Here is a 60,959-nt window from a genome sequence, read left to right as displayed (position 1 = left end):
GCACTTCAGTTTTTATTTTTTGAGGAGGGGAGCGGGGAGAGGGAGAATGAATCTTCAACAGGTTGCACACCCAGCATGAAGCCTGACGCCAGGCTTTATCTCACAACCCTGAGATCGTGACCGGAGCCGAAATCCAGAGCTGCATTGTTAACCAAGTGAGCCACCCAGGCGTCCTTATGCAAGTCCACTTTCAAATAACACCATGGCACTTCTCAATTAGTTCAAGGACCTTATAGTAACAAAATATTCCTAATTCTTATCTCCTGTCCCTTGTATCATGGCTGTCTTTCACCTCACACATATGCTGTCATCTTCAAAAACATTACTCTTATCTGGAGCAAACTGACTAGATTAGCTCTCTCCCTTCTCGAACAGTCGTCCTTTCTTTATGCAGAGCCGATTTCCGACCTATGTGATTCTCCCTCTCTCTGGAAAACGTGCATCTGTTGCAAGGCAGGCAAACCGGCAACGAATTCCCTCAATTTTCTCTCAGCAAGTCTTTATTTTCCGATGGTAATTCACAGGATACACAATTATAGCTCGGTCTTTTCCCCTCTCTAACCAGCTTAAAGATTTCCTACCGCTCTGCCCTTGCATGTTTTCTAAGTCAGATGTAAATCTTATCTTTCACTCACTAGATGTACAACCCTCCCCCAACCCCCAAACTCTCTGGGTTTTTTAAAGGTTTTTTTTTTTTTTTTTTTTAAAGATTTTATTTATTTGACAGACAGAGATCACAAGTAGGCAGAGAGGGGGAAGCAGGCTCCCCGCTGAGCAGAGACGGTGCGGGGCTCGATCCCAGGGTCCTGGGATCATGCCCTGAGCCGAAGGCAGCGGCTTTACCCCACTGAGCCACCCAGCGCCGCTAGAGGTTCTTTACCTACGACTCTCTGCAGTTCGAGTGTCACGCGCCGCGGTGCAATTTTATTTTGGAATTTGTCCTCCTTCCTGTTCTCTGAGCTTGGATCTGCAACAAGTTGGGAAAACTCTGTCACGGTCATTCCAAGTATCGCTTCTTTTCCTGCCGGTGTCCCCCTGGGCTTATGCTACACCTTTTGTTGTTGTCCCAGAGTTATCTCTCTCTCTTTTTTTTTTCCATTCTTTTTTCCCTCTTTGCTGTTCAGTTCGGACATTCCTACTGACATTACCTGAGGCTCAGCAATTCTTCAGGTGTGTCCCATCTCTTAAGGAGCTCATCAAAGGCTTTCTTCATTACTGCCACAGTGGTTTATTTCTGGAATTTTAAGAATCATTTCACCTCTCTGCTTGTATTACCCATCTGTCTCTACATGGTGTCTACTTTTTCCATTACTGCCCTCAATAGTAGTCAAGGTTATTTTAAGTTCCTGGTCTGATACTTCCAACATTTCTGCTGTATCTGATACTTACGTGTCTTTTCAGTGTTTGGTTTTTGGGGTTTTTTTCCCCTTTGATTTTATTATGCTTTAAGTTTTTGTTGAAAGCCAGACCATGATGTACTGGAGAAAGGGAACCACAGTAAATGGGAATTAGTAATATACTGGTAAGGTGCAGAGCACACTACAGACCTACAACTAGGTCTGGGACCAGAGCACCTGTGCCTCTAGGTTCTGAACTCAAGGGCTTCGCAGTTTTCTTCTCGCCCCTCCAGGTAGTGAAGTACGGCCAGAGGGACAGGAGTTCGGGATTTCCCTTCCCCGGGTCTCTTAGGCCTTGGCAAAATAGTTCGTCCTGAGAGGAGGGCTGGTTAAAACCAGAATACTCTGGAATATTTAAAAATGGCTCCTTTCCCCCTTCCGCACTGGACAGAAGCCTGAGGGGACTTTTCTCCGGGATCTACAGCGAGACTCCCGTAGAGCTGCTGGAGGCAAACTCACCTAAGTGTGAGGGTCCCCTCCGACTGGGCCCTCCCGGATTCTCCACTGCCCTGGGCCTTCAGCAATCTGCCAATGACAGTTCAGGTTTTCCTGCCCAGCTTATAACTGCTCTGGTAGGTTCTAATTCTCTGTATGTGTCTCGTGCCCTGTGACCTCACTTCTCTGCCGGATCCAAGAAGGAAGGTTGGTTTTCCAGTTTGTTCAGCTTCTAACTTGTTAGGACAAAGTGATGACTTCCAAACTCCCTACAAGCTGGACCAGTAAACTAGAGGTTCTGCTGGAAGACTTTTGAGGACTGATACCATTTCTCATTATGTCTCTAGGATTGTTTCCCCTGAAGTTTTTGTACTTGGTGGGACTGAAGTGGCTTGCCAATTCATTAAGGTTACCTAGTGTTTTAGCAGTGTTGTATCTTACAACCCTTTTTATTCATGTCAGGTTTGTCAATCTGTCGATCTTTTCTAGGAATTAACTTTTGTTTTCATTGATCTTTTTCTGTTGATTGTCCTATTTCACTCGGCTCAGTTCTCTTCACTATTTCCTTCTGTCTGCTGCGCTCAGGTTTGGATTCTCTCATTTCTTGGTGTATAAATGTTCATAGGACTTTATTGTTATCCTCTGTATTTCTGTCAAGTCAGAAGTGATTCCCCATCTTCATTTCTGATTTTTAGTAGTGTCTTTTTTCATAGTGTAAAGGTCTGTCATTTTGCTGATCTTTCCAAAGAAACAACTTCAGGTTTTGTTGATTTTTCTCCATTTTTCCCCATGGAAAAGAGGGCAATTCAACCAAAGGTCTATCTTCAAGCTGGCGTTGTTGTTTCCAACTTTGGGAACCTATCAGGAGCTGGGGTGAAAACCACTGCAGGTAGATGGAACTAGAGGGCATTATGCTAAGTGAAATAAGTCAATCAGAAAAAGACAATTATCATAGGATCTGACAGGAGGAATTTGAGAGACAAGACAGAGGATCATAGGGGAACAAGGAAAAATGAAACAAGACGAAACCAGAGAGGGAGACAAACCACAGAGACTCAATCTCAGGAAACAAGCTGCGGGTCGCTAGAGTGGAAGGGGGTGATAGAGAGGGCGGCTGGGTGGTGGACACTGGGGAGGCTGTGTGTGGTGGTGAGGGCTGTGCACTGTGTAAGACTGATGATGAACCACAGACCTGTACCCCTGAAAACAATACACTGTATATTAATTTAAAAACACACACAACACTGCAGGGAGATGGAGGAGGTGGGAATGGAGACGCACAGAGACACACCCTCTTAGAAAGGAAAGCCAAGCACGCGGCCTTCCATGGCCAGCGGACCCCCCACGCCCCCCTATCAAGAGACTGCCACTCCATCCCTGAAACGAAGAACCATGTGTGCACAAACCCAGAGCATGCTGTGAGGCAGAGAAGGCTCAGCATCTGTGCTTGGGAGTCAAACACCCCAAATGACAGGACTGGGCCAGAGCCACGATGCCCCCCACACAAGTGGCAGCCAAGGGCTAGATGGCACCTGCCCTGCCCGGCCCACTGCCAGCATCCCCTCCTCAAGGGTCCTGGTGGGGCAGCATGGGCCAGCAGGGGAGGAAGAGTCCTTTTAGCTACTGAATTAGAAAAATGAGTCTCTTTCAAAAGAGGTTTCAAGCTGAACACGGGTTCCAGCAGCTGCTACACAAGCCAGATGGGAACCATGAGAGGAAGGGGCCCTGCAGACCACAAGGCAAGAGGAGACTGTGGGTAGAGGGAGGTGTCCTGGGACGAGGCCAGGGCAGTGAGACCCTGGCCTCAGACAGCAACCTGAGGTCTGGGCAGTCCCTTGGGCCTGACTGAGGCGTCCCCAGGACGCCCTGTCCCCTCAGCCAGAATCTGCCCCTAAGCTCACAGCAGGACAAGCTCAGCGTTCCTCCTAGGCATTCCTACAGGTGAACATGGCTACGCATCCCTGAGTTCACAGACCAAGAGTCTGGACAGCAAAGGACCCCACATTATCCAAATCTCTGCTTCCTGAGAGAGGACAGTGTGAAGGTGATGTGCTCTCGCTGCCACACCGCTGGGGCTCGGGACACCTGAGGGCCACTGCCAGAGGCAACCCACACCTCCCCTCCTGCCCGAACCTCCGGAAACGGGCCCCAGGCTGTGTCCCACTTCCTCCCACCAGCAGTCACAGATAGGCTGGTTTTGTTGTTTTAGGCACTGGAGTTACGATGCCTTGCTGGCCCCACAGTCACCTGGAGCCGAGGGTCCGAGCAGCCACAGAGAACAAGTCTTGTGCTTTTGTATTATTCTTTATTTATTGGTCCTACCAACGCGACCCTTACCAGGCCCCCTGTTCCTATGTGCACTGGCTTTGCAGACACTCGTGCCGTTCACCCGCGTCCCGAGTTGAGAGCGACTGCTCCGTCCTAGTCCTTTTCCAGGCTCTGCCTTATTTCCTCAGAATCTGAAGGCATTTTTTGTTTGTTTGTTAGGGTCTATGTAAAGGTTCCTTGGCAGGAAAACATGCATATGATCTTAAAATAAAGACAACATTTCTGATACTAAGGTAATGCACAGAAAAAAAATACAGTACTCAGACATCATTGCAAATAAATACCCCATACAGATGAAGTCATCGTAAATGTAACATTGTTTCTTATGAACCAACACTGTAATAGAAGGTAAAAATAGGGGTCCCTATAACTAGGAATAAGAAATGCTTATTCCAGGAAACAGAATTCTTTTATTCTTGCTACTTAAATATTATTATAATTTGTCCTTTATTTTGGAGAAGGGAAGACACTTTCTTCCTCTGTGAGTACCAATTTCACCGTAAGCGCAGCCTCACTCAGCAAACCCGACAGGACACAGCCCTGGGTTGCTGAGGAGCTATACCGAGTTCTGTTTCCTGAAATGAACAGTGATTAGTTACACCAAGCCAGAGAACATAGAACGTCTCTTCCTCACAGCTGCGGAGAGTACTACGGCTAGCCCTCGCCCCAGCGCACGGGGCCGACAGCGCCGGCGCCCCTGCCTCCTGCTCTTCGCAAACATGGCATGCTGTTCGCACCGCCTGCTTAGCTTGTCCCCCAGGTCCATTTGGTTCCCAAAGCACACTCGATGCGTGTGTGTTCACGTTCCTTCTCTCAGCCCCTGAATTTGCAAGGATCTGCACGGTGAAGAATCACTGACTAACAGAATTTCGCACAATTGCTGTTTTCTTTCCCTCGATGAAGATGCCCAGGCTCAGGCACGAAGGTGTGCGCCCGTTCACACCTCTTGGTCCACCCTGGCCTGCAACACTCCCAACCAGCTCTTTGCTATCCATGTCAGAGCCGAAACTATGCTGGGACACCTCCCTTAACTGATGAAGGCACTACTGGCAATGATTACTAACAAAAAGGTGTTGAAATAGAACACCCTAAAAATCGACGACTGTAGGATTTTCTAAGTGTACCACAATTTGGCACAACAACCAGAGTAACAAAACAATTCCAATTTGGAATTTCACTGGAACAGTTGTATAAAATTCTGTTAATCAGTCATGCTTCACAATGTCCCAAAACCCAGAAGATTCTGGAATTTGTAGGTAATACTACTCACTCAATAATTTATCTTTTTGTTTTCAAGTGCCTATTACTGTTTAACCAGAGCAAAGGTCAAGTTTTCTTCTTGTTACATTGAACTATTCCTAAGAATAATAATAATACAATATGAAAAACCCCAGAATTGGAATACCCTGGATTTCTTAATGAACATGGCATTTAAAATCTGTAATTTCAAACATGAACCATAATGCCGTGTTAACATAAAAGGCTGCTGAACCACAGCGCGGACACGTATCGCTGAGCTCCTTGCCGGGTCGAGGCCTCCATCTAAACAGTCTAGAGCTACATGCTAGGAAAACACATCCATGCCACGTGCTGATGTCAGATCAACACGGCGGGAGCTAAGACGGAGCACTACAGGACCACGAGACAGACCACGGCATCTGAGACCGTCTCTATGGGAGGGATTAAGGAAGCAAATATAATATCAAAATATCAAAAGTGCACAGGTTGATCGGATAAAAAAAGGGCGTCTGTAGCAGGGAGCCCCGGTGCTGAGTGTTTCTAGCGGGTTTCTAAGCAAGCCTGGTGGCCGCTGTCCGAGCGGGTTCTTCAGCGCTGCACAGAGGCCTTCCAGGCAGCAGCTGGCGGCATTCTCAACATTAAAGCTTTTTTCTCTCTGCCATTAAACACTCAGGGAATGCTAACTTGGAAAGAACTGCAGTGGCATATCCAAACACGTTTCTAAGTGGACTTTTAGGCTGCCCTTCCTTCCTCGGCGTGGGCCCGCGGGAGGGGGAGGGGCTGCAGTGTGACAGGGCCGCGGCCGAGTCCTCCCGGCAGCTACTCTACAGCTGGAAACGGGAGAAAACAAGACAGCGTTAGAACCAGCACCGCTCAGATGACCGCCGCCCGGGCTGGGGCAGGACGTGGTGCATTAGTCGGCGGCAGAGAAGACCTGCGTGTGTTAGGAGGCGCCGCCAGCCCCACTGCCTCAGGGAGCACCTGCAAGCAGGAGAGCAGCGGCAAGAAGCGGCGGGCGGGCCGGCGGGCGGCCGGCCAGGGCCCCGGGAGACCTGCCTGCAGAGGGAGCGGCCCGGCCCCTCTTCGGCTGGGAGAGGGATCCGAGACCCAACAGCTCATCAGCAAAGCAGCCTGGTACTCGGGACTGGCACGGCCGGGCCCGCCATCCCCCTACTCTGGTTGTCTGCCAAGCCCACCGCGGTCTGTGCAGTGCCTGGAGTCTGCTGGGGACCGAGATGTGCCTGGGAAAGGAGGCGAGAGCTGTATCGGGGCAACATAAACCCCCCTGGGCATGGAGAGATCAGGCAAGGAGCCCTTCAGGGAAAAGACAGAAGCCTCGGGTCCTGCAGCCCCCAGGGAAACAGGAAGAGAAATACTGCAAAGGAACGTGGGACCTCAGGTGGCCGTGGACGCCAGCGCTGGGAACGGAGAGTCCTACAGCTGCCTATGCTGCCCGTGCCCACATCTGCAACTGCACTGATGAGGGGGACGCACCACCTGCGTGCGGAACAGGCCCCGGGCATGCGGGGCTCCCTCTCCACACTGGGCTGGGCTCTGGCTACAGAGTGGGAGTCCCTTGTCCCAGCCCATCCACTGGAGATTTCTAGAGCCCTGCTCTGGGGGTGTGTGATGATGAGCAGAGGCTGCAGAAACCTGCCACGAAGGCTGGCACACCCTAAGTACAAAACGATGGGCTTCCTGTGAGAACAGGGTTTGGCCAGGCACTTACGAAGTTTTTCTCAAGGAAAAACCCCAGGCCTTGGGCCTACCAATATGTCACCTCATAGGCCACCAGACGGGTGTGCAGATCTCAGAAGAGAGGCTGAGCTCTGGACCTCGCGAGCATGAGCTGTGCCCTGTGCATGCACGTGCCCAGACTGGAGGACGCAGGAGTCGGGGCTACTGTTTCTCTGGGCTTGGGGAGGGAACTGTGTCCTGAATGTGCTGTGCAGTGAGATGCCGCATAAACCACAAAGGAATTCTGTGAACTGTGCCAAGCTTGGCGCGGCCCCTGACGCTGCGCCTGGCACCGGGCCGGACCCGCTAATGCCGCTGCATTAGACACGTGCGGAGAACATGCAAGTTTCAATTCGGGTTCTGCTCCCCCTCCTCACCCCTGGCAGGGGCCAACGGCACACAGACCCTGGGAAGCCACATGTGTGCTAGGACACATCACTCGGACCCCCCCGACATCCCCTCCCCCACCAGGAGAGCAGCTGCTGTGAAGGGTGAGAACAGACACAAAGCTCACAGGGTCCAGGTGGAACAGCACGCCGCCTCGGCCACATCCTTCCCTCTGTGCATTAGTCACGGTTAAGACCAGCCTAGCACCGCGGTCCCACTGCTGCTGGGTTAGTGGAGGTGAAGCGGACAGGTGACGTGCGGCAGGGTAGCTGCAGCGGCGGCCCCGTGGCCCTAATCGCAGTAAATGTTATACTTCTCGCCACAGACCACCTGGGTGGTGAGCCCGGTGCCCTCGGCCCTGTCGCTGGCACAGGCACAGGAGTGACTTACGCTCGGGGTGCCCGGCTTGGCCTTGGAGGCGGCCTTGGCGCGGCCCCGCCGGGTCTGCTCGTGGTCCAGCTCGAGCAGCTCCAGCCGCTGGGTGAGCGCCAGCTTCTGCTGGATGGCCATGCGCAGCAGGGAGTTGAGAGTCTTCTTCTCGTCCTCCGCGGCCGCCAGCTGCCGCTGCATCTCGTCCAGCTGTGTGATGTACTCGTCACACCTGTGGGCGCGCCAGAGGCGAGAGCGTGGCTGCAGCGGCTGGCAGAGCACCGCGCGGCGCACGCGCAGTGGAGGCCCCACCCAGAGCGCAGAGGGCAAGGGGACTCAGAGCGGACTGCAAGGACACGCCTGCCTCTCAGAGGTTCGCTTCCTCTAGGAAGGGCTCCCCAGCTGGTTTTCAGTAACGGGAGATGGCGGCTGCTCTGCGAACTTCCAGAAGGCTAAGGGGCACCCGGCCCTCACAGGTAAACCCAGAGGCAGGACCTGCCTTGTTTCCGGATCACTGTGCACAGTAGGTGCTGAGTTAAGTCACCAGATGACCCACCAGAGTCTGGGAAAGGCACATATAAATGTGACCCTTCTTGCCATCTCCTTACCTGGGACCTATGTCCCCTCTCTCCGTGGAGCTGGGAGAGAAACACCCACTGCAGGTCTGTCCCTGAGGGAGGCAGTGGTGGGCAGGCCCATCCCTCACTCCCCCTGCCATGGCCCTCCCTCTTGCAATTCTGTGATCTCAGCTGCATTTGAGATGCCAAGTTGTTAAATGAAACTGATTACATGGGCTCGTCCCATCCCCGGTGCCTGCCCAAGACCAGCCCCTGTGGGTGGTGCAAACACCCAAAAGCAGGGCCCTGAGCAGCCTCCTGCTCTGACTTCCGGGGGAGGTGGATGGGTGCCTATGTCCACAGCTGGCTGCTCTCCCCAGCTTAATCCCTGGCCAGCAGGTCAGATGGGGCACCCCAGGACGTCACTGCCAGGCAGGGACACTTCCTTGTGAATCTACAAACTTCCTGTGGAGTTCTGGGGAGCTAACTATACTCGGTATCAGCCTCAGCCCGCACCCCCTTTTGACCTCGTGCCTCCAGCCCGGCCTCTGGGCCCTGGTCTCTCAGCCTCTGCTGCCAGCCCCGTCCTCTTGCGAGGGGAGTGCAGACGGCACTGCAGGTGACAGCCCTGTGGGCCTTCAGCAGCTGCAGGGGTGGAGCCCCCCGCAGGGCCTGACCCCGGGCCCCCTGGCAGGAGCCGTGGCAAGTACCTGGTGGCGAACATGGCGCGCAACGAGGAGAAGGTGGCCGCATCCTCCTTGAGGGCCTTCAGCTCGTTGCGCAGCTTCATCATGGTCTCGGTCACCATGGCCTTCTCGTTCTCGTACTTGCTCTTCAGATTGGCCAGGGCCACCTCAGCCGTCTGGGGGTCAGAAACACGAAGGGCAGGGGCTTGAGAAACACGGGTCCCTGCCGGAGGCCCAGGGAGGGGGGAGCCCCGCCCGCCCAGCCGCACACCTGCTTGTTGGCCTTGAGCACGGTGCGCAGCGTGGTGATCTGCTCCCGCTTGGTGCTCAGCAGGGACTTCAACTTGAGAATCTCCTCCATGAGCGCCTCCCGGTCCTTATCTGCAGCGGGGCCCAGCTCCTGGGAGGCCAGGCGCTGCCGCGACAGCTCTGTGGTGCGGTCCACGGCCGCTTGCAGGTGCCTGATCTGGTCGCGGATGATGGCGATCAGGTTGTAGATGTTCATGGGCTCCCGTCGCGGGTCACTCAGGGGCGAGGGCAGAGAGGGGCTGGGCGAGGGGCTGCTGTCCCCCGCGCCACCCTCTGTGGCAGGAGGCCCTTTGGGCAGGACGGGTGAGCGGCGCCCGCGGGCCTCGGGGCTGCAGCGGCCGGCGCCGGCCGGGCCCTCTCGGTAGTAGTCCAGCACAACGCGGGTGGGCGTCTCGTTGTTACACATGCACACGTGATGGTAGAGGTTGGCCAGCTCCTCGCTGAAGGTCACCAGCTCGTCCTGGGCCACGCTCAGGCTGCCCTGTGTCTCACCTGCAACATCACTCACCTTCTTCAGCTCCGCCTGCAGCCGGGCCAGCAGCTCGCGGTCCTGGCGGCTGGCCTTCTCCAGCAGGGAGACCTTCTCTGTGAGTGCCTGGCTCTCGGCCTCGTGCTGGCCCTTCTCCTCTGCGTACCGGGCCTCACCGGCCTCATGCTCACTGCGCAGGGCTTTCAGCTGCTCGCGGAGCTCACCTGCCTCCGCCAGGGCCACACGGTACTTGCAAGCCAGGATCTCAGGCCCATTGATGTCCACCTCGTAGTAGTCACCGTCCTCGTGGCTGTCACGCTCCTTCTCGCTGTCCAGGGCCGTCCGCCGCTCCTTGCCGGCCTGCAGGCGCCGCAGGGCGGTGAGGTTCTCTGTGAGGCGGCTCACCTCCTCATGCTGCTCCGACAGGGCTCCCCGCGCCTGCTCCAGCTGCTTCTGCGTGTCCTGCAGTGTGGTCAGCAGGCCCACCTTCTCCCGCTCCATCTGCAAGAGCACAGGAGGCCCGTCAGCAGCCCGCAGGACCCCCAGGACAGACCCAGTGATGACCCCGCCTGTGCCACAGCAATCGCCCTGCAGGTCTCTGTGACGTGGGCAATGCGGGTGCCATGTGTGGAGCCCTGAGGGGCCCTCCCAGCCTGGAAGCATGCGGAGCTGAGACGGCCCTCCTTGGAGATGTGTGCCAGCCAGGGGCGGGCCACGGTGCAGACGCCAGGAGACCTGACATGATGCAGCATGGGAGGCTGCACGTGGGCCCGTGAAAGGGCATGAGGGAACCCTGGACAGGGCCCAAACTGCCACCTCATCGCCAGGACCCTCCTCCTCAGGGCACCTCCCCTGCAACTCTGCACTGTCACTACAGCAACGACGGGGCCTTTACAGTAAACACCAGTAAGAGGGGACGCGCGCACCCCCAAGGCCCCGGCGCTGTGATGACCCCCGCCGCCCGCACCTGCATCAGCTGCTGCTTCAGCTTCTGGATCTCGGAGATGTTGAGCTCGCTGAGGAGGTCGGACACCAGGCTGGGGGAGGGTGGGGCGAGGCCGTCCTTGGAGGGCGTGGAGGTCCTGTTGTCTGGGGGCAGCTTGGCCAGGCCGCCATGCTCGAAGCCGTTGGCCAGGGCCTCGGTGTCGTCGCTGAGCTTGAGGCCGTCCAGGGAGACGTGCAGGTGGCTGGTGTAGAGGGAGTCGTTGATGCTCATGTAGTGGGACAGCTCCTTGCGCAGGCTGAGCTTCTGCTCTCGCTCTGTCTTCAGGGTCTCCAGCGCCTCCTCCAGCTGCCGCTCCGAGATCTCCTTGAGCCTGATGGCATCCTCCAGCTGGCTGTTGAGGTACTCGGTCTCCTCCTCCAGACGCTTGATCTCATGCTTGAGGCCTTCAAACTCCACCTGGAAAGACAGGGACGCTGTCCTGTGCCCATACGAGGGGGACATACTGGCGTGTGGCCACCGCAGCAAGGGCTGCTGGATGCTCAGGGGCTCTGGGTCCCATGCACCTGCTGCTGGCAGAGCCGGAGACACGACCGGACCCGGAACACATGCATCCCTGCTGCACGCGGGTCGGGTCACTTGAAACAGCAGCACACACACACTGGCTGGAAATTCCAGAGCTACTTCACGAACATGAATAGTTGGTTAAATATTCTAAGAAACCTAAAACACGCTATCAATGCCCATGCAAGGACCATCACTTCTAATCCTCTCTGCAAGCAAAAGCATGAGTACTGCCACAGAGGAGGGACATGCCGCAGCACGCCTGGCACCCAGACCTGGAGGCACCCCAGTGGGAGCAGCAGACAATCCGGTCACACGGACTGAAGCCGTGTCTGCGGGCAGACAAGGGAGGTTCCTGCAGAGGAGGCTACAGGGAATTTTTTTTTTTTAAGGTTTTATTTATTCATTAGACAGATAGAGATCACAAGTAGGCAGAGAGGCAGACAGAGAGGTAGAAGTAGGCTCCCTGCTGAGCAGAGAGCCCGATGTGGGGCTCGATCCCAGGACCCTGAGATCATGACCTGAGCCGAAGGCAGAGGCTTTAACCCACTGAGCCACCCAGGCGCCCCAGAGGCTACAGGGAATTTCTGAAAGTATTTACCATTCTGTTATATTGGTGCAAGAAATGAAGAACACAACCCAGGGGCAGGGAGGCTGGGGAGGGAACTGGACTCCACCATCTGCCTCAGTTTCCTTGTCTCAGGACACTTGTGCATGACCACTGATGTGCAGTGTCACAGCAGGCCTGCTGTTGACATACACACGTGAACCCAGGCCTTCCCACGCAAGATTCAAACATCCAGGGCGCTGAGCTTTGGGGTTGCTGAGAAAAGGTCCCCCAGCCCCACCCTGCAGAGCTGTAGTGCCTGGAGAGGTTGGCAGGTGTAGGCCTTCAGGGATCTCACGTGGGTGTTCTGTTACCAGTGGAGGTGACCCTCCTGACCCCATCACAGCCTGAGGTGACCCTGCCTGTTGTTGGGGTTGTCTGAGTGCAGAGATAAGAGTTCGGACCTCTCCCTACTGCTCCTCAGTGCCCATCATCCTACCCGGGAGGCTACTAGGGCCCGGGACCACACACAGACAGAGGAGCAGGCAAACTGCTGTGGGAGAGAGGGGCCTGGACACCCCGCCTCCTGGGGTTCGGGTGTCTCCTCTCCATCACCTTCTGTATTTTTGTCCCACTTTTGCTGACTGGGACACCTTGGCCAGGCCAGCAGTCAGCCAATACTACAGGCAGAGACCTCATTCTCATGGTCCAGGAGAAGCCAGGTCCTGGCCCCACACCCCTTAGTCCACAGCAATGTGCTGTGTGGCCCTGGGCTTGGCGATGGGAAAGAAGGCAGGGAACCGCCTGCAGACCACAGACCCGCGAAGCGAGGGGCAGGGGCTGCAGCCCGAACACTTGCCTGGTTCTGCCTGAGCACAGACACCTGCTTCTGCAGGCTGATGTTCTCCTCCTCCAGCTCCGAGTAGTCCTGCAGCAGGCGGGCCTCTCGGAACTTATACTCCTTGATGTCATCCCGCAGGCGGCCACGCTGCGTCTCCACGTTCTGGTTGATCTGCCAAGAGGAAGGTGAATGTGGGCAGCTGGCCACAGCTGGTCCCACTGGCTCTGGCAGCCACATAGCTGTGCCAGGACCTGGCTGGGTCCCTTGACCTCAGTCCCTGTGACATTCTGGGCTGTCCTGTATGTGATAGGACATTTCGTAGTTCCCTCCCACACTGTGACAACTAGAATGGTCTCCAGACGTCGCTGACATCCCTGGGGGCAGAAATGATCCCTAGACAAACTACCTCCCACCTGTCCCGTGTCCACACCCCAGGCGGCATCTTGTTCCTCGGGCCGGCGCCGCCCCCGGGCCCTCCCCTTTGCCTTCGCTCCTCGCGAACCGGCCTCTCCACCGTGCTGGGGCTTTGTAGACAAGACCCCAAGACTCCACGCAGGCACACGCGTGCCAGCAACGCTGGATGGGTGAGATGAAACAGGGCCAGAGAGCAGGAAGGAAAACGTGAAAGCAACAGACAGGGGGAGTCATCCGGTGTCGAGCACCTGACAACTCACTACATGAGTCTCCGGCAAAGTGACCCGAGGCGGTGGCCAAGAGCGACACCAGAACGAACACACAGCACGGGACAGGCTGAAGAAAAGCAAGACTCACCCAGAAAGCAAAACTCCTGTTGAACAGGCAAAAATATGCAAAATGATACGGTCCAAGCGGCAACGTGAGAAAACACTGTCACTCACTGGAGGCAGCTGGGAATCCCTGACAAAGCCCCACACAAGCTCCGCGCTCGCACAGCCCTTGGTTGCTGCCCTTGTTAACTGTCAGGGTTAACGTCTGTGGCAACGTGGAGAGGCCCCCACATCCACGCACTTGGGCAAACGCCCGTCCAGACGCCACCACGCTAGATACAGGTCAGAGTGACGCCTGATCAGCACACTCTGAGAGAAGCAGAGCACCCTCCACGACGGGCCTCCTCCCATCGGTTCCAAGCCCCAAAGAAAAGATTAGAATGCTCTGGAAAGAGGAATTTTGCCTCCAGACCCCTCAGACTCCAGCTGTAACCTCAGCCCTTCCCTGGGTGTCCAGCCACTGGCCCACCACCCTCACTCACCTGAGCTAAATCCTTACACGAAGCCAACCCTCTCCCCTGCTGTGCGGCGCTGGAGAGCCTCCCTACCGCCACAATCACGGACTCGTAAGAACCGTGACCGTGGGCCTGCCACGTCCACATGGCTACAGCATGCCGGGTGCTCCCCACTTGTGGCTCAGCCCACCCCGGCCTGCCGCACCTGCTCAGACCACCTGTCTGCTCCGTGGGGGTGGACACAGGAGGTGGCACGGGAAGCACAGTCCCGAGCAAGATCCGCTCCTCTTCTTCCACACAGGCTTTACTTAAAGCTCAATAACCACCTTCAAAACCCAAGGGCCCTGAGGTGGACAGAAACAGTAGATGGTGGCCGGGAGGAGGGGGTGCACAGGCCAGCCTGGGCTCCCAGACCCTCTGAGCCCCAAATCCTGAACTCCAGACTGCACGTGGAGGCCCTAGTGCACTGAAGGCACACACAGCCTGTGTCCTTGACTGACACAGAACTCCGTGGAACGTGCACGCGCCGCTGGGTTCCGTCTGCTCCAGGCAGCACGATCACCCCTGCCCAGAATTCCTCACTTCCCATGAACACCAGGCACATGCCTGCTCTGCGTCTCCAGAAATGCCCTGCCTACCCAGCCCTCTCTCACCTGGGGTGCAAGAGGTGCCCAAACACACGTGATATGACCTGACAAGGCCACCACTCAGGATGGAAGCCAGAGCCGGAACCCCGCAGCTACCTACCCTCTAGACTGCAGAAAGAGACACAAGGGGTAGCTCCCCCGACGGCCAGGACAACCTTCCCAACTCAGGGTGATGGGCCCACAGGGAGCCCATCCCATCTTGCTCTGTTGCTAAAAATGACAACACGGCCTCCCATCACCAGCACCTGGGCCGACAAAGGGCAGGGGGCCCCATGGGCGGAGAGGTCAGGGGCGCCAAGCTCACAGAGTGGCCCAGGACGCGTGCGGCAGGTGAGGGCACCGTCTGGGAATGCTACAGGATCCAGATGCCTGCAGCAGACACAGCACCTCTGCCCAGCACACACCCAACTCTGAGGGCTCCGACGAGCTGCAACTGGCCACCATGTGCTTTGGTTTTCCCCAAAGTAAGCATCTTTTCCCAGACAGCCTGTCGATGGCGGCCTTATGATGGGCACAGGCAGTAAACACGTGACCCTCTGCCCCGACGGTGCAGGCCGGCTGGAGAAGGTGGACGTGTGGGTTCCTCAGGTTCCTCATCAGCAAACCCTCTCCATGCCCCTCAGTGCCCCCAGCCTGTCAGCATGCTCCCACCTCAGCCCCCAGGGGCTCTGAGGAGAACTTGGGAGCAGATACTCCCCTTCATTGAGGAAGCCCTGAGGAGGCCCATAGGGAATGGCAGGCGGAACTTGCCCTGGACCAAACGGCTGTCCTCACACAGCCAGAGCAGCACCTTCCTGGCAGGAGGCACTGGTAGGTCAGGCCTTTGTCCTTCCAGCCAGGGCTGTGCCCACCCTCCCTGTCCACCCCAAGAAGGGAGGCACCCCAGGTGTGTGTGTGCATGTTGGGGGAGCGAGGGGTGGAGGGAGAGGAGGGGAGTCATGGCTGGGAGATGCCCTGCCTGGAAGGTTCCAGAGCAGTGGTGACGTCCTAGGTCCTGGGTCCTGCAGCCTGGGCCACAGCCGCAGGAGCTCCGGGTGGTGGGAGGAGGAGCCAGGAGTGAGAGGCAGGAAGGAGCATCAGGAGAGGGAACCGAGGAAGAAGCCTCACTTGGCCTGTGACAACCACACAAGCCGATCAGAGGGACACAAAGGGGTCTCACAGGTGGTGACTCTCTCCTGCAGGCGCTCAGCTGTACTTCCCTCTCCCTTCCTCCCAGTGGGTTCTAGGAAGGTGATAAGCGATGACCCAGGCTGGACCTGCTGTCTTGGGGCAAACAGAGTCCTGTGATGGGCCCAGCCCTGCAGCTCCTGCCGCGACAGCAAGTGTCCACAGCTGTGTCATACGCACAGCAGCCGAGGCGCCTGTGAGACTGACACCTTACTGGAGTTCCTAGGAAGCCCCATGCCAACAGCCGCCGTCACCAGAAGGGCCAGCTCTAAAAGGGGGTAGGCTGGGGTGGCAGGTGGGCCTGCCTGCGACCAGGAGCCACCTTCTCCCGGCTGGGCAAGGCCCCCTGAAGTGCCTGGGCAGGTTAAGTGTTCTCCGCGTGTAACGGCAGAGGCCAAGGCTCGGGTGAGCTTGCCCTGTGCAGGCTGTCCAGGAGACACCTGCCTCTCCACAGACAAGCCTTGCCCAACTGACCTCATCTCCTGGCGGGCTGCTGCACATCGTACCCTGCTCCCCAGGAGGACGAGCACTTCCTCATGGGACCCATTCCCTCAAGACCCACACAGGCCTCCCGGTCCTCCTCCTGTGTGGGGCTCCACCCCTGTGGCCTCTTCAACATACCCACGTCCCCTCCTCTTGCCTCTAGGCTATCTGCCCATGTGACAGTCCCATCTCCCAGACCCTGGGCTGGGGGCCACCCCACGCTGAAGACCCACCTGGCGCCTGACAAGGCTGCTCCTGCCCCTAGCACCCGACTGTGCTAGACGCCTCACCTTGTGACCAGACGCCTTGCTTCCTTCCAGCGGGCTCTGGGCGGCCCAACACCACCACAGCGGCAATCAAGCCTTTCCTGGCTTCTGCCCTGGGTGACAGGGAGCACAGGTGTCTGCTGTGACAACTCTGTCCTTTATTCTGCGGCCCTAGACACATGGGGTCCACCAGGGCAGCAAGGACAGGGCCTGCCACGACAAAGAGATGACCTGGCAGGGCGCCCCAGGGCAGATGAGGCTGACCCCTCACCAACCCAGTCCCACCTCTCAGGAAGGCCTCGGTGTGTGCACGAGACTGGACTCTGCCTCTAGCCAGCTGTGGTCATGCCCAACTCCCCGGGACTCTGCTGCTTCCTATGCAAAAATGAGGCTCAAGGTCACGTCCCAGGACAGATGCTAGCTGGGCCCACCCAGACAACAGCACAGAAGTCAGAGGTCAGGACCCCAGAGCTGCTCGTTGGTTTCGCCATCCATGAGACGAGCAAAGTACGTGGATGCCCACGGGCTCACCAAAAGGAGTTGTTCTGGGGCAGCTGAAGCTGTCCCATGAGCTAAGCACATCTGTTATACAGGTCACATGACAGAAGCTATTGGATGCCCCTGGAAAGTCGACACTGGGGGCTAGACACAAGCTGACTGTCTCGGGGGGTCTGGTCAAAGGACACACGGATGGCAGCAAGCCCAGGCACCAGGAGGGACAGCTATCGTCACGGAAGGGGTGTCCCCTGGGGTGACCCCGCACGACTTGCAGTGCATGTCCCACAAAAGCAGGTATGGGGCCGCACTTCTTGGGGATAGCGCTTGGTGTTGTGTTCCTGCGGTTCAGGCTCCTGAAGTGGGCCTGAGCCTCCCGTGCCAGCCTCTGGGAAGGGAGGAGACGCCACGTGCCCCCAGGATCAGCAGAAGAGTTCAGAACAGGGAACAGCCGGGGCTGGTGAGGGAGCGGATCCTGGTCTGAGCAGGGAGTAGTGGGGCTGACGGGGCAAGAAGCAGGGCCTTGAGAGGAAGAGGCGGCTGAGGGTGCGTGGGGTGGGGTGGGCAGGCCTCCTGAAGCACCAACAGGAAGAGCAGGAATCCCAGCCCCACCAAACCTGGTCTCACGAGGGACCAGCTGAGCTAATTTCCTGACGCACACAGCCAGGAGTCTGCAGGTCCCCAGGGTGTTCCAGACAGCCAGACAAGCCCTTCTGGAAGAGGAGGAGGGTGGAATGAGCCTGGCCAGCGGAGGGGCTGAGACTGCCTCAGTAATGTCAAACCCTGCTCCCATCCCAAGGCGGGTGATCCCGTGGGAGGAAGTGAGATCATGCACTCTGGCTCCACAACAGGATCCAAGCCAAGCTCCTCCCAGACCCACAAGCCTTGGTGACCTCTGACCCCAACCAGGGGCAGTGACTGCTCCCCCTGCTGCCAGATCCTGGGCTCTGTCCCAGAGCTCGCTGGAGTCCCCTCCTGGATCCGTGGGACCCTGACTGCTCCATACCCTCCCATCCGAAGCGTGAAACGGACAACCATCCGTCCCTCTGGTCACCTGTCACCCCTGAAGGAAACAGAGGGCAGACAGTGGGTCTCCCTGCGGCCCAGAACAAGGCCCCCTGCCCTTCTGGATGAGAACCCGGGGGTCCCGAGGCCATGGCCAGGACTCGCTCACACGGGGTCATGGCCACATGTGCTGGCCCTGTCGCTCGCCCACCCCATCATCGGTGGCACCAGACACTCGCCCCGACCCCACCAGGTGTGCCCGTCACCTCCTTCAGCTCCTGCGCCACGGACGCCAGGCGCTCGTTCTCCGACTGCGTGTTGGTGAGCACGTTCCGCAGCTGCTTCAGCTCGGTCTGCAGCTCCAGCACCTTGCGCACGTAGTACTGCTCCTTGGAGGCCGACTCCTGGATCAGACTCTCCTCCCGGCTCTCGCCGTCTGCCGCCACCTTCTTGTGGTTCGTGTGCGCCTGTCCAAATGCCTGTGCAGAGACCAGACGCTCGTAAGAGAGAGGTCGACGCTGGCCGGCCCTGTGGCAGGACACTCTGCTCACTCAAGTGCACACAAGCTGGACATCGGGGGAGGACGTGATGGGACATGGGGGGGGGGCTAGATGGGGGCCACTGGCCACTGGGGGGGTACTGGACACCTAAGGGCCACACAGGCTGCAGGTGGGAGTGACGGCGAAGAGGAGCTGGGAGGGGCTGATGGCCGAGGTGGGCTAGGCAGGGCAGGACGGACCCAGCACAGGGAGTGGCTGGGGGCCGAGAGAGACGAGGTGGAAATGGGGTGCGCAGCAGAACAGCCCCTTTTGGGAGTCAGGCTGCTGACCCAGGGCCCAGGCAGGGGACTCCTACCCTAGTACCAGGGCAGGTCTGAGGCCCCCAACAGCACCCCTCTGCCCCACTCCAGATGGGAGAAACTGAGGCTCAGGGAGGCACCCTTCCCCTGCCTGATCTTGAGCACTCTATTCACCTATCCTGAGAGGCCACGGAGACCAGGGAGGCTTGGGAGGGTGTGAGACCAGGCCAGGGCCTAGTGATGGCACAGGACCATGAACCAGGATACTCAGAACCAGTCAACAGACTAGGACTGGGGCAAAGAGCAGAAAGTACCAGACAGAGGGGAGAGGGCACTGCCACCCCAACTGTGAGATCCAGGGAGGGCTCTGGGCTGCAATAGGCAGGGGGCCCTGCCCCCAGGCTCAGGGAGGAGCCCTCAAAGGGGAGCACAACCTGGCATGGTAGAGCCGACCCAGTCCACAGCCTCGGTCCTGAGCTGGTTGTGGCCCCCACCCAGTGCCTCCGTCCAGCTCTGGACAGCCCCAGTCCTCAGGACACAAATCCCAGGGGCCTGTGTATGTCCCCCGCAGCGGCCCCCTTCCCAGTGGCCACGCTCTGCAGATTCTCTATAGGGCTCCCGGCTCACAGAAGAAAAACAAAATCCAGGGAGAGCTACCAAAGAAGGAGTTGATGTGTTTATTTCTTGCAGAGAAACAAGGGCATTTTTACTATTTGCTATTTGATAGGAAGTCCAGGAACTCTGAGAAAACAATTGGGACAATATGCATAAAGATAAGGGTGTTACTGAGCAGGATCCTTTCTGATATAAAAAAATCAAGGGACGCCTGGGCGGCTTAGTCAGCTGAGCAGCTGAGCGGCTGCCTTCCCACTGGAGTTGTGATCCTGGGGCCCACAATTGAGCCCCACATGGGGAATCCTTGCTCAGCAGGGAGCCTGCTTCTCCTTCTCTCACTCCCCCTGCTTGTGCTCACTCTCTCTGATTTAAAAACAGATAAACAGGGGCGCCTGGGTGGCTCAGTGGATTAAGCCTCTGCCTTCGGCCCGGGTCATGATCTCAGGGTCCTGGGATGGAGCCCCGCGTCGGGCTCTCTGCTCCACAAGGAAGCCTGCTTCTCCCTCTCTCTCTGCCTGCCTCTCTGCCTGCTTGTGATCTCTGCCTGTCAAATAAATAAATAAAATCTTAAAAAAAATAAAAAATAAAAACAGATAAATGAAAAAATATTGAAAAAAAAAATCAAAACGTAGAAAGCCGTGGTGGACGGGTAGATGACGTGGGGTCTCCCCTTCCCAAGGACGGCTCCTGCTCTTCTGCCCCCAGCTGCCAGCATGGCCCACTCTGTGAAAACCCGTTTCCTTTCAAACCACGTCGGCTCAGCTCTAATTCCCGATGCTGTCCTCCTCTGTCCCCGGCCCAAATGAAAGACCAAACAGAGCCCAGATTCATGCCTACACAGGGCCCGGCCCAACCGGTGGCGGTGCGGACTGCCAGCTGCACACCAGCCTGGGGTGTGCCAGACCCCGCCAGGCTTCTGGAGGCACAGGAAGGACCCAACCCATGAGGCAGGTGCCCTGAATGAGAGCTGTATCTCCAAGCCTCCAGGCCAGCCTGACTGGGCGACCAGAGTACAACACACTTCTGAACCCCAAGCTGGAGTGTAGACGTCTCACTAGGCAGTGGGTCAACCACCAGAGGCTGTCCCAAGGTGAGACAGCTAAATGTTGTGACGCACACAGGTGTGTGCACACACACGTCCAGGCCTGCCAGGCTCAGCTCAAATCTGCACCTCCGCCCAGGCCCCAGCCCAGCCCTCAAGCACTGAGACAACAGAGCTGGAGATTTAAACATCCTGCTGAGCTAATAAAACAGTCACAGGCACTGATCTGGCTCCTGTGAGCAAAAGTTACCATTAACAGGGAACTTTATGTGACTAAGCACCAGAGAGTGAGGGGCAGGGTTCAGGTGAGCTCCGTGACAGCCCTCGTCCCCCCACAAAAGGACCTCTGGGTGTGGCACCAAAAGACAGACAATGGTGGGCATGCTGGCAGACCTTTGGGGAGGGGCGGTGCTGCAAGGTGGTGGACAAAGCAGAAGTGGCAGATGGCAGGCAAAGGCACAACTGGTGCAAACCCGTGAGAGAGCCACTGGCAGCCAACAGGAGGAGGTGGGGGTTGGAGGCAAAGACACGGAGCCCGTAAGTGCTCTCTGGTCCTGACCAACAAAGCTGATGGGCACAACCTGAAGGCATCAAAGTATGTCCCAGAACAAAGCCTGGGAACCCACACAGGAATTAACAGCACCAGTTCCCAACGCCGTAAAAGGGAAACCAGTCCACCACAATAGGGAGAGCTCACCGTCACTGGGAGAGGAGCTCACCATTGCCAAGGTGAGAGCCAGGAGACTGATTTCCACGGGTTCAGGATACAGACCAGACCCTGATCACATCAACAGCGACCCAGAAGACTTGCAAGATGGAAGTACAGAAACTGACGTGAGTGGGGCAACAGGTGGGCTTAGCAGCCGGCACAATGTGGAAGACTAATAAGCTTGAAGCAGCAACACCAAGACTACCCAAAATAAAACACAGGGAAAAAAAAGACTGAAAAACCAGAGAGCTCAGAGTGAGCTGTGGGTCAAACAGAGAAACCAGAGTCCCAGGGAAGAGAAAGGGTGAGGATAAATAAGTCCTTGAAAAATCATAATGGCTCAAGAATTTCCAAATTTGATGGAAACTATAGACCTACAGACGGTAGCAGCTCATCCACCCCGGAGCACAAGATGAGAGAAACTAACCAAGGGTACCACAAAACTGCCTAAAACCAGCGAGGGAAAGGACACGCTAAAATCACCCAGAGAAAAGCAGCAAGTACAAGATGACAGCAGATTTCTCTGATGGGCCAGAAGACAGTGGAACCACCTCGAGAAACCACCTCAAGAAAGCAAAACAAAGCAAACCTATTAACGAGGGGGCTACACCCAGTGAAAACCCCAGAAAGGGAGTTCAGACAGACAAGAGCTGAAAGAATTTACCACCTGCACACCAGACATTAAATAAAATCGCTCAGGCAGAAGATAAACAGTACCAGATGGAAATTTAGATTTAGAAGGAGGAGCAAAAAGCACCAGAAATGATAATCATAGAATAAATATAAGACTTGCTTTATTGTTAAAAACCCTTTAAGATAATGAATTAGAGACTCGATGCAATCCCTACCAAAATTCCAATGGTCTTTTTTGCAGAAATGGAAATTCATACAAGATTGCAAGGGGCCCAAAATAGCTAAAACAATATTAAAAACGGAACAGGAAGACTCAAGTTCTCTATTTCAAAACTTAATGCTACAGTGACCATGACAGTGTGATACTAGCATTAAGACAGTATAGCCCAATGGAACAGAAGAGTCCAGAAATAAACCCCTACATATGTGGTCAACTGATTTTTTTTTCATTTATTTACTTGACAGAGAGAGAGAGATCACAAGTAGGCAGAGAGGCAGGCAGAGAGGGCAGGGGAAGCAGTTTCCCTGGCTGAGCAGAGAGCCCGATGTGAGGCTCAATCCCAGGACCCTGAGATCATGACCTGAGCAGAAGGCAGAGGCTTAACCCACTGAGCCACCCAGGCGCCCCTGGTCAACTGATTTTTGACAAGGGTAAAGATAGTTCAGTGATGAAAGAATAGGTTTTCAACAAATGGTGCTGGAACAAATGGATAGCCCTGTGCAAAGAATAAAGTCGAATCCCTACCTCACATCATATACACAAATTAACTCAAAATGGATCAGAGACCTCAACACAAGAACTACAACTAAAACTCAGGAAAAAATAAATAGGGATCAATCTTTGTGACCTCACTGGCATTCCTAATATTGATACCATAAGCATGAGCAAAAACAACAAAAATAAACTGAACTTGTCAAAATTAAAACATTTGTGTATCAAAGGGCACTATCAAGTGAAAAGACAAGCTATGCAATAGGATAAAATAGTTTTTTCTAAGATTTATTTATCTGGGGGCACCTGGGTGGCTCAGTCAGTGAAGTGTCCACCTTCGCCTCAGGTCATGATCCCAGGGTCGTGGGATTGAGCCCTAAGGTCAGGCTCCGTGCTCAGTGCAGTCTGCTTGAGGATTCTCTCTACCCCTCTGCCCCTCCTCCTGCACACACTCTCTTTCTCCCACATAAATATCTTTTTAAAAGAACACTTTTTTAGCTGACAAAGAGACAGGAGAGCACATGCAGGGGGTGCGGCAGGCAGAGGGAGCAGGAGAAGCAGACTCCCCACCAAGCAGGGAGCCTAACGTGGAGCTTGAGGCCAAGACCATGGTCCTGGGGACCATGACCTGAGCTAAAGGCTGATGCTCAACTGACTGGGCCACCCACGCACCCCCCATGAAGAGTTCTTTAGTGAGAATGAGTTTAGCCAGGTTGCAAGATACAAGATCAATGTACCAAAAATCAAACACTTCTACATATGAGGAATGACGAGGAATGAACAATCAGAAAGTGAAAATTTTTAAAAAGCTACAAATAATAGCAACAAAAATATTCAATGCTGGGAACCTTGGGTGGCTCAATTGGTTAAGTGCCTACCTTCGGCTTGGGTCATGATCCTAGGGTCCTGAGATCGAGTCCCACATTGGCCTACCTGCTCCGAGGGGAGCTTGCTTCTCCCTCTCCCACTCCCTCTGCTTATGTTCCCTTTCTCACTGTGTCTCTATCAAAAAAATAAATAAAATCTTCAAAAAAAATTTTTTTTTTAGAGCACACACATGCTCTGGGAGCAGGGACAGAGAGGGAGAAAATCCCAAGCAGACTCCACACTGGTGCAGAGCCCAATGTGGGGCTCGATCTCAGGACCCTGAGATCATGACCTGAGCCAAAGTCGAGAGCTGGATATTCAACTGAGCCACCCAGTGTTAAGAATATAACAACAACAACAAGAACAAAAGAATATAACAACATTCTCTTTTTTTCTTTCAAGATTTTATTTATTTGTCAGAGAGCAGAAGCACAGAGAGCTGCAGGCAGAACCGGAAGAGCAGGCAGAGGGAGAAGCAGGCTCCCTGCTGAGCAAGGAGCCCTATGTGGGACTCCATCCCAGGACCCTGGGATCATGACCTGAGCCGAAGGCAGATGCTTAATGGACTGAGCTCCCCAGGCTTCCCAAGAATATACCAATATTCTTAATATTGTCCATTCTCCACAAATTTATCTTTCAATTCATCACAATGACAATCAAAATCCCAGCATTTTTGGTAGAAATTGATCAGCTGATTCTAAAATTCACATGGATATTAAAATGACCTAGAATAACCAAAATGACTTCAAAAGAAAAACATAGTAGAAGGACCTGATTTCAATACTTAGGCCATTTGGTGGCAAACAGATAACCTTGTAACAAACAGTGCTGGAATGAATGAATATCAATATGCAAAAAATCAACTTCAATCCCTATCTTACAGCAGTTTGAAAATTAATTTAAAATGGGTCATAAGGGGCACCTGGGTGGCTCAGTGGGTTAAAGCCTCTGCCTTTGGCCCGGGTCATGATCCCAGAGGCCTGGGATCGAGCCCCACCCACATCGGGTTCCCTGCTCAGCGGGGAGTCTGCTTCTCCCCCTCTCTCTGCCTGCCTCTCTGCCTCCCTGTGATCTCTTTCTCTGTCAAAATAAATAAAATATTTTTTTTTCTTTAAAAGATTTTATTTATTTATTTATTTATTTGACAGAGAGATCACAAGGAGGCAGAGAGGCAGGCAGAGAGAGAGGAGGAAGCAGGCTCCCTGCTGAGCAGAGAACCCGATGCGGGGCTCGATCCCAGGACCCCAGGACCATGACCTGAGCCGAAGGCAGAGGCTTTAACCCACAGCCACCCAGGCGCCCCCAAAATAAATAAAATCTTAAAACAAACAAACAAAAATGGGTCATAAGCTTAAACATTCTAAGTCTAAGACTTCCGGGAAAAACAAGAGAAACTGTTTATGACCTATTTAAAAAAACTGGTAATTTGGACTTCAAACTAAGGTAAGAGAAGGGTAGACTCTCGAGGGCATTAGGCAAAATGCAGTAAAATCAGACAGAAATACCGCACAATCTCTCTTATATGTGGACTCTAAGAAAAACCAAAAGCCACAGTCACAGACACAGAGAACGGATCAGTGGTTATTAGTGATGAGGCAAAGAGCTGGAAATGGTTAAAAAGAAAGGTAATTTTAAAAAGGTAATTCTATTGAGTTTTCAAGGTCTTTGTTTATAAGATTAATGATAGTAGTTTTGGCAATCTAAATTCTTTATTTTCACATACTTTAATGAGAAACATAAATACACATGACTTTTGAAGACCCTGGGAACCCATGTTACAGTTTAAAAAACCAAACAGGGCACCTGGGTGGAACAGCACAGTAAGCATAAGACTCTTGGTTTCAGCTCAGGTCATGATCTCAGGGTTGTGAGTTCTAGCCCCATGTTAGGCTCCACACTCAGCGTGGAGATTCTCCACCTCTGCTAACTACCCAGATCTTAAAAAGATTCTCAAACTGGATACGAGAAACTACACCCAAACAAATGCCAACTATATGCTGCTAACAATACACACACAGAACAAAAAGAAGGACAAAGAAAGCTGGCAGTAAACAAACAAGAAGACACACCAAGCAATACTAAGAAAGCTGGTATGGTTACTTTAAGAGCAAAGTAAGACTCCTAGACTAAAGGCACTGCCAGAAAGAGAGTCAAATAATGATAAAGCAAGTAATTCACCAGCACCTTTTGTTTAAAATCAGGAAACTATTTTTAGTTGCACAACATAAAATTCACCATCTTCATCATTTTTTTGTATTTTACTTTATTTTTATTTTTATTTAATTTTTATTTATTTTTTAAATTTCTTTTCAGTGTTCCAGAATTCCTTGTTTATGCATCACACCCAGTGCTCCATGCAATCCGTGCCCTCCATAACACCCACGACCAGGCTCACCCAACCTCCCACCCCCGCCCCCGCCCCTCCAAAACCCTCAGATTGTCTTTCAGAGTCCACAGTCTCTCATGATGGTTCGTCTCCCTTCTCCAATTTCCCCCAACCATCTTCACCATTTTTAAGGGGACAGTTTAGGAGCGTTGATGACATTCACACTGTTGTGCAACCCATCTCTAGAACTCTTTTCATTAACAAAAAAAAAGAACAACGCAGGGACAAGGCACAGACTGAACAAAAGTCTATGCAAATCATGCATCCGATAAAGAACTTCCATCTGAGATACAAGAGCTCTCAAAACTCAGTAAGAGCAACAGCCCCCTAAAACATGAGCAGAAGAACTGAACAGACAATTCCCCCAAGACGACACACATCCAGGAAAGAATCAGGGACTAGGGAGATGCCACCACACACATAGGAGGGGCGTAGACGAGAACATCTGCCCTGGCCAAGGCCGCTGTGCGAGCAGACACCTGACAAAAGGCACAGCCACCCACTCCCAGGTGTTCAACAGAACCTGTGTCCACACAGTCCTGCAGGGTATCTGTAACAGCTGCGAAACCGCGCTGAAATGGCGGCAGGAGGCCGGCAGGGGGAGCTCCGTCTCCCCACCTTGCTTCGTTCCCCCAAGGCTCACTCAATGCCAGCTCTAGGGAGCGGTTTATCACAAGGCATCCCGGCTTGCTGCCCCAGCTGGGGCACCTCATCCCTCCCATCTCCTGCGCTCACCACCCCAGCGGGGGAACCCCATCCCCTGTGCTCACCGCCCCAGCTGGGGGACCCTGTTCCCGCGCACGAGCCCCAGCTCACAGGCTGGGAGGCTGGGGGTCTCAGAGGCGAAGTCACTCAGCCCAACTGAATTTCTGCTGACCAAAGGACCCTCACCCAGTCTGTGCACCACCTTGAGACCCGCCTCCCCACCCCAGGAAGGCGCACAGCAGCAGTGTCCATCGGACGGCAGTGTCCAGCTGTGGGGACCCACACCCTCAAAGCATCCCCTGCCTTGCCGCGCACCTCCCAGGCCAGTGTGCACCGGAGGGTCCCCAAGGCCCCTGGTGCTGAGGAAGAAAGGCGGTGCCCTTCTGGAGGGGCCCAAGATGCACACCTGGGCTCTGAGCTAGTGGCCCTGGAGGGACCGGCAGCCGTGCTGGTATGAGGTTCCCCTAAGGGCTGGCCTGGCCAGGGGTGGGGCGACAGTGTTCCCGACACGGCTTCGCGGCGCGCACCCCACCTGGCAAGCCCCAACACGGTCCCGCAAGCCCAGGCATGAGGTCAGAATCAGCCCTACTTCAAGTTCATCCCCACCCTTGTGGACACCTCAAACACCTGCAGTCAGGGCAGACTTGGTGGGGGAGGCTGGGTTTGCCCAGTGCGGAGGGCTCCCTGGGGCTGGGGAGGCGGGTAGAGGGCACCTGCAGAGGCAGAGGGAGCAGCATGAGCAAGGGCTGGGCGGGAGGAACCAAGCTCTTCTCAAAGCCTTAGGAGCCACGGAAAGTCTGGGCAGGAAGGCCCAGCTAGGAGCAGAGGGCTGCAGCGGTGGAAATCTGGCCCAGGGCAGGGACAGGGACCGGCGGGTGAACAGAGCAGGGCAGGTCCCTTGGTCAGACCCTCCTCACTTGGCTGTGTGCAATCACACCAGTCCCAGGCGGCTGCAGCACCTCCTCTTCCCAAGCCAGGTGTGAGGCCGACGTGGCATGTGCAGTTCTGAGCACAGTCTGACACACGTACACCCAGCATTTCTGGCCGAGACCCCAACAGTCCCCACTGGCACACGGAGGCCGATACCCAACCCCCACCAGGCCCCCACTGCCCCAAGGAGGCTGAGAGCCAGAGACAAAAGCAGAGCAGAGAAGCAGAGAGAATGAGAGACAAGAGCTGCGCTGACCCCGAGAAGCACCATTGGCCTGGGGTAAGCAGACCGCAGCCCGGCCAGCCACAGCAGCCCAGGCCTGGTTCTGCTGCTGAATCTGTACCAAAACACACCCGAATGGGGAAGCTGAAGCAGCAGGCAGGATGCCCAGGCCACTGCCCTGAGGCCATGGACACAAGAGCCAGGGCTCAGCAAGGGTCCCTGGGACCCAGGCCCACACACAAGTCAGCAAGCCACTGGGGACAGGGAGCCTGCTCTCTGCAGGGAGTCTGCGAACCTTCCAGGCAAGAAACTCCATCAGCCTGTCCCTCACGGGCCCAGCTCCGGGCACAGGCCCCTGAAGGAGGTAAGGTCCCTACAGGGGCCCCAGCCTCGGACCCTGCCCCATCCTGGAGGGAGAAGCCAGGCAGTCCCACTAGGTAGGTCATCCAGCACAGGGACAAAGATGGGGGGGATAAACAGGAAGAGACCCCAAGCAGCTGCACACTCAGGACCAAATCTCCACTATTCAGGGTTCCCCAGAGAACACACATCGACGCAGACCTAAGAGATTTACTACAGGCACTGGCTCAGGCAGTTACAGAAGCGAAGTCCCCCAGTCCGCCGCCTGCATGCAGGAGACCCAGGAGAGCGGGAGGCGGGGTGTGAAGGCCTGAGGACAGAAGACACTGTCCCAGCTCCGGGACAGAGAATTCAACCGTCCCATTTCTGCTCTGCTGGGCAAGAGGGCCTGCCTGAGGCCCGCCCACACGGAATCAAATGCTAATCCCTTCACAGACACACCCAAAAGTCAGGGCTCCCAACAAGGCGGTGTCCTTCAGCCCAGAAACTGAGCCGAGGAGCGACCAGCACACCAGCACCGAGTCAGTCTGCGGCCACGGCTCCCAACTCCGTCCCGCAGGGTGCAAGCAGCCAGGACCACACAAAGGAGTAAAACTCTGTTTAGGAGACCAGGCCCACGGCCAGGCGTGGCCCTCGAGCAGCCGTCTGCAGCCCCCCTGGTCTGAGCCAGCCCCTCCTCGTCACCTGGCGCCCACTCCCTGCGGCTTGTCACACAAGAACTCCAAGTGTATGTCGAAGGGCCCATGCCCACGTCAGGTCGGGCCTGGGAAGATGGGGGTGTGCCAGGTGCACGGACGCCTCTGGCAAAAGCGCAGAGGCAGGACCGGGCGGGCTAGGAGGAGCCCTGGACAGAAAGCCTCTTCCTCCTCAGCGGTGGAAGAGCCGGGCACCTGGCCGGCAGGAGCACGGGGATGAGCGTGGCGGGGCCCACTGCACACTGGGCTGTGCGTGACATGCCTGGCCCAGTGCTGAGGCAGCTGGAGGGACCAAGCCCAGGAGAAACAGGACTCGTCGAGCTGGAAGAGCAACCCCACAAGGGACTGCACCCACCCCTGTGCTTGGCCAGTCCCTGTGGCTCCCAGAAGGCAGTTCCTCTCCTCTGCAGTGGCCTCGCCATCTGCCCCCCAAAGACACTGGTCATCAGTGGGGTCATCCGCCCTGGTCACAGAGGCCGACCCTTAGTTTCTGGCCCCCGTCCATGGGACCCAGAAACAGGTTGGCACGGCGAGGCAGAAGGAGCCTGCTCCTGACTCCAGGCGGGGCCTGGCTTCCCGGAGAAAGGCCTGCATCAACAGGGCAGAGGCGGCTGGAAGCCTCCTCCAGGCGGGGCTGTGCTGGAGAAGTTCCCTTCCCAGACCAGTCAGTCTGGCTGTCAGAGCCAGCAAGCACAAGGCACGCCACTCCAAAGAAACCCAGAGGAGGGAAGGCAGAGGTCCAGGAAGCCCTTTCCATAGGGAGGCTGGAATCCAGGACTCTCGGCTCCTCTGGTATTGGAAGTCCTGGGCTGACCCACACTCACCCACCCACAGGGTGCCCCCCTTTCCCTGAAGGGCCACTAGGCTGCACCAAGATGGGGGTGTCCCAGGAACCCCCAAGTCCCATCAGCTGCCTGTCCCCACCCCCCAGCCCAACACAGCTCTGATGTGCTTACTGCGTGTCTGGGAAGACAACAGACACTGCTGGGCTCCCAGGGTCAACTCTGCCCCAGCTGGGGACCCAAAGCCTGGCACCCTGGGAACCTTCAAATGGTCAGAATCACTCTCTCCGTTCACCAATGGCCTCAAGAAGAGTGAGGAGCCCCTAAGGTGTCCCTCGCCTCTTTTCTGGTTCAAGATGGTGTCTGTACCCGAATCTTGCCCTGGAGAGTAGCTTCTCAGAGCAAATGTGTATCAAGAGCCCTCCACTGGGTCACACAGGCCCAGCACCACCTGGAGTGGAGGGCTCACACCTTCTTCACCTGCTTCTGCCTTGCGGGAGGGCAAGCAGCCAAGGGACCCACAGGGAAGAAGAAACAGCAACCCCAGTCCGATGCCGGCCGCCTGCAGCCGGTGCCCGACAGGTACTGACCAACTGACAGATTCCCAGTCAAAACTGGCACACGGGCCCCGGGGCTGCCGCACTCACTCCGTCACAGGGGGATCGGGTGACTCCAGGGCAACACTGTGACTCATGCATTTCCCCATGGCCAAGCTCTCTCTGCAGGAGCCCCCCAGCCCTACAGGAGCCTCATCCAACACCAGGCCGGGCTGAGGCCCGGGAACTGGATACAGATACAAGCCCAGGAGTGGTGGTATAGGATAAAGATTTTACAGCACTAAGGGAGTAAATTCTCCATCACAGATGGGTCAATCCTAGCCACACGGCGGTCGCTGGCGGGAACAGTCAGGCACAAAATACTGAACACTGCAGAACGCATCGACTCACAAAGATCCAAGGTCTGGGGACGTTCAGCACCACGCACGTCAATCAGAAACAGCCTCAACATAGAGAAGACACAACAGTGATCCCACACCGGAGGCACAAGGTTCTTTCCAATGAGAGCATTTCCCTAAGGAAACGGCAGGACAACGGGATGGGCTGACCTCACCATAATGTCAACAGAAGTCAATGTGCATGTTGTGGGCCACGCTAGAGCAAGATCAAAATAGATGCCTCAAGTTTTCCAAAAATCTAAAACTGCTCTCAAAAAATAAAAGCTATTTAAAAATGTATTAGCACACACCCAAACACAGGAAAATCGATCCCTTCGCTAATCCCTGCAAAGAGGAGGCCATCCAGAACACACACCAGGAAACCGAGTGAACAAAAACCAGAAACATCTCCTATCAGCACTCGGGGATCACTGCCAAAACAGTATTGTGCCGGGGGAGGGAGGTGTGCTAAAAATACACGTTAGTGATAAAAAGAAACACAGAGACTCAACAAAGTAAACAGACAAAAGTCTCAGAAAGAGGAAGTGTCACAACAAAAGCCCGAAAGCAAAATAAAAAAACAAAAGCAACGAAGCTGGTGACGGTTTTATCCAGGGTGGTGGTCTGCGTGGGGCATCTGCCTCTCTGTCAGGCACCCAGAGGCCAGTGCTCCCGCATCCCAAGGTGATGTGCTTGCTGGGGCAGGGCCGGGCCGGGCCGGACTCCAGCGCCTCGGCCAGCGCCTCGCTGCTCACTGCCACGTCCCCTCCCCACACAGGACAGGGCAGAGGGGCGGTGACCCTGGACTCGGTGCACACGCTCATCCAGGAGCCCCCCCAATCCTCCCTGCACAGGAGGCCCAAGGGTACCCACACGGAATGTGCGCACAGAGACTTGGGAGGCCCCAAGCAGCAGCTACGCTTCCCCGGGAGCACCAAGCCCGCAGCACTAATCACAATTCAGTTTTATAAAAAGACGGACCAGGCGCCAGCGTAAGCAAGCCGGTATACTGAGCGGGTCATACAGCGTGTCAGAGGCTGGACTACACACATTCCTGCCGCAGACGGAGTAACGTGTGGAAAGGAAGCAAGACCACCACCCACACCGAGATGCACTGGCGATGACTGGCCTCGCCTTCCCACCAAAGCTCTACAAAAATGGACCGGCCAGCTTTCTTCCTGACATCCTTATGAGAACATCTGGGCATCAGCAAACAAATGCACCCAGACAGATGAGCACGGATGCTAGCCAAGAGCGAGTGCGTGAATAAACATCAATCAAGCCCTGGGGTCCCACCCCTGGAAAGGACAAGGGAAGAGAACCTGCGCCCACAGGGGACAAAGGTTAGAAGACACAGAAGAAAGGATGCGAGGTGACAATCTCACCTAGGAAATGCACCGAGGCACACCTCCGGAAAGCTCAAGAGAGCTCTCCAATCCTGTCAAAGTAAGCTGTTAGGATAGGGGTCCGTAATAAGGAACAATTTATCATCTCAACATCAACGTTAACCCTTAGACACTACCTTAACTAGAACCCCAAGACTTAGAGGAAAGGACAAGTCCGGCGGGGGTGGGGGGGCACCAGGCGGCCGTGGGCAGCGGGCGCCACACCAGGCAGGGAGCACCACCACGGGGCTGGCAGCAGCTGCCCCAGACCCTCTGGGGTCATCACAGAGCAAAAGTGAAATTTCGCCTGGCCATGAGCAAAGAGAAGACTCTCCCTTCACCTCCTAAAAAGCCCGCCGTTACATTCACCCTTTCCGTGGATACAACTCAGCAGACTTTAGTATATTCAAAGGGTGGCGTGACCATCATCATGACTGCCACGTTCTCATCACCCAGAAAAGAAGACCTCACCCCTACCAGCATCGCTCCCCAGCTCCCCTGCCCCAGACACTAAAAACCACCAGAGTATATCTATGTCTGCTGGTCTGAAGGCAGGGACACTTTCCAGAAGGGGCGCCTCCTAGGACATGACCGCCGTGACTGGCCTCTCGCCAAGCATCACGGTCCAAGATTCACCTAAGGTTCACCCACATGCGGCACGTACCGGCGCTTCGGGGCTGCTCAGGATGCTGGTGCTGTGTGCCCGCTGGGGCCGCTGTCTGGGGCAGTCCCGCAGGAGCAGACCGCTAGGTCATGTGGTAACTCTGTGTTTAACGCTGCGAGGACCCCCCCACCATTTGCCAAGGCAGCTGCCCCATCTTACCTCCCACCAGCCAAATGTGGGTTCTGATTTCTCCACATCGTCATCAGCTGCTGTCCCTGATTAGTGTCCCAGTGGGCGGAGGCCCCCTCCCGCTGAAAGACCCAGAAGAGTAACAAGACTCGCCACCATTCCCAGGAGTGTCTTCACTGTATCCTTTCCCTTAACGCCAGTCTCCAAGTTCTCAGGAGGATTCGCGTTCAGGTTTTTGGGAGGACGAAGGTAAGGAAGAGGTGGAGGCCTCAGCTGTCCCCGGCAGAGGACCACGGGGCCCCTGGGCCACCCACCTCCGCCACTCCTCCCCCACCACACCAGCGTCAGAATAGATCACGCCCCATGACAGAAGGTTCCACGTCCAGACTACGAAGAGCTCCACGCATCAGTAAGAAATAGGCAGACACCTTCCAGAAACACTGGTGACGGTCCCAAACAGGCTCTCCACAAAGGAGTGTCTCCAACCGGCTAGTCAACAAAAGACTGGCGGCAGGGGCGCATGAGAAGGGCTGGAGCCAGCAGCCAAGGGATGCGTCCAGGGCAGGTGTCCCTGAGGACGGCCCTGAGGCACAAGTGGTCCCCACACAGCACCCAGAACAGCTCCATGGCCCAGCCCACAGCCCTGCTCGGCAGGGTGGCTCAGTCCCCAAGCCGCCAGCCCCCCTCCCGGTCTCTGCACCCTTCTGACTCTGACAGGGTCCGGGGAGGAGATGCCACAGATAGGAGAGTCCCGGGGGAGAGGGCAGGCAAAACCCGAGCCCGGAACACTTTACAGTGTGCGCCAACGGGAGCCCACTAGCTTCTCTCTCATGGGGGATCTCCTTGCACAGGCGAGAGAAACCCGACTCTGAGAGCAAGGGACTCCGTATCATCTCCCAGGTGCGACCGCCAGAGAAGGCAGGAAAGAGGCAGGGGTTGGCAGGCAGATCCAGCACCTGGCTCTGTTTAGCTGCCTTGCCTCAAAATCACCTGGGGAGCCAGAAACATCTGTTCACAGGTGCAGGTGCACCTGCTAGGCAGTGCTTCCCAGTCTTGGGGCGCCAGGCCTGGAATCTGGAATGCTGTGGTTTACTGGGGCAGTACCTGTTAATCCTCAGATCTGGCTAAGGCTGGTCACGCTGGTCCTTAGTCCCACTTCACACGACTTACGGAGATTATCTCCCTCCTGGCACATGGCCCTGCACCCCCGGCGCTGGGTAACCCAAGCAGCAGAGCCCAAGGAGGGCTCAGCCTTCTTGCCAGGGGACCAGGGTGGCTGTCCGTGCGTGTCTGTCCTGGACAAGGGCAGATGGGTTGCACTCATGGGAATCACCAGGAAAGGTGAGAGTGCAGGTGCACACAGAGCCCTGCACACCGGTGACCCCAACATCCCCAAGGGGGAGGTGTTGGTGACTCAGGCACCGACTTGGCCCCCGGCCCAGCTAGGAAGCCAACCATTAACACAAAGGTCTGCTAGAGAATCTAATTACTACAGAGGCCAGCAAGGCTCCCGGGGCCATGTGGGGTGGAAGGCACCTGCTGGGGACGCTGCTGGGGGCACTGCTGGGGGACAGCCATGCGAGCACAAGCAACTCTGTCTCCTCATAGGTGAGTTACGCATCCATGTAAAACATGGGGGCTGCTTACAAGACAGTAAGTAATCAGAGCAGTAGCCAGAGTCGCTCCAGAATCTTCTTCCAACCCCTGAGATGCATCCCACCTGGACTGATGCAGCCCACCGTGTGAAGAAGGGTCCAGCCCCACCTCACAGTGAATCCAAACACCAGTGGGCCCAGGGCACCCGTGCCTTGCACCAAGTGTGCCCCTCCTTGGTGGGATCAAGCGAGCCCATGCCTGGCAAGTGACAGATGCTCCATAAATGCCTATGGATGGCCAGGGGGACATGGGGACACTGTGGGGATGGGGGTGGGGGGTAAAGGGGTCGTATCAGAAGTGGGTGGGGACAACAGTCTGCTGGGAGGGCTGGAGATGCTAAAGGTTAGGAGGGGGAACCAGAGAGCAGACCTCCTCTTTGGATTGGGAACCTCCCCTGGGCAGTGGAGGCAGTCCCCTCGTGGACTTGGGAGTCCCCTCCCAGGAACAAGGACTTCCTCTTGGGACTGGGGGCCTCCTCCCGGGAACGGGGGGCAGATGGAGGCCGTGGGCATACTCACACAAACTCTCGCCGGCTGATTACCCTTATCCATCAAACCGGCATGCCAAGGGTCCATCCCTGTCCCAGGCCCCGGGGATCCCTGTGGGACATCTGTCCTCCATCAACCCACCCTCCCCACTATGTGGCTTTTGGCCTCAGTTTCCCCAGAAGCACCTGTACACTGACTGTGGGGACCAGATGAACCAGACCCGAGGACTGATGCCCACATGGGAACAGAATCCAGCTGCCTGTGGACGGCTGTCACCCCCCGCGCCCCCCCATCCACCCACACTTGTCCCACTGCCAACCACACACCCCAGCTGTCCTGGGCAGCATCCAAACATTAAGCTGCTTTTAGAAAACTGGGAATCCACTCCTGGGCGGTAGGGATTTAGCCAGAATCGGGTGCATTTAGAGAAGATTACACCCTAATTGCCTCAGTGTCAGCAGGCAGGCTTCTGGCCAGCTGAGCCCCAGAGCTGGCGGCGGTCCCTAGGGACCCGGGCTCTACCACCCAGGGACCCGGAGGCCAGTCCTGGGCCAGAGGACAAGGCCCCATGTTCCCACCGCAGCCGGCCGCCCACCACAAACCTCATTCAGCAGCCTGCAGTCATGGCAGGAGGGGCAGCTGTCCAGCTCCCACCTGCCCTGCGTCCCCAGGATGGCCTGGGCCGGAAACACCAGGAGAGCAGCCTGCGCTGGGACGGCCTGCTCTGTCTCCAACCTCAGCACGTCTTCTCCGTTATTCGCCCTGTGGTGAAGGGACACCCAGCAAGCCACATGGTCAGCCAGTGGCCAGACTCCACCTCAGGACCCAGAGCCTGCAACTTTTGGGGACAGATGTGGCTGTGGCCAAGGCGAGACAGTGAGTCTGAGGGGTGAGTGTCCCCCACATCTGGCATTCTGTCACGCTCGCCCTTGCAGGGTTAGCCCCAGGTGCCCCCAAGGAACGGGTGCGGGATTACCTGCCGTGAGGGGCTCCCACTCCCCGAGGAGAGAGGACACTGCTCCACCTGGGAAGAGAGGGGAGAACCTCCTGGGTGACAGCCAGGGCCCTGTACTGATGCCAGCTGTCTGGTCTCCCCGCCTCGCCGCCCCTTCACCCTGCACGCCTCGAGGCTATCCGTAGCGGTGCAGCTTTCAGGCCTGTCGTGTGCTGTGCGGACATACCCACATGCGTGCACGTGATCCACACCACGCTCCACGACGCCCTCCCTGCAGACTGCCCAGGGCCATCTCATGGCCACGACCACAGCGCCAGCACCGCGTCATGTACAGCAGCGACCCCGTAAACCGCAGCTGACTGCCACCCGGAAGTGCAAGCCTAGACGCACTCTCTCTCCAAGCTTCGCAGCCGCATCCTGGTCGGAGGCATTCCAGGCCTCAGCCGGTGCGAGCCCAGGGCATCCCCCGGTGGAAGGGGGGCACTGAGAGAGCGCAGAGAGAGGTGTACTTGGCAGCAAGAGCGTGTGGGAGCCCCACCTGGGCCGGCCTTGAGTCCAGTGGGTGCCTGCAGACCTGTCCCAAAGCGGCGACAAGGAGCAGCCACAGGGGGAGGCTGGACCCGGGGCCCGGCAGGCTGGAAAGAGACTCCTGGAGGGTGCTGGGCACCTGAGGTGACAGTGGGGGCACCCAAACCCAAACACTTCTGGAGTGACGGAGCAGCCCCTGGTGCAGGCAGCCAGTGGAACACCCAGGGGTACTGGGTCTCGGGTCCGACCCCACTGACTGACCCCACATGCGCCCCCCCCACTACTGCCTGGATCAAATGCACAGACTGTTAAGCAGATCACTGGGTTGGTTTATCAGGAAGAAAGTCAACCCTCGCTGAGCTGAATCCCAAGGGAATGAAAAATTACATGAAGACACTGTCCTGCGGCCGGCCTTCACGGGGACACAGACTAGCACACTGGTCTTTTATCAAGAACCTTACCGACTGTGCTGGTGACTTTTCTTTTTAACCACGTGCATTGTTATTTTTTGTCAAGATTTTTTAAAAAATCACAGTCACAGTTGTCAGGGACCATAACCAACCCCATCAACACAGGGCTGAGGCCTGGGGAACAGGCCCCAGTCAGGTGCGCAGAGTCATACCACAAAACTGCAGGGCTGAGGGGACACATGAAGCGACGGAAGCCCAGTGAACCCACTAGCGCATGGTCAGGAGAGTGGGATATGATCAAAAGAGTAACTGCACAGAACAATGGGACAGAGTGCGGGCAGTCCCGGTATACAGTGAAATGACTATGGGCGGGGGCGGGGTGACACACCAGAGCAGAAGAGTCTTGTCCCTGCAACAGATGGTGCTGCCACACCCGACACCCCCACGTGAAGAAGTGCATCTGGACACATCTTATGCGCTTCACAAAACTAACTGAAAACCAAACCCCTCACCAAAAAACAAAATGCAAATCAAAGACAGAAACACAGAATTGGGATAATCCTGGGTTTGGTGATGCAGATCTCGGCACCAAAAGCACAACCCGGGGGCGCCTGAGGGACTCTGTTATTGGCGTCTGTCTGCTCTGTCTGCGGGTCAGGTCATGATCCCAGGGTCCCTGCTCAGCGGGTAGCCTGCTTCTCCCTCACCCACTCCCCCTGCTTGTGTTCCCTCTCTCTCTGTGTCTATTAAATAAATAAACAAAATCTTAATTAAAAAAAAAAAAAAGCACAAGCCACAAAAGCAAGATGGCACAAAACTGAAACTGTTCTGTGAAAGACCCTGCTACAAGAGTGAAAAGACCAGCCACAGACTGGGAGAAATTACTCGAAAATTAGGACTTGTGTCCAAAATAGATAAAGACCGCCTAAAACAGTAAGAAACAACTCAATTTTCAAATGAGCCAAAAATGAGTGCCGACACCTCACCAAGGACACAGACAGCAAACAAGCACGCGACAAGCTGCTGTGCATCGAGTGCCATCTGGGGACACCAACAAGACGCCACTCCACCTTCCGGAGTGTCCAACATCTGGAGCACCGGTCACACCAAACGCTGGTGAGGACGCGGAGCAGCGGGCACGCGGGGTCAGGCTGCAGAGACGCAGACTGCGCAGCCACTGTGGGAGCGTCTAGGGGTTTCCCGCAAAACTAAACGTACTCAATCCAGCAATCACACGTCTGGGTACTGACCCCAAAAGGGCTGAAAACCTACCCCACGCAAAATTTGCACGCAGATGTTTGTGACAGATTTATTCATAATCGTGCAAAGCTGGAAGCATCCAAGATGCCTGGTGTGAATGGACGACTGTGGTAAAGCCACAGAAAAATCCCTGAAGAAGCTGGGGGACCCTAGGAGGGAACACGAGCGCCGAGCAGTCTAGCTATTTCGAGTGGATGAAGCCACCTCACGGGAGGGGTCGGGGAACATGGAGCTTGCTCAAGTACCTTGTTTGGAACTAAGTTGAGTACAGAAGATCAAAGGCACAGAAGCCCTCGGCTCTAGGTGACACGGGCACAGGTCAGCAGCTGTGACCCTCCTGCGCACCTGCACTGGGACAGAGCAGTTACGTGTCTGCGTGGCGGGTGGTGGAGCCCGGGGGGTCTCGCTGCTGGAGGGAGGCTGCGGCCGAGCAAGGCGAGGCAGCCAGAACGACACAGGCGGCTGGGCTAGAGCTGGAGACATGGGTATGAATCCACGTTCAGCTTAACAGTACCCAGGCGGCTCCATCTAGAAATGTCTGTAGATGCGCGGCGTGTGCACTGGCTGCTTGCTGTACCCACACCTGTCGCCCGGCTCTGTCTGCCGGGAGGGCGTGGAGGCAGTGGCTCTGCAGCCGCAGCAAACACCCAGCACCCAGATCTTGCTGCTGCTGCTGCTTCTTGTTTTTTTCTTTTTTTAAGATTTTATTTATTTTATTTTTTGAGAGAGAGAGAAAGAGAGCGAGCGAGCACACACAAGCAGGGGAGGGGCCTAGGGAGAAGGAGAACCTGATTCCCCGCTGAGCTGGGAGCCCAGTGTGGAGCCCCGTCCCAGGACCCTGGGATCATGATGGGAGCAGAGGGCAGATGCTTAACAGACTCAGCCACGCAGGTGCCCTCAGATCTTGGCTTCTAACACCCTCCCCAATAGAAGAAACCAGGCTCCTGGAAGAAATGACCGGTTCCGGGACTGGGGCACGGATGAGCCTGGAGTACTCGGCTGCACCAAAAAGTTGCTAAGAAAGGAAGGAAGGAGGGAGGGAGTGACAAAGGAGGGAAGGAAGGGGGGAGTGGAGGCGGGGAGGAGGGGGAGGAGGAGGGGGAGGAGGAGGGGGAGGAGGAGGGGGAGGAGGAGGGGAGGGAAGGAGGGAGAGGAGGGGAGGGAAGGCACGGCACGGCACGGAAGGAAGGAACGCATCGAAGGAGCGCGTCCGGGATGGACAATCGTGACACGGAGTGTCAGGGGCACAGGAGCAAATGCGAGAGCTGCCAGGGCCCAAGCGCGAACAAGTGAGCGACCAAATCAGGAGTCCTGGAACCTCACACAAACGTACACTAAGTGTCTGTGAGCCACGACCACTATAAGCCCGTGGATGAGTAACTCAATAAACAGGGAAGAGCCAGGTCTCCCATGCAGAAAAATCCCAAACCACGTACACAGACGCTCCCATCCAGGAGGCGTCTGTTTGAAAGGGGGAAGCGGTGCCCTGGCGGAGGAGACCCGGACAAACACCCAGGAAGCGATGTGGTGAGAAGAGCTCTTCACCGCTGAGACCCTCCTCCCAAAAACACATCACCCCACCCCAAGCCCGAGAAACACAGGAGAAAAAATCCCAACTGAGGGACATTTGGCAAAACACCTGCCCAGTGCTCCTCAAGACTGTCAAGGTCACCACAAACACAGAAAGTCTGAGAACCTACCACAACCAGGAAGAGCCTGAGGACACGTGGGTCTGTCTTGTGGGATCCCACATGGGGTCCTGGGGACAAGACCACATGAGCAAAGGCTGAGCTCCCACCAGCTCCCTCTGTTCCTCAAACCTCACCCATTTCTGGAACAGATACTGTAGCAGAAGGGACTGCTTCACCAGGCTGGCCACAATGACAAAGTCGGGGGACATCAGTGCTGGCCACAGCTTGCTCCTAGGCCGCTATGGGATCTGCCCTCCCTAGCCAGTTGAGCACCTGCAGTCCCTGCCCAGGGCCAGGAGAGCCTGGCCCCATCCTGGGACCAACATGCCCTCTGAGCACCCCAGGTTAGAGCTCTAGGGCATCCAGGGAGCCCCTCAGGTTGGCGGACAAGCCTGGACCCCTGCAGTGCACACAGGATGGGGCGTGGAGAAGGACAGAGGAGCATGCCCAGGGGACCACAGGCAGCCAATGGCTGAGGCCCACAGGACAGCATGGGGCCACCCTCACACTATCACTGCCACGGCTTCTGGGCTGCCGGGACACTGAGGCCCAGGGAAGGGGGCCACTGGGGTCACATCAAGCCTTGCTGGCATACAGCATGGGCCATGACCCTTGCTCTGAGCCAGGTCCCCACATGTGGAACGGGGTCACAGAGAGCTGGCACTGCTCTGCATTGGCCAGGACACACCCGACTGGTCAGCATGAGCCCTGGTGGGCAGAAAAGGTGCAAGAATGCGTGCTGGACAGGTGACCCGGGAGCCAGGCCACCAACCAGCAGAAGGCAGCAATCCCACCAACTTTTTAAGAAAAAGGAACACAGGGGCGCCTGGGTGGCTCAGTGGGTTAAGCCTCTAGCCTTTGGTTCAAGTCATGATCTCAGGGTCCTGGGATCGAGTCCCACATCAGGATGTCTGCTGAGCAGGGGACCTGCTCCCCTGCCTACCTGCCTCTCTGCCTACTTGTGATCTCTGTCAAATAAATAAAATCTTTAAAGAAAAAAAGAAAAAGGAAACAAACATAAGAGTGGGGCCTGTGGGAGAGAACAGCCCCAGGTGTGGCGGGAGGCAAGGTGAGGGCAGCCTCAGGACAGGTGCCAGCAGGCTGGTTGGTAAAGTGACAGTGGTTGGTAAGGTGCCCCTCAGCCAGGGGCACCCAGCCGACCCTGCTCGGCTTTTGATGCAAACAAAGGACCCCTAAAGCAACATTTCTGAGTCCAACAGGGAAATCCCAATGCCGACCAGAGATCACGACAATGTCAAGGAATCGTTAACTTCGTCAGATGTGCGAATTCACCCGTGAATGCTACAAAACGTTCACCTTACAGGCCTTATTTTTCTCAGCCCGACTCAGGAGCGCTTACAGAGAAGCAAGGCCCAGGAAGGAGAGAGCTGGAGCCACAGACCCAGGCAGAACACACATGCCCACCGCACGATTCCCTCTGCTTGGGTTCTGCCTGAAACTTCCCCTAAAGGTAGAAACCCTTAGCAGGGGTGCCATGCAGACAAACCCGTAAAACCCAACAGTTTCACACAGCGCAGCGACTGACCAGAAGCACACGGCGTCTTCTGAACCCACGGAAACCCAATCTGTGTTCACATGAATTAAACCTGCTCTTCTGCAACCCAGACCACGAGACTGAACTGTGTGTCTTTGGAAGCTGTTACAGCTGCCGTTTCCTGCTTTTCGGAGTAGCTTGTACAGCTGCCCCATGTCCATGGGAAGAAAACATCTGGCAAATAGAAATAGCACGCCTTTCCCCATGCTCGCCATCAATCACCTCCTGAATCCCCGCACACACACTGCTTACGGCTACCTGCTGATGCTTCTCAAACAGACATACGATTTTTATTTTATTATTTTTAAAGATTTTATTTATTTGACAGAGAGAGAAATCACAAGTAGGCAGAGAGGCAGGCAGAGAGAGAGAGGAGGAAGCAGGCTCCCCGCAGAGTAGAGAGCCCGATGTGGGGCTGGATCCCAAAACCCTGGGATCATGACCTGAGCCGAAGGCAGAGGCTTTAACCCACTGAGCCACCCAGGCGCCCCGACATACGGTTTTTAAAACATACTAACCTCTAAAAAGGAAACCAGGCCCCAGACCTCCTGCCTGAGCCCGATGGCCCTGCGACCCTGTGACCCTGCAACCCCAGCTCTCCATCTTCCTGCTGTGGGGGCGGGCTCCGGGCCCGGGGAAGGCCTTGCCTGTCACAGCCTGCAGGGCCCTGTCCAGCCCCTGCCCACCTGCCAGCCTCTCCTCACTGGCTCGGACGCAGCCAATCTCTCTATATCCCCCCGTGTGCAGCGGCATGTCACCCAGCACGCCGCTGCGACAACTGTGACTGCGGGTGGCTGCCCCTCACTGACAGGGAAACTCATCTCCTCCCCCCCAGGACGGGCCAGGGTCCCTGAGGCGACAGGGAAGTCCAGCAGGAGTCCGTGTGGCCCTGGCCACTCCTCACTCGAACCACCGCCTGTCCGTGTGCTCCAGAGGCACTGGCCGCCCCCAAGCCCCGAGCCGCAGTCCCCCGCCCCGACCCCGACAGCCAGAGCAGCTCGTCCAGGGCCAGGCGGGGCCCACCCTCTCCCTCAGGGCCAGCGTGGCCCTGGAAGGCATGTGCAGCGCCCCCCTTCCCTGCCGGGGCTGTACCCACCCCAGGAAGCAGCTCAGTCACAGCCCGTCACCACGGACAGGAGAGGAGGGGCCATGGGGGCAACACCAGAGACTCTGGCATTTCTAACGAAAAGCCCTCATGATCGCTTTGCGAGCCCCGCCTGACACACAGTCCCCAGGCGGCAGCGCGGCCACGGGGGCCAGCTGGTCACCGTCCTAGCTCCCCCGCAGCTGCCTCCCTCGTCTGGACCTTGTGTGCAGGGCCACCTCTATGCCCCCAGGGCAAACCACACCCCACCTTCTGCCCCAAGTCAGGCCCCTTCTCACCCACGGCAGAACGGCCTCCACACAGCAGCCCAGAACGTGCAGTCCCCTGGGGGGCTTCAGCCCCAAGGACTCTGCTCCACCTTCTAGGAGAATCCCCACAGGCTTCAGCCAAGTCAGGGCTCTTCCCACCCCAAGCAAACACTTGAGGCGGCCTCCAACCCCACCGCCCCAGCAGGAACAGGGGCAGGCCACACAGGCTCAGTGCCTTGAGCAAAACTCAGCTTCTCTGTGCCTCAGCTTCCCCAGCTGTAGGAAGGACATAACAAGGTAATGACCCCAAGGATGGGTGTGGGGGCTGTAGGAGTCAGTGGGGCACGGGGAGGCCTTCACAGCACCCTGCTCTGTGGGACTAAACTGACTCAGAGCTCTAACTTCTACGCAAAGACCCTGAGGGGACCCAGTGCCTGAGGACTCTGTTCAGAGTGGTCACCCCCACTCATCCATACCTCAGTTTCCCCATCCACTGGGAGAGGAGGCTAGGAGAGGGAGGGAGGGAGGCCTGAGTGTAGGAGACAGAGCAGCGCGCCACTAGCTCTGCCCAGGCCCTTCAGGCCCGGCAGGACCGGACACACCAGCGCTGAGAGCCGGACGCAGGTAAGTCCAGAGGGGACGCAGCGGTGAGAGGTACCCAGGCCCGGAAGGGCAGGCGGGCAGCCGGGCAGGCCCGTGGGCGTTCCAGGAGCCGGGAGAGGCAGTGCGGGCGAGAGCAGTGAAGGCAGCCAAAGACACAGCGCGGTAGTGCAGGGTGAGCCAGGCCCTGCCGGGGCCCCGGACCGCAGACTCTGCCACCCAGTCCAGGGGACTGTGGGGACTGTGGGGACAGCGGGGAGGGGAGCCAGGCCTGAGGGAAGGAGCTGACGACACTAGCTAGCAAACACGAAGTAAGCACTTACTGGGTGCCGGGCACTGTGCCCAGCCCGCCACACCACAGCCCGCCAATTCCGCCTGCTGCTTCCCAGGACCTAGGTATGCTGCGCCAACAAGAGCTCGAGGCTGTGCCCAAGGCAGCAAGGGCACTGACACTACACTGACCCTACACGCCCTCCAGGCCCCACTCCCCGAGGCCAAGGACCACCCACTCAGGGCACCTATGGGAGCCCAGCAGGCAGGAGCTCCCACCCAACACATCTACCCCCCCCAGACCTGAAGATGCAGCTGACGGTAGAGAGAGAGATGAGCACCCGGCCGCTCAGGACAGGAAGCACCACACGTCTGACCAGAGGCCAGCGACTCTCTTCCGCCCAGAGCAGGGAGGGGACACTGGGACTTGGGATGGACCGGGCCCGTAAGAACAGCAGCCCACTCGCCCTGGGCCTGGGCACACACAGCCACTCACCTGTGACCAGCTGGCCTCCCTCCCTCACAAACAGGACCGTCTACAAAGGCTGGGCACAGCAGCACGAACACCCTGTCTGAACCACAGTTTGTCAGCAACCGAACCAACTCTAGTTCGAGAAACTAAGTCTTAAAAGAACAAAAATGGCTCATCTCTACTGAAGAAAAAAAAGACCCAACAAAATTGATCACCTTAGATCTTGATTATTAAAGTAAGAGTTAACATATCCAAGTAAGACCCCGACTACGGTGAACGAGGCTGAGAGCCTGTGCCGGCCTGGGTGTGAGGGGGCCCGGCGCAGGCTTCCCACTTCCCACAGCACGTCTGAGGCTCCGACGCTCCTTCCTCCGTGGGAGGAGCCAGGGTTCCGGACCGTAGAGCCCGGTGTCCAAGGCTAAGGGGCAGGTTCCTGCAGGAGCTGGGAGGTGACATCAAACTAAGTAAGCAGGCACTTAAAGAACACGTGTGGGGACTGACACACCGTCCTCCTGATTTCCCTCGGGATCCACCCTCCAGACACACCCCACAAAACGGAGCCAAAATTCTTGCACTGGTCAAAACATCTGTGTCTGTGACAGTGAAGAGCTGACAACTGAATGGCCTCTAAGTGGGGACTGGTTCTTTCTGCTACAGTCCGTTCTGGTCTGTTTCTAAACTGGACATGAATGTGAGCTTGTCAACACAGAAAGGGACTGTGCCTGCTGCTGGGGTGGGGGGTGGGCAGGTGTTCAGCAAGCAAGGGGAGGGGGGAGGACCAGAGGCCAGAAGGGGGCCAAAGGAGCTCCTGCTCTGTATTCTCACCGCCCCCCGCCTCCCTCCACTGGTGCATCCCCTCACCCCACATATGAACATGGGGCCTTTGTGGGAGGGGCCACATGCCAGCCAATCTTGGCTCCACGGAGGCGCCACGACCTGCTGGCAGATGACAGGACCACGGGTCTGATGTGCTGCCACCTGCCCCCGCCACCGCCGTTGGGTCAGTTTACCGATACCAACCAAACACCTGCTTCGCCTAGCACAGATCTAAGCGCCTGTGAGCACTACTACATTTTCTCCTCCTCACTATCAGAAGAGGACCCTACTAGTGTCCCCAGTGAGGCAGGGAGGCTCTGAACATTGCAGGCACCTCCCTGAGGCCACTGGGAGCAGACATGCGGGGAGGTAGGCAGTCAGGAAGGCAGCAAGCATGGTGGATCCCAAGACCAAGGGCCAATAGCCCAACTGGATAAGGGGACGTGTCCGGTGGGGAACAGCACTGTTAGAAAAAAACAAGAGGCCACACATCTGACCATGCACGGCCTTTTCAAATATACAACTCTCAGACCACTCTTTCCTGGGTGGAGTGGCATCCCTCCTGCAATGCTGCAGGAAAAGCTAGGGCTCCATCCCACAATCCCGACTCCAGCAAAGAGCTGGGCCTGCATCCAAACCTGGATGTTCCCCCCAGAAAGCAACTTCTTCCTGCCCACCCCCACAACCCGCCGAACAGTCATGGAGACCTGGAAGAGAAACGCTGTTTAAGTCACCCAGAACTGCCTCAAGGAAGGCCTGCCCAGCTCTCCGGAGGGCCAGAAGGCACCCTGGGGGGTCCCACCTCATCCGGGGGCAAAAATCACAGGAGACACAAGGCTCTTTCGGGGACAAACACCCACAGACCTGTCACCAGACCCTGGGACAGCGGCCAAGGCAGCCAAGACAGGAAGTAGGCGGGAGAAGTACTGCATCCCAGAGAAGTGATGAGGGGGGCAGTTGCGGAGCTGAGCCTAGGACAAGGGGGATGCCAGGTATCCTAAAATGACCACATTCAGGGCAAGCCCTTGTTGCGGCCCTTCTCCGGCCTCAGGGCGCTCACGGAGGAGAGGAGAACCCGTCTGCCTGGAGGTGACGGGGACCCAGGCCTGGCCTCTCCCAGCCAGCTACCTGCATCCGTCCCACGCCCCCATCCCCCAACCCAGGAAGCCAAACGCCGCAGAGGAGACCGTCCCACCCGCCCCGAGGCCTGCAGCCAGAAGCAAACAGGCTGGCTACACGGCCCCACCCGCAGCGGCCCGAACTCTCGCCTGCGCGCCGTCCACACGTGCGGGCCACTGCAGCACTGCCTAGCGGACCGGACACCCTGACCCCCGGCGCCGCAGTGCTGGCCCGGCCGGGCCGCAGAGCTGCCCAGGGCTCTGCCAGCCCGGGGTCCGGGGTCGGCCCGGGCGCGGCGCCGCCCCCGCTCCTCACCTCCTTGAGCTGCTCCATCTCGCCGCGGATGGCCTCGTAGTCCACCTCCAGCTCCTCGAACTGCAGCTTGAGCTGGTGCTTCTCCTCCAGCACCGCCAGCCCGTACTCGGCCGCCTGGATCTTCTCGCGCGTGGTCTCGGCCAGCTCGTGCGACAGCCGCTTCACCTCGGCGCGCAGCCACTCGGGCTGCGCCTCCATCACCAGCCGCGCGTACTCCTCCTCCTCCGACGGCGCCGACATGGTGGCCCGCGGCCGGCTACCGTTGCTCTCAGCGAGGTTCAGGCCAGGTTCCCGTCCGCCGCCGCCGTCGTCGCCGCCACCGCCAGCGCCGCCGCCGCCGCCCAGCCCGACGGCGCCCCGGCCGCCGCCGCGCAGCCGCGGTGAGCTCCGTGCCGCGCGAGGCACTGTGGGGGCCGTAGTCCCTCCCGCACCGACTACAAGGCCCGTCGTGCCCCGCGCGGCCGGGCTCGGCCGTGATTGGCCTGCGGCCGCACTGAGCCGGGTCCCTTCTAACGCCGTTGCCTCCGTCACCGCCTCCGCGAGTATTGTGGGGGCCTTCGTCCCGCCTCCGGGTCCCACTACAAGACCCGTCGTGCCCAGCGCCGCCGCCGAGCCGTGATTGGCCCTGGCCTAGGCCACCGGCAGCCCCCGGGGGGATTGTGGGGGCTGTAGTCCCGCCCTCGCCCCCACGGGTGCCTGCTGCCTGGCGGTCCTGCCCGACGAGGTTGGCATCCCACTGCCCCGCGGAGGCGGACACAAAAGGTCTCCCGCTTTGGTGTCTTCCTCCATTTCTTTCAGCCGTGATTTTTCATTTTCAGCCTACACTCTTTGCCTCCTTGGTTTAACCCTTACGTGGTTTTTTATGCTCTTGTAAGTGGCATTGTTTTCTTGATGTCCTTATTAGCTTGTTTATTGTTAGTGTGTAGAAGTGCTCTGGAGTTTCTGGGTGTCGGTCTGTTGTCCTGTAATGTCACTGAACCTGTTTATTAGCTCTAATAGCTTCTCTGGGTTTTGGTGTGGAACCCAGGGCTTTCTCCATGGAATATAGTGTCGTCCGCAGTTTTACTTATCCGGGTCCAATCTGGATACCTTTCGTTCCTTTTTCTTGTCTGATTGCGGTGGCTAGGACTTCCAGGGCTCTGTGGAACAGAAGTGAGTACAGCGGGCATCCTTGTTGTCTTCCTGATCTTAGGAAGAAAGCTTTCAGTCTCTCACCCTTGAGTATGATGTTCACCGGGTTTTTCATATATAGTCTTTATCATATCAAGGAAGTTCCCTTCTATTCCTAGTCTGTTGAGTGTTTTTATCATAAAGAGGTATTGGACTTTATTCTATGGTTTTCTGCATCAATTGAGATGATTATGTGGGGTTTTCCCCCTTTATTCTTCAATGTAGTGTCTTATAGTAGCTGATTTGCGTTCTTTCTTTCTTTCTTTTTTTAGGTTTTATTTATTTATTTGAAAAGGAGAGAGAGAGCCTGAGCAAGGAGAAGGGCAGAGGGAGAGGGAAAAGGGAGCCCGATGCCACACTCAATCTCAGGACCCTAGAGTCATGACCTGAGCCAAAGGCAGCCGCTTAACTGACCTAGCCACCCAGGCATGCCTTACATTGGTTTGTTTTCCTATGTTGAACCATCCTTGCATTGTGGGAATAAATCCCTTTTGACCGTGGTGTATAATCCTTTTAACATGTGACAGAATTTGGTTGGTGAGGATTTTGTTGAGGATTTTTGCATTAATGTTCAAAAGAAATAAATGGGTTTTGGGTGCCTGGGTGGCTCATCGGGTTAAAGCCTCTGCCTTCGGATCAGGTCGTGATCCCAGGGTCCTGGGATCCGGCTCTCTGCTCCGCAGGGAGCCTACTTCCTCCCCTATCTCTCTCTGCCTGCCTCTCTGCCTACTTGTGATTTCTCTCTCTGTGTCAAATAAGTAAAATCTTAAAAAAAAAAAAAAAAAAAAAGAAAAGAAAGAAAGAAATGGTTTTTAAAGAAGTTATTCCTAAAGGCATATGAAAGTTTTCAGATAGGGCTAAGGGGCACCTGGGTGTCTCAGTGGGTTAGGCCTCTGCCTTCAGCTCAGGTCATGATCTCAGGATCGTGGGATCAAGCCCCCCATAGGGCTTTACACTCGGCAGGGAGCCTGCTTCCCCATCTCCTCCCCCACCACCCCACATTCCCCCCCACCGCCTCTTCCTGCCTCTCTGCCTACCTCTCTCTGTCAAATAAATAAATAACATCTAAAAAAAAAAAAAAAGATAGGGCTAAGTGGAACTGAATGACATACGGTGTGTTAAGTAGGGAAGGAAACAGAAGAGAGGGTTCCTGTGCACTTAGCTCTGGAACCGGGCCTTGCAAGGGCCTTGCGCATTGCCCACAGAACTGGAAGAGAAGTGGAAGCGCTGCGATTGAATGGTGACAGCAGTGTGGGCAATTACTTTTCCTTGAGCATTAGGTGTGCTTAATACATAAGAAAATGCCCTTTGGGATATGAATACATCCCAAAGTATTTACAGGTGGAACATAGGATGCATTGAGTTTATTTTATTCCAGAAGAAGGGGCAATGAGGTTAATGGAAGAAGCAGTTGGTGGCAGTTGGAGTGGAGTGGTGCACACACTGCTCGATATGCTCTAGGCTTCTACATCTATTTTTGAAATTCTTTTAGTGAAAATTTTCATGTTTCCTTGTTGGAATGACATTATCGTCATAAAACAAATCATTTCCCTGTCTCTTCTCTGATGTGTCAGGCTGCCATTAGAGTGTCGCTTAACTTCCGGGTGGCTGTCCATACTGGGAATAGATACATGACCAGTGGACGTGAATTCTGACCTCATACTTTGACCTACATCTTATTTTGTTTTAATTTTTTAAATAAACATATAATGTATTATTAACCCCAGGGGTACAGGTCTGCGACCTACATCTTATTTTGAGTTGATCTTTTGGTATCCCACTTACCTGTTGCTCTCATGTGTCTGCCTGCATGAATTTACTTTTGAAAACTCTGTATGGTTTTTAGGTAATATCCACATGTTTAGAATTTCAATTTAAAAGAATATACAACTACAGTAGTGCCTGGCTGGCTCAGTTGGTAGAGTATATGACTCTTGATCTAGGGGTTGTGTTTGAGTTCCATGTTGGGGGTAGAGATTTCTTAACTTTTTTTTTTAATCCAAAAAATATACAAAAAATAAAAGAACATGAACTACACACCTATCATAATGGCTAAAATAGAAAAAAAATGATGGCAGCAAGAAATGCTGGCAAAGATGCAGAGAAACAATCATTCATACACTGCCTTCAAGAAAGCTATTTGTCTTTTTCCTATAAAACAGAACGTGCTGTTGCCACTAGACTCAATAATTTCACTCCTGGACATTTATCGTAAAGAAATGAGAACTTGTTTTCACATAAAAATGTGTACACAGGGCGCCTGGGTGGCTCAGTGGGTTGGACCGCTGCCTTTGGCTCAGATCATGATCTCAGGGTCCTGGGATCGAGTCTCGCATCAGGCTCTCTGCTCGGCGGGGAGCCCACTTCCCTCTCTCTCTCTGTCTGCCTCTCTGCCTACTTGTGATCTCTGTCTGTCAAATAAATAAATAAATCTTTTTAAAAAAATGTGTACAGGGACGCCTGGGTGGCTCAGTGGGTTAAAGCCTCTGCCTTCGGCTCGGGTCATGATCCCAGGGTCCTGGGATCGAGCCCCACATCGGGCTCTCTGCTCAGCTGGCAGCCTGCTTCCCTCTCTCTCTGCCTGCCTCTCTGTCTGCTTGTGATCTCCGTCTGTCAAATTAAAAAAAAATAAATAAATAAAAATAAAAAATGTGTACACAGATGTTCACAGCAGACTTATTTGTAAAAATCCCAAACCAGAAACAGCCCAAAATATCTTTCATCAGGTTAATAGTTAAAAAAAAAACAAAACCCACCAGGGTACACCTGTACAATGAGATACTACTCAGCAATAAAAGGAATGAGCTATGGAACCCACAACAATCTGGGTGAATATCCAGAGAATTACACCAAGTAAAAAAAGCCAATCCCAAAAGGTTATGCAATGTAGGATTCCATCTACATGACACTCTTGAAATGACAAAATTAAGGAAATGGAGAACACATGAGTGATTGCCAGGGGTTGGAGTTGGGGGGGATATGTGAGCACATAAAAGAGCAAAGTAAGGGACTCTTGTGGTCACAGACATGTTCTGTATCTTGCTCTGATGTGTGACATGAAAATACACACTTGATAAAATTGCACAGAACACACTTAGTGACTATATGTAAACCCAGGAAGATCTGACTTAGATGGGTGGCTAGTAGCCATGCCAGCCTCCTCTTTGTGATATTGTACTAGAGTTAAAAAACACATAACTGAGAAATATAAACAGAAAATACAATGTGGGGGATGCCTGGGTGGCTCAGCTGGTTAAGTGGCTGCTTTCGGCTCAGGTCATGATCCCAGCGTCCTTGGATCAAGTCCTGCATCGGGCTCCTTGCTCAGCCGGGAGCCTGCTTCTCCCTCTGCCTCTGCCTACCACTCTGTCTGCTTGTGCTCACTCTCGCTCCTCTCTCTCTCTCTGACAAATAAATAAAATCTTTAAAAAATAATAAAATAAAAAAAGAAAATACAATGTGGCTTTAATCTGATGAACAAGGTCTTAATCCAAAGTGCTCATTTCTGGGGGCACCTCAGTGTCAGTCCATTAGGCATCTGACTTCAGCTCAGGTCAAGATCCCAGGGTCCTGGGATCCAGCCCCACACTTCTCCCTCCCCTCCTGTGATCTCTCTCACTCTCTCTCAAATAAATAAAATCTTTAAGTGCTTATTTCCATCAGAGACAAAAGAAACTAATGATATCAAAATCACATATATTTGTATGTGAAAGAAATACACAGAGAAAAGTAAGCCCCCTTCAAGGAGATACACAGACAGATTACTTCTCCTTTAAACAAAGCAAGAGTGTATGATACTCACTGGTTCCTCTCAGCAATCCCTTTTATGGCTGCATACTTCTCTGTGGTATAGGTAAGCCATACTTCCACTCCACTGATGGACAGTGAGGTTGTTTCTGATCTTTTACGGATACATCATTGTAGCAATAAATATCCTCACCTTTAGGGCTCATACGAGGAAGACAGTACAGTTGGTAAAAGTTGCTGAGTTACGGTCGCCTTAGCGGTGTAGTTGATACAGCTGCTGGGATGTGAGCTGCTCTGGGCACCTTTCCCAGGCTGGCCTCTGACTGATGAGGGGACACCTCTGTCTCTTGGGCTTTCTTGCCAGGACCTCACCTCTGCTCTCCAGTGACCAGTGGTGGGGATCCTCTTGCTTGAGTCAGGACAGCTCTGATGAGGGGCATCCAATTGGAATCATCGCCCAACAATGCGGATTGTTTCCAAGAACCTCCACTCCTCCATAGGGCCCCTTTTGCCTTTTGAAGTTCTGATAAACTTCTCAAAGATTTCAAACAATCCTTATCAAAACGCCAGCTGGCTTTTTTTTTCTTTTTACTTTCTTTTCTTTTCTTTTTTTTTTTTGCAGAAATTGATCAATGGAATAAAATCAAGAGTACAGAAATTAACCCACACTTTCATGGTGCATTGATTTTCAGCAGATCCTTTAGGGACAACAGGAGATCCACACACAAAAGAATGAAGTTGGAACCCCACCTCAAATTTAAAATCTGTGCTCCAGAGGACAAAATTAAGAACAGAAGGGAGAAAGTCTTTCAAACGACAAGATCTGACATCTGGAACTCTTGAGGGTAGGTGGACTTGGAAGTCAACCTTAGGGACTCCGGCAGCTGGCGCCCTCTGCTGGCCACATTTAGCTCTGCGCCTGCAGACCCTGCCGGGGCAGGCCTAGGGGAAGGATTTTCAGGGGGCAGGAGGAGGGGTCAGGAGGGAGAGCAGCAGGGGCAGGGGAAATCTTCCTGCAAGAACACTGCACTTTAATAAGGGTGCCACCAACACCGGCAATGTCCATGCCAGCTTGGGCTACCAAAGCAACACACCACAGACTGGGCAGCTTACAAAACAGACATTTATTTCTCACAGTCCAAGAGGTTGTTCAATATCAGGGTGGCAGCACGGTTGGGTTCTGGTGAGGCCTCTTCCTGGCTTGTAGATGGCAATCTTCTCCCTGTGTGCTCTTTTTTTTTTTTAAATTTTTATTTGTCAGAGAGAGAGCGAGCGAGAGCAAGCACAGGCAGACAGAGTGGAAGGCAGAGTCAGAGGGAGAAGCAGGCTCCCCACGGAGCAAGGAGCCCAATGCGGGACTCAATCCCAGGACGCTGGGATCATGACCTGAGCCGAAGGCAGCTGCTTAACCAACTGAGCCACCCAGGCGTCCCTCCCTGTGTGCTCTTGTGGCAGAGAGTGAGCTCTGGCGCCTCCCCTCCCCCTCCCTCTCCTCCTCCACCTCCTCTTTCTTCTTCTAAAGGCACTAACCCTTTGGACTGGAGCCCCACCCTACTAACCTCATTTAACCTTTATCAACTCCTCTGGGCTCTTCTCTACCGGCGCACCAAGGGTTTGGGTTCGGACATGTGCATTTGGGGGGGAAACAATTCAGTCCATGGCAACAAGAATAATAGGAGTGCAAGATGGTGGAGAAGTAGGAGACCTTAGTTTGGTCTGGTCCCAGGAATTCGGCCAGCTAGGTGTCAGATCATTCTGAACACCTGTGAACTCAACAGGAGATCTAAGAAAAGAAAGCCTGCAACTTGACACACAGAAAAGTGACCACTTTCTGCAAGGTAGGAGGTGAGGAGACGTAGATCCAAGGAGATATATGGTAGGATAAAGCACGAGGAAGGAGCCTCCATCAGCCAGATACCGGAAAGTGACAGAGCAGCAGACCACAAAATCGGAACTTTTAGAAGTCTGCTCTGGTAAGGGATGTCCCTGCCTGAAAGGTACTCAGGTGGCGAAGTGGGGGTAGAACCCTAGCTGGGACAGTGTGGTCTCAGGATCCAGGGTCACAGAAAGAATGAAAGGGCCTGAGTCCAGTGAAATTCCCGGTACCGGAGTGGGGCAGCTGGCTGCAATCAGTGAGTCCAAGTGTGAGCCTTCAGCTCGGGGTTGCCATAAACCTTGAACCCCACACAGTCTGGTGACTGCTTTGCAAACAGGGGCCCAGCAAGTGGCAGAACTGGAGTGAGAGTCCCTCCCTCCCCCCCAGGAGGAGCAGCATGGGTATGTGCCACAGGAGTCTGCAGGGTTTGGGGACTTGAAATGGGGTCACCCGTGCCTGAGATAGGAATGTTTGGTCACAGGCTGGGTTGAGCACAGAGTGCGGACAGAGACCAGGGAGACAGGAGTGATTGACTGCTTTTTCCTAAGGACACATGGAGGGGGCAGTCTTTCAGCTCTGGGACTGGAGATTGGGAGGCCACCAATGTCTTTCTCATCCACTCAAGCGGGTGGAAAGCCTTCAGGGAACAAAAGCCACATAAAGCAATCTGGAGCTACTTACTTTGCCTGGCCCCTGGCAAGGGCAGTGCAATTCTGCCTCGGGCAAAGACACCTGAGAATCAGCACAATAGGCCCCTCCCCCAAAGATTATCAGGAACATCCAGGCAAGACCAAGTTCACCGATCACATAAAACCCCAAAACTCTAGCATTAGGGGAAAATAGTATATAGAATTCATGTTCTTCCTCCCTCGTGACACCTTAGTCTTTCAATTTTAATTTCTTTTCACTTTCCTTTTTCAATGAATTTCTTATTTTATCAACTATTTTAAAGTCTTTTTTAACTTTCATTTTTATAGTTACATTCTATCTTTTCATTGTATTTAATTTTATTTTTGTACACATATAATTTTTTCTTTCTTTACAGTTTTGGGATCTAGTTTTCTAACAAAGAGGCCAAATTACCCAGGATGCACTGCATTGCTCTGTTCTATTCACCTGTCTGATCATATTCTCTCTCTCTCTTTTTTTTTTAATTAAAAAAATTTTTTTTCAGTGTCAGATATCATCTGATTTCTTTAGTATATATTTCTCTGAGGTTTTTGTTGCCATTTGAGTATATTTTTTCCCTCTTGTTCATCTCTTCTCTGGACTGAATGACAAGATGGAAAAACTCACCTCAAGAAAGAGAACTAGAGGGGCGCCTGGGTGGCTCAGTGGGTTAAGCTCTGCCTTCGGCTCGGGTCATGATCCCAGGATCGTGGGATGGAGCCCCGCATCCGGCTTTCTGCTCGGCAGCGAGCCTGCTTCTTTCCTCTCTCTCTGCCTGCCTCTCTGCCTACTTGTGATCTCTGTCAAATAAATAAAATCTTTAAAAAAAAAAAAAAAGAAGAAGAACTAGAGGCAGTACTGAGTGCCAGGGACCTAATCAGTATGGATATAAGTAAGACATCAGAACTAGAGTTCAAAATAATGATATAAAGATATTAGCTGGGCTTGAAAAAGGCACAGAAGACACTAGAGAATCCCCTTCTGAGAATCCCCTTCTGAATGAAAATAAAAAAATGGAGGTTCTAGGGGCGCCTGGGTGGCTCAGTGGGTTAAAGCCTCTGCTTTCGGCTCAGGTCATGATCCCAGGGTCTTGGGATCGAGCCCCGCATCGGGCTAAAAAAGGGAGCTATTCCTTCCTCTCTCTGAGATCTTTGCAATTAAAAAAAAAAAAAAAAAAAAAAAAAAAAAAAAAAAAAATAAATGAAGGTTCTAACTGGTAGAATAAATGAGGCAGAAAAGAGAATTAGTGAAATAGAAAACAAAATGATGGAGAATAGAGAAGTTGAGTAAAGAGAGATGAACAACTACTGGATGACAATGGAAGAATTTGAGACATAAGTGACACCATAAGATGAAACAATATTAGAATAATTGGGATCCCAGAAGAAGAGGAAAGAGGGAGGCAGCAGGAATTTGGAGCAAATTATAGCAGGTACCTTCCCTAATCCGGGGAAAGAAACAGGAATCCAAGTGCAGAAGGCACAAAGAAACCCCCTCAAAATCAATAGAAATAGGCCAACACCCAACATATAATAGTGAAATTTGCAAATCTCAGAGACAAAGAAAAAATTCTGAAAACACCTCAGACAGGAGGTCTGTAATCTACACAGGCAGAAACATTAGATTGGCAGAAGACCTATCCACAATGACCTGGCACGCCAGAAAAAACTGCCATGATATATTCAGAGAACTAAACAAGAAAAACATGCAGCCAAGAATACTATAACTAGCTAGGAGAGATCATTCAGAGTAGTAGGAGAGATAAAAAGCTTTCAGGACAAACAGAAATTAAAAGAATTTGTGATCACCAAATAGCCCTACAAGAAATATTAAAAGGAATCCTTTGGGGGCACCTGGGTGGCTCAGTGGGTTAAAGCCTCTGCCTTCGGCTCAGGTCATGATTCCTGGGTCCTGGGATCGAGCCCCGCATTGGGCTCTCTGCTCAGTGGAGATCCTGCTTCCTCCTCTCTCTGCCTGCCTCTCTGCCTACTTGTGATCTCTGTCTGTCAAATAAATAAAATCTTTAAAAAATAAATAAATAAAATAAAATGGATCCTTTAAGCAAAGAGAGAGCCCAAAAGTAACACAGACCAGAAAGGAACAGAGAAAATCTACAGTAACAGTCACTTTACAGGTAATATAATGGCATTAATTCATATCTTTCAGTAGTTGCCCTGAATGTAAATGGGCTAAATGCCCCCAGTCAAAAGACACAGGGTATCAGAAAGGATAAAAAATCAAGACCCACTGATATTTTGTTTGCAAAAGACTCGTTTTAGATGCACAGATATCTCCAGTTTGAAAGTGAGGGGGTGGAAAACAATTTACCATGCTAATGGACATCAAAAGAGAGCTGGGGTGGCAATCCTTATATCAGAGAAACTAGATTTTAAACCAAAGACTGAAATAAGAGATGAGGAAAGACACTATATCATAATTAAAGGCTCTATCCAACAAGAAGATCTGACAATTGTAAATATTTATGCCCTGAACATGAGAGCAGACAATTACATAAGTCAACTAATAACAAAATTAGAGAAACACATTGATAATAATACAATAACAGTAGGGAACATTAACATCCCACTCACTGAAGTGCATCACCTAAGCAGAAGATCAGCCAGGAAACACGGGCTTTGAATGACATCCCGGACCAGATGGACATCACAGATACATTCTGAATGTTCCATCCCAAAGCAACAGAATACACGTTCTTCTCGAGTGCACATGGAACATTCTCCAAGTAGATCACATATTGAGTCACAAATCAGGTCTCAACTGATACTAGAAGATCAGGATCATTCCCTGCATATGGTCAGACCACAGTGCTTTGAAACTTGAACTCAGTCACAAGAGGAAATTTGGAAAGTACCCAAATACATGGGGTGTCTGGTGGTTCCGTCATTAAGTGTCTGCCTTCAGTGCAGGTCGTGATCCCAGGGTCGTGGGATCGAGCCCCACATTGGGCTCCCTGCTCAGAGAGGATCCTCATTTCCCCTCCCCCACTCTCTCTGCCTGGTATTCTGCTTGCTTGTGCTCTGTCAAATAAGTAAATAAAAATTCTTTTAAAAAAATCAATACACAAGGAAAATACACACCTAACAAGAGAGCCCCAAATTATATGAAGCAAAACCTAATAGCATTGAAAGGAGAAATACACAATTCAAAACTGACCGTGGGAAGTGTTAGGATACTGCTCTCAGTAATCGAGAGAACAAGCAAGCAGCAAAGCACAAAGGATAAACATTGAACAATGCTATCGACCAACTTCACCTAAGTAACATTTACAGAACGTACACTAGTGACTACAGATTACACATTATTTTCAAGAACTCTTGGAACATTCTCCAGCATAGGTCAAATGTTAGACACAAAACAAGTCAAAGTTTAAAGAGATAGAAATTATGCAAAGTGTGTTCTCTGATTACAATGGAATTAAAATAGAAGCCAATAACTGAAGTCTGGAAGAACCTCAAGTATTGAGAAATTAAGCTACAAACTTCTAAATAATCCATGAGCCAAAGAAGATGTAAGAAGATTAAAATTTAAAATATTTTATTTGGGGCTGTCGGGTGGCTCAGTTGGTTAAGTGACTGCCTTCGGCTCAGGTCAGGATCCCAGAGTCCCGGAATCGAGTCCCGCATTGGGCTCCTGGCTCTACGGGAGGTCTGCTTCTCCCTCTGAGCTTCTCCCCTCTCATGCTTTCTCTCTCACTCTCTCAAATAAATAAATAAAGTATTTTTTTCAAAGATTTTAGTCAATTAAAACAAAACACAACAAATTAAAATATAAGGGATTAAGGAAAAGCATTGTACAGAGAATTCGTTGTCTTAAGTGCCTGTCAAAAAAGCAAAAAGGGATCTGAACCAAACAACTCAAGCATCCACCATAAGAAACTAGAAAAAGAAGAACAAATTAATTGTAAAGCAAATAAGAGGAAATAAATAATGAAGATAATAGAAGGAAAGAAATAATAAAGATTAAAAGCAGAAATCAATAAAACATCAATATAATCAATGAAACCTAAAGTTGATTTTAGGAAAAGACCAACAAAATTATCGAACCCTTAGCTATAGTAATTGAGAAAATAAAAGATAAGACACAAATTACCAGAACCGGAAATGGAAAAGGGGACTTCAACGCTGTCCTGGGTGGCTCAGTTGGTTATGTGTCTGCCTTCAGCTCAGGTCATGATCCCAGGGTCCTGGAATCAAGTCCCACACATGGCTCCTTGCTCAGTGGGGAGTCTGCTTTTCCCTCTCCCTCTCCTCCTGCTTGTATTCCTTCTCTCTCTGTCTCTTTGTCAAACAAATAAATAAAATCTTTAAAAAAAAAAGTAATAGTAATATTTGGTTGGATTCCCCAGTGAAGCCGTTTGGACCCACAGTCGGTGTTATGAGAATGTTTTAAACTACAAGTTCAGTTTATTTAATACCTACAGGGTTATTCCAATAATCTCTTTCTTCCTGAGTTATCTTTGGTAGCTCTATTTCATATAAGTTGTCAACTCTATTGAAATGAAGTATTTTATATAATTCTCTTATTTTATTTTTTCATTATTATTATTATTTTAAGATTTTATTTATTTGACAGACAGAGATCACAAGTAGGCAGAGAGGCAGGCAGAGAGAGAGGAGGGGAAGCCCCAGGGGTGGCTGCCCCTGACGCAGGTGGACCGCGTGCCCCCAGGGAGCAGGCCGGATGTCTCCCCAGGGAGCTGCAGTCACTGTCCTTCACCCGAGAGCCAGTGTCAGAAAGAAATTGCTTCACAGACTTCATCTGTTCTTGTGTCACTCCATCTTGGAAGCTGAAATCATACTTTAAAGACTTAATTTTAATTTAACTGTAATTTCTATGTGACTTTTTGAAACTGTTTCCTATTTCTACTTGTAAAAGTATTTATATAGGGGGCGCCTGGGTGGCTCAGCCGATGGAGCGTCTGCCTTCAGCGCAGGTCATGATCCCGGAGTCCTAGGATCAAGCCCCGAGTCGGGCTCCCTGCTTAGCTTCTCCCTCTGCCCCTCTCCCTGCTTGTGCTTTCTCTCTCTCTCACTCACTCTCCTTCTCAAATAAATAAATAAAATCTTTTAAAATATATATTTACATAGAGAGATGTAGCTTCTAAGCACACTTTTAAAATTAGGCATGGCTTTTAAAATCTGAAAGCGTTTGTATTTTTGCTTAAATGCCTAAAATCAGCGAGGAGAGTGTCCAATTAGGTTTTGGCAGACTGAAGTACAGGAAACAATTTGTGAGTATTTGTAGGTTGAACAATCATCTTTCTCCAGATTACTATATCCCATTTTCAATGTCCAGCCTCCACAGGAGAATTCTAGATGAATTCTGCAGTATTGCTCGTCTTCTCTCTGAGATGTACACTGCCGGCTGCCTGCCTTCCTGATGTGCCCGTAACCGAACTGGTTCCACATTATGCGTTAATGACTGGCCTCAAGCCGGTGCGGGAGAGCTGCACCCAGCCTGAAGAGCAGCACGAAGCAAGGCTCTGTTCTGTATTATTTTAATTGATTTTAAATGAAATATTCTGTATTATTTTAAAACTCCAAACTACACATTTCCTTTTAAGCCAAAATAAAAAGTATTTTTTTTGTGAGGATTTTAATAAGTGCAGCTGGGGCATGAGTCATTTTTGAAGACCACAGACATCATCAGGAAGCAAAAATAAATCAGTCCCTGCCAGGCTGTCTTAGAGGGGCGGGTGGTGCGCAAGCTCGCTCTCTCTGTCCCCTGATTACCGACTTTGTACATTTTCCCAGTTATCTTCTGTCTAAATTTTGGGAAGCAGAGAGAGGTAGGAAACTTTTAATTTGGAAGGAACTCTCAAGAATGTCAATAGCAATCATAACAAACCCCAGGGGCCCAAACAAAATTCTGTTCAGATGCTGGATATTTTGTTCAAGAAGAACTGTTGACAGGGGCGCTTGGGTGGCTCAGTGGGTTAAAGCCTCTGCCTTCGGCTCAGGTCATGATCTCAGAGTCCTGGGATCGAGCCCCACATCAGGCTCCGGAGCAGAGAGCCTGCTTCCCCCTCTCTCTCTGCCTGCCTCTCTGCCTACTTGTGATCTCTGTCTGTCAAATAAATAAATAAAAATCTTAAAAAAAAAAAAAAAAGAAGAAGAAGAAGAACTGTTGACAGAACTTACTGGAAAAACCATCTCTACGTTGGTCGCTTGACTAGTCCTGCTGGCACCATCTGAACAGTGGGGTGTTGTAGGTGAGCCGTGGAGGACCCTCCTCAGCAGGGCTGCCATCTCCCCAGATTCAGACGCGAGAACCTGGAGAGTTCGGGTTGCCCCTAACTAGCAACGAAGTAGGGTTTTTCTCGTACTCTGCTAACAGAGTCATTGGCAATTCAAGTTTTATACTGGACCTGGTTTATTTTTCCCCTTAGCTCCAACTGGTGAAATTTGGTCTTATGGAATCATCAAAAGGTAGGTTTATAAATTAAACCTGCATATTAAGTTCTTTCTCAGCCACTGAGAAAACAGGTCCCTGTATTATAAATACCGCGGGTTAGACAGTAAACCCAGTGACGGAAGCTCATTCACTTCCTACGTCACATGCAGTCCAGATGCAGAGACATCCATCGCCAGCCGCACAGCTTCCAAGCAAAGCCTCCCTGTCCCGCGAGGAGACCCTTCTCTTCACTCCGGCATTCGAGCTCGCCCTTTGACCCTGGTCTGATCCCCATCACCTGCTTTCTTCTCCAACTTTTGAGCCTAAATTCTTCAGCTTAGCGTGGACTATGATACAAGATTACCCTGTCCGGATTGAAAACTTAGAAGGAAGAGGTGGTACATTTGGCATCTGTCTTGTTTAGTCATTTCAGGTTCTAGCAAAATTGGATTTTTAATTACGTAATATTTAATCCGAGCTTTGTATCTGTCCAATATTTTCTTTTTTTTTTTTTAAGATTATTTATTTATTTATTTGACAGACAGAGATCACAAGTAGGCAGAGAGGCAGGCAGAGAGAGAGGAGGAAGCAGGCTCCCTGCTGAGCAGAGAGCCCGATGTGGGGCTCGATCCCAGGACTCTGGGATCATGACCTGAGCCGAAGGCAGAGGCTTTAACCCAATGAGCCACCCAGGCGCCCCTGTCCAATATTTTCTTATGAAAGTCTGAAATTTGTTATAGTGTGACTTTGCTTTTTTATTTTTATTTTTATTTTTTTTAGTAACAAAACCCCAAAACCCTAGCATCTGCTTTGTTTGTCTCTAATCTCATGTTAGTAAATAGACCTTCTGTGCTCTCATGCTGGTGACTGGGCCTGCGCCATAGGGTCCTGCCCCATGTGTTCCCGTGTGTGCCCCTCTTCTCTCTTTCTCTGTGGTGTGACACTATCCGTGT

General features: G+C 53.7%; 1 protein-coding gene across 2 annotated transcripts; it reads right to left on the bottom strand.

Moving 5' to 3' along the window:
* Positions 1 to 4,120: 4,120 nt before the first annotated feature.
* BICD2 (BICD cargo adaptor 2) lies at positions 4,121 to 46,516 on the bottom strand. 2 transcript variants are annotated; one of them, XM_004766137.2, is made up of 8 exons: positions 46,131 to 46,515; positions 18,339 to 18,551; positions 12,827 to 12,979; positions 10,881 to 11,315; positions 9,407 to 10,414; positions 9,160 to 9,311; positions 7,914 to 8,124; positions 4,121 to 6,229 (listed from the first exon to the last, which is right to left on the bottom strand). In XM_004766137.2, exons 1-8 carry the CDS (start codon positions 46,368 to 46,370, stop codon positions 6,224 to 6,226), a joined length of 2,418 nt encoding a protein of 805 aa, XP_004766194.1. In that variant the 5' UTR covers positions 46,371 to 46,515; the 3' UTR covers positions 4,121 to 6,223. The 2 variants fall into 2 exon arrangements, with proteins under 2 accessions (XP_004766194.1, XP_004766193.1); XM_004766136.3 differs by having other exon boundaries at positions 4,121 to 8,124; positions 46,131 to 46,516.
* Positions 46,517 to 60,959: the final 14,443 nt, after the last annotated feature.

The sequence above is a fragment of the Mustela putorius genome, unplaced genomic scaffold, assembly GCF_011764305.1.
Source record: "Mustela putorius furo isolate JIRA1106 unplaced genomic scaffold, ASM1176430v1.1 tig00003854_pilon_pilon_pilon, whole genome shotgun sequence".
NCBI classification, from domain to species: domain Eukaryota; kingdom Metazoa; phylum Chordata; class Mammalia; order Carnivora; family Mustelidae; genus Mustela; species Mustela putorius.
Note: the sequence above shows the minus strand (reverse complement) of the source record. Positions and strands in the feature narration are given on the sequence as shown.

Bases quoted from the DNA above. Each gene is read 5' to 3' on its own strand.
- BICD2 (XM_004766136.3), bottom strand. From the start codon at position 46,370: ATGTCGGCGCCGTCGGAGGAGGAGGAGTACGCGCGGCTGGTGATGGAG. The intron at 18,552-46,130 runs GTGAGGAGCGGG...GTCTCTGCACAG, and splicing joins AGATGGAGCAGCTCAAGGAG to GCATTTGGACAGGCGCACAC. The intron at 11,316-12,826 runs GCAAGTGTTCGG...CTGTCTTTCCAG, and splicing joins CTGTGCTCAGGCAGAACCAG to GTGGAGTTTGAAGGCCTCAA.